Below are 72,089 nucleotides of genomic sequence, written 5' to 3' on the forward strand. Positions count from 1 at the left end.
TTTTATATGACAATGAGGCAAGTGTAGTGTATACAGAGTGAAGAAAAAAAGATGCACTTGGAGGTCAGCATGTGGTTCCTCATCCAGATTCAAGAAAAAATTTGTTTAACAACATTGAATGTGTATCATCCCGCACTACTGTACCAGCCATCGTAGCTCATTGAGTAGACTGCTGGGACATCAAACCCACGTCCACAATGGAGCTGTGGTTTGAATCCTCATCGGGTTCCTTTTTTATTTTTTAGATGTCCGTTTCCTAGTTGTTATCATTTATAAGCAGGACATCATTTTGGCGCACATGACAATAGCCTATCGCATGACAGTTAGATCATTAAACTGCATGCATGTGTCTACTAACTGTGCAGTGGTTGTCATGCAGTACACAACCATAACTGGCCCTGTCAAGTTCACATAGGGTGGCTTCCCAATGGAGTGCACAAATGATGAAAATGTTAATGTGCTCTTGGTGCTGGGTGCATCCGATAAACAAGCTGCTGCTGCTCGTTCGTATGCTGCACGGGACCCTCAAAAGCACCATCTCAATAAGAACGTTCATTGTCACCTGGAGCAACGCCTTCAGGAAACTGGTAATATTCCTCGTAGGTAATGGACAGAGTTCATCCAAGGACTAGACCTACTCCATGGGCAGAGGATGCAATTCTTCAACTGTTAACCAGTCACCTCAGCGAAGTACCCATGATATTGCAAGCCAGTCCCGGATACCTCAAAGACTGACTGTTGAAGTGTTGCATGATGGAGAACTGCATCCAAATCTTACGCATTAAGCATACTATTCTGTGAATGGCTTTTGCACCAAGTGGAAGATAACATTTTATAAATAACGTTATATGGTCTGATGAATCTAACTTCTCTCATGGAGGTATTTTCAAGCTCCATAACAGCCATTATTGGTCGGAGTACAACCCATGTCACCCATGAACATGGCTTTCAGGCATAGTTTAGCAGAAACCTGTGGGCTGGAATCGTGGGAGGAGTGCTTTTGGGCCCTTGTCTGTTGCAGGACAAGTTGAATGCACCCCTGTATGGGATGTTTCTTTTGCAATACTTTGCCTTATTCATTAGAAAACATTCCACTTGGTTTTCAGTGACAGCTATGGTTTCAGCATGACGGTGCACTTCCACACTTCAGAATGAATGTGCATAAGTATTTAAATGAAGTGTTTCCAGGGAAATGGCTTGGTCATGGAGGTTCAATGTTATGGCCTCCATGTTCCCTAGACCTTTCCTCTAGAGTTCTATTTGCAGGACACTTGAAGGAACATGTTTATAGTAACCCACACATGGATGTGCACAAGCAAATAGCTCACATGCATGCCACTTCGGCAGTGTTGTATGCAGGAGTGTCGTGTAGGGTCCAGCAAAGTGTGACCCAGCAAGTAGCGAAGTGTTTGCAAATGCAAGGTGGTCCCTTTGAACGTCTCCTGTAAAGTGAATGTTGTTCATATGTGTATGTACCAGCTCTGTGAAGATAAGTCTGGAGATCAAACATACAGATTGGAATTATTTTGTGCATAACATAATGTGCAGTCTATTGTAGCCTATCTATCGTATTTTTTGTATCTCATTGGATACAGACAATGTTACTGTATCCACTGTTATTTTCTATTGGCTTTATTTGTGCAATGGACGAAACAAAGTGGACTTTTACATGTGTAAGAAGCTCATTTATCTCCTAATTTTTAAATAACAGTAATAGTAACAGAAAAAAATACACAAGATACCACAACGTGGAGGTGTAAATTGGATACAGTTTTATAATTTAGCTGAAAAAGAATATTGGGTGCAAACACAACTTGAACATCAGTTCTGTCTGTTCCCCACAGCATTACCTCATTTCATTGTGCTAATGGGACAGCTCTGGCACAGCACAGAGCTCATGCTCCTGCCCTTGGCCAGGCTTCAGGCAGTTACAGCATTGCTAGAACCTTGCTTTTTAAATCACATTTCTGTTAAGCCTATTGGTGGGACCAGGTTTTATTAGATACACTGTTTTCTTGAATTGGGATGAGGAATTACATGCTGACCGCCAAGTGCAGTATTTTTTCTTCGCCCTGTATATTCTGTGTAGGTTCAGAAGCCCTTTGTTTTTTAAACTCTTTCATGTATCTTTTTTATGCTTTTAAGCATAGTCCACATGTTTATCTTTGATAGAGAATTTTGTCTCATTTGTGTCTCATCCTTTTATGCAAGGGCAATGAAGTTATTATGCACCCAGAAGCACGGGCCACAGGCATTTCCTTTCTCCTGTCCTTTTTCCAACTTAGATGATACTCCATCCCTATTGACTGTCACATCAGCCAAACATTAAACTCGAATCTTCCGTGTTTTCTGGTGTCATGAGTTCATTACCTACTTAAAATAAAAATAGTTGAACCTTGTGGTGCTCATCTTCATCAGCCATTATCATGTGCACTTTTGTGTTGGCTGTGCTGCCAACATTCCTGCTGGTTCCTTGATGGGTTCTGGTACATCACAGAAGCTCTTACCGGGCATGCTCATACCAAACATTCTGGTTTATAACTGAAGCATTTCTACACCAGCATTCATATCTCATGTTGCTGTTTTTGCAATTCTCTATTGTCCTTGAAATTACATGAAACATTAATTGAAAACAGAATTTTGTGTAGCAGTTCTGTGTCTGATGACTTCAATCTCGATGGGAAGTTAAATCCTTATCTTCCTTCCTTCTTTTTATAAGAGAGAAGGAATGAGGTTGTATAAATGGACAAAGACAAAAATATTTACAAGCACTGAATTACTGTATTCTCTATTGCAAAAATGCTGCAACAAATAAAGCCGTACTATTGCACCACTTTGGCTATCAGCCCTTCACTGCACCTTTAACATACATTAAAAATCTGGCATCAATGCTTTTTTCTATTACACCTTAAATTGCAGTTTACAAGACTTGCTTTCAAGATTCTGTGGATATTATTAAAAATCAGGGGAAATGTTACTCAAAAATAATACATTTATCGTGCATAATCAGACATTATCAGTAGTGTTTTTTTGTAACATGAATATTTATGTAAACTATTTAATTCTTATTTTAGGGAGACCCACAGTCTGAGACTGGAAGCCACTTGATGGGGAAAACCAAAGATCTATGTCCTGTAACAAATAGTCACACAAACACGAAAAATGATTTGTTTATTGTTTGCCACTGCCTTTAAACCTGCTGTTATTTATGATGACAAAAGTTTGGCTAAATGCTAGGTACACAAATAAGCTATCTAAGGCAGTGCCAAATGTGGAAGGTAAGCACTGATTTAATGCTTTAGTAAATATTGCAACCATCACTTAATTGTACACTAGATACCAAAAGATAAAGAGATTAGAAGGAGAGTCACTTCATGATAATTATCTTAACACTTGACTTTAGAATTTAAAAACGAACCTTGAGATCCTTGCTTACATTCTGTGGAATACTCCAATGTTGAGATATGTATTATGTGCTGATCTGATCTGTATGCACTAAAATCATGTGTGCAAAAAGTCACTTTGAGTGATTTGTAGAACGCAAGTTTCTTGAAGACTGTTTAACAAAAAACATGATTATTCTGTAAGCAGTTTTTCCTTTGCTGCTGGAAATTTTGAAGCCAACAAGAAGTCTTGCTATAAAGAAGAACTGAGGGCCCTTTACCATAAAATAAAATCGAAACATGCCGAAAAAAATTTTAACATGAGAGCAAATGTGAAAATGTTGGTGTCTGTCTGTCTTTTTTAACCTGAAAGGGTCAGTTCGCATGAATTTGTCCCTTAAGTTACCCAGCATTATTACATTCAAATGCTAAACAATGCACTACAGAAACAATTGAGCCTGTATTATTGCTAGTAAATGATTGTTTCTTCCATTATGACATTGATCCTGATCATGCTGCAGGCAGTTTTTGCCGAAAAAAAAATTGACAACATTTTTGCAGGCCCCCTACTCTCCAGATTCTGTCTCCTTAGAATTAGAAGGAGCCTTTTGTAGACAGGGGATGTGAAGTAAGGATTGCTGAATTTGTGAAGCAACATCTCCAAAAACAAGCACTTCAACGTAATTAATGTTTTCACACGTGGCTGGTGGTTGTGTAACTGATAAAAAACAGTACCTAGTGGAATCACCTTGCAGGATATATCCTCTCTGCCTGTAGAAAGGCATTTTTGGTCTCTCCGCCCCCCCCCCCCTTCCTGTTTTAGGACAAACCATGGGCCACTCATTGCAGAGTCTAATTACTCTAGCTTAATCACTTGTGAGGTAGAAAAAACTGAAGTTTTAAGTCAGCTTGCAATGAGAAAACGGTGTTATCATTAAGCACTAGTCACAAAAGTCAAAGTTGAAAATTTCATTTACCATTATTTCAAAAGTGTATTTTTTTACGTAGTTTTTGTTTTGCTATTCTTGTATGAATTTTTCTTATTTACTCAACAGATACATCTTCATTTTTAGCTTCTGTTACTATTACAATTTTGCAAAAGATGCTTTCAGTTCACTCTTCTTTATTTCACACCTAGCAACCTGGCCCACCTGCACACGAGTAGCATTAAGTATCTACAGCAAGATGGCTTGACTTGGCGTAGTGTATATTGTTTGGGGCCACAAATAAAATTCAGAGAATAACATTAAGTAAAAAAAAAAATGGCTCTGAGCACTATGGGACTTAACATCTATGGTCATCAGTCAACATTAAGTAAGTGAATATTATCACTTTCACATAACTTATGTGATTTAAGCAGTGTACGCCATGAAAGTTGTCTGGAGGCATGAGTGTTATGGGTTCCATAATGATCCGGGGTTTGGAGTGGCATTGATGGGGAGCACATTGTGAGGTAAGTATTAGGTTTACAACCAGTGTAAATATTGTATGTGAATCATGGGTGTATGTGTGTGTGAGTGGTTCCGTATGTATCAAGGGTTGACTGAGACAGCACAAATAAAAAAAATAAAAGAAAAACAAGCATGATGTACATGATTAGCTCATATTTCAGCACTACTTTTGTGAAGCTTAGTACACACTGTGATGCATTGTTGAGACTCATTGCCAAAATTGTTCATTGTGGAGTCTTCCTGGTAGACTTCACTGCGCGATGCAAAGAATCGTGTCCACATGCAGATTTCATTCAAGAAAAGTTGAAAGCTGAGTAATGTGCTGCTCTGCTGAAAGAACATATTGCATGTAAATAAAGCAAAGTTGATGAACTGATGAAGTACTTTTTTGGAAACATTTTACTTGAAGCATAAAAAAAGAAACACCATATTTTTTAGATTAGCAAGGTTTTTTCGCTATACAATTGTTCTCAAACAATTGCAGGGAAACTGTTGGTTAAAATGTTTGATTATTTCAAATTGTAAGTCTCACATCACAGCCCAATGACAAGGTGGTTATCTTTTCATTATTGGTCATATTTATTATGATACTTCAAAGTTGAGTAACTCACTGCCCATTGTCCAAAGAATTGGCAGTGAATTATGAATGTGAATTGCAACAGTCGGAGGGAAGCAAAAATTGTGCTCATATTTCAAAATGTGTTTGTGAACAATCTGTAGAAGTATTTCAAAATATTTTGTATTTATCCACAAGAAATTTCTGAATTCCAATCAAGAAGATAGTTACCAGGTCTTATATGACTTTTAAAAGACTCGAAACTCTTCCTTGTCAGTGGCAATTGATATACCAGTTCTCATGACACCCGTTCATGTTCATCATTTTTTATATATATTGAGCATGCTGAGTTACTGTGCCGCCTGACTATTAGACCGTAAAACCAGATGCAAATTTGATCACCATTTCTGCTAATTCAGGCATTGTTGCTCTATTGAGTTATCATCATTGTTCGGGAGGTGACAATGGCATCGTTTTCACAACTTAACTTTAATCCATCAGAATTCAGACAATTTATGTGAAATGTTTATAAATCATGTACAGAAACCTTCCTCATGGATCAGTGTATCTGTTGAAAACCAATTAGTGATAGACAGATGGAAGCCAGGAAGCAACCTCAATCTATATATAGATAGATAAGCAGCTTTTATTTGTCTTCACTTTTGTGATTCTAGCATTGTTGTTTACTGTTGTGGCGTTCACATCTTGTAGAGTGATAGAGAAAGTATGCAAAAGTTGGTGTTGGAGTAGATAAAAGACCATCTATCGGACATTCTTACCAGGAGGTTTATAGGGCATCTGTTAAGGTACCCAGGGAATAGATGTGGAAAAAATAAAGGAGACAAAGCTCAGGATATACACTGACAAGCTAAAACATAATGATTACCTGCTCAGTAGCGTGTTTGTCCAACTTTGGAATGCAATACAGAAGCAGTTCTGTATTTCATATATTTGATACATACTTGTTAGGCTTGCTGATGTATGTGGCACTAGATGTCTATGCACAGTTCACACAAGTCCCAGATGTGTTCTGTGGGGTTCAAATAAAGCAGATTTGGTGGCCAAGACACCTGCATGATTTCATTATCTTGCTCTCCAAAGCATCGTAGCATGATTCTGATTTTGTGAGATGCATAGTTAATCTGCTGGAAGATTCCATCATCATCAACGTAGGTTGGTTGATTTGGGGGAGGGGACCAAACAGCGAAGTCATTGGTCCTGTCAGATTAGGAAAGGATGAGGAAGGAAGTCAGCCATGCCCTTACAAAGGAACCATCCTTGCATTTGTCTGAAGCAATTTAGGAAAATCACGGAAAATTTAAATCAGGATGACTGGACGCAGCTTTGGACTATCATCCTCCCAAATACTAATTATTGCAGCACCTTGCTCAGTCATCATCAAGGAAGATATCGAGTATGAAGGGATGCAGGTAGTCCACAAAAATGTTCACACAGTCCACAGCTGTCATGATGCCTTCGATACCACCACAGGTCCTGTGGAAGCCTAGGTAAAAATCTCCCATTACGTAATACTGCGCCCACTAGGCTACGTGTGCACTGCTGTGCATGTTACAAAGAGTGATTTGCCTGGATGATGGTTTATGTGGGCACAGCCACTGACGTACATCAACATCTGCATCTGAATCTACATGGCTACTCTGCAAATCACACTTGAGTGCCTGGCAGAGGGTTCATCAAATCACCTTCACAATAATTCTCTATTATTCCATTCTCGAACAGCATGCCGAGAAAATGAACACCTACATCTTTCTGTGCGAGCTCAGATTTCCCTTATTTTATTATGATGATCATTTCTCACTGTGTAGGTTGATGTCAACAAAATATTTTCGCATTCGGAGGAGAAAGTTGGTGATTGAAATTTTGTGAGATTATTCTGCCACAGTGAAAAATGCATTTATTTTAAATTTTGTGAGATGATTCTGCCACAGTGAAAAATGCATTTATTTTAATGGTGTCAATACCAAATCCTGTATCATGTCCATGACATTCTCTCCTCTATTTCACAATAATAAAAAACATGCTGCTTTTCGTGGAACTTTCCAATATACTCTGTTAATCCTATCTGGTGAGGATCCCAGACCACACAGCAGTACTCCAGAAGAGGGCGGGCAAGTGTAGTGTAGACAAGAGGCCAGTGTTCTGCCAATAAAACGCAGTCTTTGGTTTGCCTTTCCCACAACATTTTCTATGTGTTTCTTCCAATTTAAATTGTTTGTAATAGTAATTCCTAGGTATTTAGTTGATTTTACAGCCTTTAGATTTGACTGATTTATTGTGTAAACAAATTTTAATGGATGCCTTTTAGCACTCATATGGATATCCTCACACTTTTCATTATTTAGGATCAGTTGCAAATTTTTGCACCATGCAGATCTCTCTTCTAAATTGTTTTGCAATTTGTTTTGATATTCTAATGATTTAACTAGACAGTCATCATCTGCAAGCAACCTAAGACAGCTGCTGAGATTGTCTCCTAAATCATTGATATATAAGGAAGAGCAGAGGGCCTATAACACTACCTTGGGGAATTCCAGAAGCCTCTTCTGTTTTATTCAGTGCTTTTCCATCTGTTACTATGAATTGTGACCTCTCTGACAGGAAATCATAAATCCAGTCATATAACTAAGACAATATTCCATAAACATGCAATTTCACTACAAGCTGCTTTGTGGTACTGTGTCAAAAACCTTTTGGAAATCCAGAAATACGGAATCAATTTGGAATATCTATCAATAGCACTCAACACTTCGTGTCTGTAAAGAGCTAGTTTTGTTTCACATGAATGATGTTTTCTAAACACGTGTTGCTCTGTGTGTCAATAGACCATTCTCTTCGAGGTAATTCATAATGTTCTAACACAATATATGTTCCAAGATGCTGCTGTATATTGACATTAATGACATGGACCTTAATTTAGTGGGTTACTGCTACTACTTTTCTTGAGTATTGGTGTGACCTGTGCAACTTTCCATTCATTGGGTACAGATATTTTGTTGAGCAAGCGGTTGTATATGATTGATAAGAATGGAACTATTGCATCAGCATACTCTGAAAGGAACCTAATTGGTATATAGTCTAGACTGGAAGACTTGCTTTTATTAAGTGATTTGAAGATGCTTCACTACTCCGAGGATATTTTCTTTTAAGTTACTCAAGTTGGCAGCTGTTCTTGACTCGAATTCTGGAAAATTTATTTCATCGTCTTTGATGAAAGAATTTTGAAAGGCTATGTTTAGTAACTGTGCTTTTGCAGCACTGGCGTCGATAGTATTTCCATTGCTGTAACACAGAGAAGCCTTTGACTGTGTCTTGCCGCTAGCATACTTTACATACAACCAGAATCTCTTTGGATTTTCTGCCAGGTTTCAAGATAAAATTTCACTGTGGAAACTATTATAAGCATCTCACATTGATGTCCTTGCTAAATTACAAGCTTCTGTAAAATATCACCAATCTTGGAGATTTTGCATTCATTTAAATTTGGCATGCTTTTTTCATTCTGTCTGCAACAGTGTTCTGACCCAACAGTGTTCGGGTTTCGGTTTCCTGAATCAATTTATGAACAGGTTTTTTCATTAGATCCTGGATCTCATGGAGTTTTTCATTAGCATTGCAACTTGTTTTAAAATAGCTAACAATTTTTCTGGCCTTTTCCCGCATTATGCAGAGCTCACTGTTGCTGTTCAAATAACTTTTCACAACTAAATTGATGGTGTGTGCTAAACAAGGCACATGTTGCGTATCTATGTTGCCACTGTGAATAAGTTGCACGGCTGCCGTCATGTTACTGGCGTTGTCAGTTGTGATGCTTACAACTTTGTTTTCAATGTTCCATTTTGAAATCACATTATCTAACGCCTCACTAATATTTAGCGCTGTATGCTTTTCCGGGAAACTGAATGTCTCCAGAGCTAAGGCTTTCAGGCACCAATTAGTGTTAATGAAATGACGAGTTACAGCGATATATGCCTCACTATTGAGTGAGATCCAAATATCGGTCGTTAAAGAAACACAAGTAGAGTCTTACACGGCCAAGTTTACAGCCTCTTTCTGTTTATGGTAATCGTCCTCAATCATGAGGCGCAACTTTTTTCTATTTGGTATCGAGTATTGTGGGTCCAACAGTGAAACAAAACGTCGAAAACCAGTGTCCTCGACGATTGAAAGCGGTTGAAAATCGTCTGTTATCATGGCCACTAGTGCTTCATTTAGCTGTTGTTGCCGTTTACTTCCCTCTATGAAGAGAAACGTAAGATTTAGATCAGTGCTCCTGCAAGGGGGTGCGTTATGGTCGACAATAGTCCAATAAAATTACATATTGTATCGTGCAAAAGCTAGGATAGTATAGGTTTGATTTTGGGAGTATGATATCGGAGTACGATTAAAAAATCAATGTTTTTTAAGCGCGGTGGACTGCTTCGGACACTATCCGAACTTTTGCACGGAATTCACCTTTTGTACCATACGTACCTGGATATTTTGTCTGTCTCGCACTATTGGAAGAATGAGTCTCTGTATCCACGGGCGTCGCTGTTTTATTGCTCGATAAATTGTGCAGTTTAAGATGTCTAATAATGTCCATTGTATTTTTTCATACATTATGGAGATTTTTACAACAAATGTTGCAAGTGACATTATCTCCATCCTCCGTAAAGTATTGCCAGCACCATGATGTTCGTTTTTGAGTGTCCATATTGATTTGAATAACAACTTTACTCGAATGAAACCTGAGATATAATAGTTGCGATCACAGCGAGCAGCGAGCGTGTCTGTCTAGCAGCGGCATTCAATTCATAAAACAACAATGGCGCAGCATATGTTGTCGCAGCCAACTGGTGCGCAGCAGCACACGCCGCCGAGCCGTTTCTCGTGAGCTTCTCGAGAATTGCCCGAGAACTAGAGGCTCGAGGAATTCTCGGTGCGCTCGAGTCGCTGCGCCTCGTCATCCCATCACTGATGGGCCCTATAATGCGCCTAACATTAGAGCCCCCAACTACCAATAATCCCACCCTCTGTGATTGCCTGAATCTTGCGGACTGAGAAGTCCTCTCTGAAACAGGACAGGTGACTGCATTTGGCTGAGGGGCAGTGCCAGCGACAGACAGCAAATGGAACCTGTTTGTCAGACTGACCAGGGAGACCTTACTTGTGGCCCCTGGGAAGTCTTTTACCACCTGCCATGGCCCGAGGCAACCTCCCACTCAACTAAGGGTGAGTGGGTCAACCTCTGTGCGAGCAGTAACCGGGCAGGTCACCAATACAGGCCAATCGGCGGATTCGGACATGCTGGACATCTGTTGGATCCACTCGGCTGGCCTACAGGAGTGATGCCCATCCACTGCAGCTTCAGCTGTGTAACAGAAGCCATCACAGCCTGGAGCTGAGAGCAAAGTGTCACCAACTCTGCTTGCATCAAAATACGGCCATCGCACTCCCTATGCCTGCTAAAGACTGTGGAAAACCACACTACACAGATAAACAAGAACCATTTGACACCTGGTGCGGAATTCTACTGTAGACACTGATGAAAACATAAGAACTGTATCTAATAAATTTGTTTAATATGCAGAGAGTCAAAAACTGAGCTTTCCAGCATAAAAGAAAGCACGAGAACTGTTGCCTATTAAATATTAAAGTAACACACAGAAATTTAAGAAACTAAACTACCAAAGCACACAAATGAAACTACACAATTCGCTCCTGGTTAGGAACTTGTAAAATGTCACAAAATCAGTTACTTCCCTGTGGCTGCTAGACTCTCAGCTGGCTGTTACTGACTCACTGACTAGCTGACTAATGCCAACAAGGGGTCACTAGCTTTCAAAACAAATGACTATTGACACGCGCTAGGGAACTCTACTGGAGACGTGAAGAAAAATGGAAGAACTGTGTCCATTAAATTAGATTAACGCCGGGATTAGCCGAGCGGACTAAGCCACTGCAGTCATGGACTCTGCGGCTGCTCCCAGCAGAGGTTCGAGTCCTCCCTCGGGCATGGGTGCGTGTGTTTGTCCTTAGGATAATTTAGGTTATGTAGTGTGTAAGCTTAGGGACTGATGACCTTAGCAGTTAAGTCCCATAAGATATCACATACATTTGAACAATTAGATTAACATGCAGAGATTTGAAAACTGAACTACCAGGCCACACAGGTGAGATTAAATAATTCGCTCCTGATTAGGAACTTGTAATATGTCACAAAATCAGTTTACTTTCCAATGTAAATGAAAATGCAAGAATTGTGTCTCTTAAATATTAATTGCCGGCCGGTGTGGCCAAGCGGTTAAAGGCGCGTCAGTCTGGAACCGCGCGACCGCTACGGTCGCAGGTTCGAATCCTGCCTCGGGCATGGATGTGTGTGATGTTCTTAGGTTAGTTAGGTTTAAGTAGTTCTAAGTTCTAGGGGACTGATGACCTTAGATGTTAAGTCCCATAGTGCTCAGAGCCATTTGAACCATTTGAAATATTAATTTAACATGCAGAAACTCAAGAAACTAAACTACCAAAGCACACAGATGAAACTATACAATTCATTCCCAGTTAGGAACTTGTAAAACGTCACAAAATTGGATACTTCCCTGTGGCTGCTTGAGTCTCAGCCGGCTGCTGCTGACTGACCTGGTATAATAAGTCATTCAACCAAGAGACATATTTCCATTGATCCATGGTCCAATCTTGGTAATTCCATCCCCAGTTAAATGTTAACTGATGGTGTCCTTGAATCAACATGGGAGCACACAAGTGTCTGCTGCGAAGTCTCCTGTTCAACAATGCACTCTGAAAAGTGTGCTCCAAAACACTTGTGGCTGCACAAGCATTATTTCTGTCACAGTTCTCTGCCTATCCTGCTTTACAGAGCAGGCAAGCATCTGATCTCCACATTCTGTGATGAAGCATGAATGTCCAACACCTTGTCACCCACTCATGGTTTCACCACCTTCAACCACTTTCAGTAGATACCCATGATAGAAGCATGCTAACAGTTGACAAACTTGGCTGTTTTATAGAAGCTGCTGCCGGGTGCCAGGCCATAATAATCTGCCCTTTATCTAAGTCATGTCCAAGGTTTTCCCCATTTATGGCCTGCATCATTGCTAAAATTGTTCTCCTTTCGTCTCTGCTCCTCTCATATATTTTCATCACCACATCATGTGCCTGCAGCACCGATTGGCATTCAATCTCTCAGTCATCAGTGGTCATAATGTTTTGGCTCATGAATGTATATGCAGTAGCTTATTCACAGAATAACGAGTCGGTCACATACACAGAAAAAGAAAAGATATAAAAGTTGGTATTAAAACTTAAAAATTTGAAGATTTCTTTTTTTTTAAATAAATATACATTTATTAAATCTGTAAAAGCTAAAATTTCCTCTCCTAATTGCATTAGGTAGGCGGCTGGTTATTACAATAGATTAATTTACATGTCAACTATACTTTTGTTCACCAAGCAGATAAGTGAGTGGGTTTGGCTCTTTATTGCATGTGGATGCTGGTATCTCAGAAAGCCAGTCAACAAAGTTGAAAATACTGAAGGATCCGGATGTCACATTTCGATACCAAGATCCATACACGTTCACCATATTACTGTTGCTTAGTTCCACTTGTTCAAAATTTAGTCGTATAATTAATGAACTATTTTGTCTTGATGGTGAATTATTTTATAAATTCTCTGTGCTTCTCATTTTCTTTTTGTTTTCATTTTTATACTTTTGTTTTTTAGTGTTGGGCAACTCACACTTGACTGATGGGGAGGACTCTTGTGTAAGCATGCTATCCATGCTAAAGGGCTTGAAGCAGCTTAGAGAATATACAAATATGTGCACTTCAAGGTAATGTTATAAGAACTGTGTTGTAAAACTATTGTGAAGCAAGATATTTTCAGTTTATGACACACAATCTTTATTACTTCTAGCTCCAGAATTTGTTGAGGACTGCTGTGGCTCCTTCCCTTAGTAAAAATTGGCTTGTTCACATTTCTTATAAAGGGTAAATTATAGTTTGCAGTCAAAGTATTTATTGGAAAGCTTGACTTTGTATGAAATTGATATGCACTTGGAGGCCAAAAATGCCATATTTTTATAACCGGATTTTTTAAAAAATTATGTTATATTGCCGCATCTGCTCTTTTCTGTTTCTACTAGCCTATTCTATTCAGTATCCCTCAGTTTTATGAGTCCACATAATTTTTAATGTATTTCCACTGCACCACATTTCAGATGCCTTGTTTCTGAAAAGTGATACAATGGGAATATTTTATAAATTATCTGGATTCACAAAATTGACGGGTACTGAATAGAATTGGCAAGTAGGAACAGAAAAGAGCAGATGCAATATGTGTCATAATTTTTAAAAAATGTTATTCAGTTTACCAGTGATAAAATATAGCACATTTTATTCTTAAAGTGCACATCAGTTTCACAAAGTGTCAATTGTTTCATTAAATACTGTGACTCCAACTATAATTCACCCCACACACACACACACACACACAGGTGCATTGTCTGGAAAGCCGCCACTGGGAAAAGTGACGGGTTCATATCCATGGGGTCAGATAAGAAGGCTGAGGCAGGACAAGGTTCAGTGGAAGATGTCTAAGTCACCCTGAGACCAGAGTGTTCACTGGGGTTGTGGAGAATCATATGGCTGCTGAATAGGATGGTGGATGTGGAAGTTGATTTTGATGGCTCTTTAGAAGTCCATGAGTGGAGGTCACAGTGTGCATCACAGACCCATGGCAGACAGACTGTCCCATAGATCCACACCAGGGTTCCCACTTGGAAGGTAAAGACCTTGGCAGCAGCATGCACTGGTGGTAGGCACAGTGTATATGAGAGGATGTAGTGAGGACAGGCATGCAAATGCTTCATTGGGCTGTGGCCCTTGATTGAGGTGGCCCTCTAAGTTAGTAGGAAATGACAGAGTTCATTAGGTGGGGTGTTAGACATCACTTCCTTGCAGACCTGTGTGGAATGTGCAGATAATGTGTTCTGCATGACTTGGAGATTGCGTGAAAAGGTGCAGTGCAAAGATGTTGAAAGCGATGCGAAACTGTTCAGAGTCAAAGGAGGTAAATGTCATCATGTTGCCAAAAATCGAAGTGCTTGGTGTACCTTCAAGGGCAAAGATTTTTCCCAATGTCACAATAGTAGTGCCACTAGTGACCTGAAGCATACGGAACACAAAATGGAAGTAAGAAAATAATTACAACTGAACATGTGGAGCCAAAAAACAGTCGAGTAAGATGGCCAGGATAGTTGGTTTCATTTGAGACATGTCCCAGTCAGCAGCGTGGAGAAAGCGCAGCACTCACAGCCAACGAGAGAGAACAATCAGTAGGAGGCAGTGGTTCTCATGAAAGACCCACAACAGGCCCCTTGATTTAGGTGTAGTTGGTGCCACCTGGTCAGCAGAACAAAATTAGGCCTGGGAGGTGTGTCCAGCCACCTGTGTTGTGCAAGGTGACCATTTGAAAGATGCATCTTGGTGTTGTAATGGGTAAGAGAGTTCTAGTAGGTTTGCAGTGAATTAAGTGCAATTAGTTGTTCTTACTCAGAAACACTTGTAAGTCTTTTATATTTATGGGACAACTACATTTAATCAGTCATCACAACATAATCCCACATTGGTCCCACTCAATTTGCCAAGGGTTTAAACTCTAACGGAAGATTGTATAAAGTATTTAACACTAGTGTATAAGACTCGGGACAACCTGGCGATCCAGGAAAAAGCTGTGATTTTTCGTTGTTTTAGTTTTCACTTAAATTTTTGTAATTTTTACTGGTAATGAACGAATTACCTCCGATAAGCGTGACGTCACAACTGTTTACATTAGATTCATTTAAGTAGTTACTAGTGGGCTCTTGCACACGCGCAGTTGAGTCACGTATGAACTGCCAGATCCATGCATGCGCAGCAGGCCCTGATCTGGGGAGGAGGGGTGGGTATCCGAACCGGGTGGCAATTTCGGGGGAGGGGGGCAAATTCATATTCTTGAGGTAAATACCTTGTTTCACAGTGCATGTCAGGCTATCGATTATTCATATTATTTTGAAACACACCCCTGCTTGTTTTTGGAGATTTTTGAACAGTCTTTAAGTTGATTTCTGAATGAAAAGTTGATTTTTGAGTGCGTGCATAGTGTATGTGAAGTCTCTGCCAGGGGAACCCTCGTCGCATCTAGAAATGAACTTTGCCACAGATAAAACGGGACGGGGTGTAGGGAAGCAGCCTACTCACGCCTTATAAAATTCGCATCAGTCTTTCCATTGTGTGCCAGCCTAGTCCGCTGTAACTAGCTCTGACGTCATAAATATTGCGCAATACTTTAAAATGAAGTAAATAACCTGAAACGTTTCTAGCATGTCAGAAGTAATACAAAATCAATATGTGTTGGACATCAGTTCAGTAACTTTAACCATTTTCGAAATTTGGATGTTTTTCTGTAAAAATCATTGGCGCAACAGAAAAGAGCTAGAAACTTAAAAATTTATATTTAGATTCCTTTTGCATAATAATTTAGTAGAAACAGTATTCTGGATCTCACAAATTAAAATTTTAGTTGAAATTCTTGATTTTCTGGTTTTTGTCTTAGACATTAAAGAAGCAAGATAGATTAAGTAGGCGAATAAATAAAGCTAGGATGTTTAAATTTAAGTAGAAGGGAGGTCCGCTATAATCATAAAAATGTGAGAAGTTTCAACAGAATAACCATAAAGCTATAGCTATAGCGTATCTCCAAAGAGCAAGTTCAGAGCTCGTCTACTGCGTGTACTGTAATTAAATTAATTCTCTCGCCCAAAATATTTGACTTAGCCACGTCAGACTTTTATTATGATTACTTACTTGTGTGCTGATTGCACAATTAAATTTAAAGCTTCATCGGCCATCAGCAAAGGAAGCAATGATTTATTCGATAACTTAAAGTGGTGCATTACTAGCCCAGCGGCTAGTCGGGAGAGCAGATTTGATCAGGCGTTCCTTTAGCCGTCGGCACCGCGGGTTTATATGTAAGAACGCTGCGCGAGAAAAGAAGGCCCCAGTTCTCTCCAGACGCTGATTAGCACACCACCTGTGCCGGGAGTCGCGTCGCGTCGGTATCGTTGATATAAACAGCCTTGGATGCAGTAATAAGTTACTCGGGATATGCGTAACCATGAAATCGTTTTCGAGTGAAGTGTTAATTTTGGGATGACCTTAATGATCTATCTTTAGTTTGCGTATGTCGTATTTTCACGCGCCGCTACAGGACAGACATTCTACCATTATTAGCGTGGCATTTGATGAACATTATCATCAAATTATGGGGAGCATTCACTTAAACATTTAATTTGAACAGTTATAGTTGCATCAGCGCATTAGACTCTCAACTGCTCTGGTAGTTGGATTGTGTGGATTCTTTTTAGTCTGTGACTTTCGGAATATAGTGCACATTTTAGAGAGAATGGTTTTTGATTATGAATCCCAGACAATCTCCTAATTCCTCAGAGCTATAAGCTGTAGCTATAAATGTATTTCTCAGATGAAGTGGGCACTAGGAATTCTAATTACAGGCTTCACGTTTTGCTAATCACTTTCTGGTTGCTAATATTGTAGGTAGAGAGCCAGTGTTGAGAATGGCAAACAACAGCATTAAATAAATAATAGGAAAATTAACAATTATTCCACCCGCCGCCCCACAGGGGCTATACGAGCTGAGCTGAATAAAACTGAACCAGTCCATGCCAACTGCTGCTTGTTTATGTGATTGATTTGGATTGCAAATGTTCAGCGCTGTTATAATTACCAACGAAATCCATAGATTCAGACTACCAGAGCGGAAATAAATGACTTAACAGGTAAGAAAGATTATGTATTATCTTCGCGGTGTACCCAAGAAAATGAAATTCTGACAGAAAATGTTTGGCCAGATCGCTACACTAGACAGGGCCAGTTGTAGTCCCCGGCTAGCTGCCACTTAAGTTCCATTCTGGGAGTAGTGCGGAAACGTATTGTACAAACACATAATCACGCCTAACCGGAGAATAATCACTGGATAACTAAACCGTTGTTATTATGGCAAGGTTAGCAAAGTTAACTGGAGAATGAGTTTTGACAGTGGTAGGTATAGTTACAGAATTAGTGATAACAAGATTGCTTGTTAAAACAAGGAAGGAGAAGAAACGGAGACATCACACAAATTATGGAAGAATATAACGACTCCGAATTTATACAGAAATTTCGTTCTACTTTTCGGTCTCGTGCATGAGAAACTGGAGCATATGAATGAGATGTGAAACTGTTTCCTAACCTAAAGCTTTTTGATTGTAGCAGGCCAAATGGGTATTTCATATTGGTACTTTGTGAATTATATTGTTGTACTATAAAAATGATCATTATTGCCAAAACAGTCTCGCTTATTTGATGTGTGTTACAATTGCTGCAATATTAGAAAGGCCTATTTTGTTTTATCCTGCACACAGTGACAAATTAGACGTAATCAGATCGAGAAACCACAACAGTCTTGTGTCCTATGTGTATTAACAGCTTTTTCAGTATTAGACGACGAAATTTTGATTTTTCATGTAGCAAAACGTTTTACGAGCTTTGATGAGGTAATAGTTCTTTCGCAGAAAGGAAAGCACGCCATGTAAAGTTGTAGCAAGATCAGAGAAAAAAATAGCTAGGACCTAAGGATTGAAGAAATGTGTATTGTCCTCCCTGTCTCTTGTCTTTACTGGTTTTAGGTATCCTACATTTAATTTTATGTCACACAGAAGAGCAAGCTATTAGCTAATAGGCAATAATGAGTCCAGGTTTTCTGAAGAGTTCTTGTTCTCCCGGTTACAAATAATGCCATCCAGTATCAATTGCAATTTTTTATATCTGTTTTATTTTTAAAAGGGGCAAGATGTCAAACTGGCCGACTGGGATCAGAAGGGGCACTACAGGACATTTTAATTTCCGCTGTCCTGAAATAGTTTGATGGCATCCATTACAAAATATACACATCTGAGTTCCACAAAGCGAAATATAGTGACGTGCGGTATAAGAATGTTGTTTGAAGAGGCGTGGCACTGCAGTTCGGCACACTTAAGACCAAATAACATGTCTTAATTTCCTCAAAGATATATGTTTTATGTATCAGACTCTTCACAAAGATGTGCGCTACAAAATTAACTTATGTTTGAAAAGTCTTTTTTTTCCATTTTTGATGTTCTGATGTGGAGAGCAGTCTGAGTTGTAGTGGGGGAGGAGGGGGGGGAGGGTTAGTCTCCACATGACCCGTGTTTACATTTAGTGATTTTTCTGTTTCCTGTTCCTTTACTGCTCTCATGTCAAATGAAAACAAGACGGATTTCTGTGGCTGGAAGCTATCAAGCGAATTAAAATACATTCACATACTTCCGGAAGGCTAAAATATGTAACCAGTATCAGATTTGATTTTATTTCCACCTTTCTGGCAGTCAAACATTAATCGCCTTGCAGGCAGAACAATAAAGTTATTTTTGTCGGTTTGCTAAAGAAATTTGGCTTTTAAGCTTTCCTGCTGAGGCAGTAAATTTATTTGAAACGAAGTGTTTAATTCCATATTGTTGGCTAGTTTCAACTGTTCGCCGCATTTCACTGGCACGTTTTCATCTTCTAGCACATATGGCATTATGCCATAATAAAGAACCAAACATGAGATAATACAGTATTGGTAATCCAAGAAAAATTACGTCCTGAAAATCACACCGAAAAGCTTAATATCAGGTCGGGGCCTACGTCATTGAGAATCTGGATATACGAATGTGTGCTTTAAGGTGAACTATGCATTTTAGTATGGTTCACGAAATTCCGATGCTCAAGGAGTATCCTCTGATGTCTTGTTTCTTTTATGACATAATGTAAGTAAGATCTTACAATGTTTCATACGTACGAACATACGAGCTTCCTACGTCACTGTAGCTGCGCAAGCTATCTGGTTACTGCTGAAATGAATCTAACAGGTTGCGGGAAAATATCGTGAATTGTGGTTCTAAAAGTGTTATTTTCGAAGTAAATTTCCTTTTACGCAAGTTGAACTATGTGCAAGAATGTACGATGAATTTCTTAAATCACAGAGCGTTTGTTCTCATTTAAAAATCAGCCCTTTGATGACGAGCCATTTAGAAGAATTTCAAGCCCAGAAGATCATAGATTTATGTCGGTATTAAAAATTTTACTGGCGTATTTAAGTGATGTATCGTAAAGTGTAACATGCGCTAAACAGATCAACATTATATGTGAAAGCTTAGCTTCTCTTGTAGCTTATTAACCTTCGAGACAAATATTATATGCGAAAGCTTTGCTTTTCTTGAAGCAATGCTATGTATATTAACTTAAACCATTAACTTTTCCTGTTGGTGGAATTCGAATTTATACTTTCGTAGTACGCAAAACTTGTCCCCCCCCCCCCCCCCCCTCCCCCCGAGTTTCTTTCTCTAAAGTGCCGACAAATTCTATGCTGCTATTTAAAACCACTTCCATTCAAAGGATTGATAAGTTTTACTGTTCCGACGGAAAGTGTACTGTCACTTAACACGGAAAAAGTGTATTTTCACCCAGGAGAAAATGTATTTTTAACCGGGTGATCCGTGAAAAATCCAGGATTTTTTTTCCTTGTCCACGTATACACGCTGACTAGCTTAACACAGAAAATGACCTCAGATCATACATAACTCGGAAATCTGTGATACATTAACATTAATCCCAGATTATGTCACCATGAAGTAGATCAACTTGGACTTCCAAAATTCACAGATCAGAGTCAGCTTTAAATGTAATCATCAGTTTACAGAATAGTGAAATTATAAAGCAATATTTTTGTTTTGTGGAAATTCAAATGTAGATGCTAAGGAAGTTGTTATTAACACATAAACATGTGATTATGCCACTATCACAGAGCTAAAATTTGAAATATTTTTTTAAGGGTACTGTTAAGGAAATTATCAGCTGCTACAGATGTAATGAATGCAGATAGACATAACAGTTCTTAAAGATTTCTTGTAATTTATGTGATTAATTTAAAGGCACTTTGTAGCATTGAACTGTGTTAACTGTGAATATACATAAACAACCGAAACACACACACACACACACACACACACACACACACACACACACACACACCTGCATCCCTTAATGGTGCTGGATAGACTGATGGTGCCAATCCCATTTTGCAACAGACGGACTGGTGGTTGTGTTGGGGGTAGTGTCGGGTGGAGTGATTAGAGGGACACAGAATTGGGAGGCAAGGGAATGGGAGGGGGTGGGTTGCTAGCATCTCATAAGGAGGCCAGTTTCCCAGCTAGGAACACAGGAGGGGAGGGGTGGCAGTTAAATGGGCTGGCACAATTGTAGCAGCCAGCGGGAAGCGGCACATACTGAAGGCAATATGGGGACATGAATTGGAATATGGGGACATGAATTGGAAGGAGTGACAAGACAGAAGAAGAGGAAACTGTTGGGTGGAGCGTGCGGGAGTGGTAGATTATGTGAGATTGAGGCCAGGATGATTGTGGAGACAGACGATGTGTTGTAAAGATAACTCTTGTCTGCATAGTTCACAGAAGTGGGTGGTGGAGGGAAGAATCCAGATGGCTTGGGTTGTGAAATAGCTATTGAAATTGAGCATGTTGCGCACAGCTGTATGTTGTGCCACTGAATATTCTTGACAACAGTTTGGCAGTAGCTATTTGTCATGGATACATAGCCGGTTAGTTATGAGGCCTTCAGCATACTGGGTGACAAAGAAGTGTTTCCACTGTAGGGACTAGGAGAAGCAGAGTAGGTCTTTGATAAGTTCAACATGGTTGTATTTTAGGGTAGGGCTGAAGTTTAGGCCTTTGGATAGGACTGAAGCTTCTGTGGGACTGAGGTTTTTGGTGGAGAGGTTAACAGCAGTGTTTTGGGTTTGCTTGGGGTTCTGAGTTTTGTGGAGTGTTGGGAGGGAGTTTTGGAGGATGTGGTAAATTGAAGAGGTCAGCTAGGCAGGGTCTGAGCGCTATGAGGGGTTGACAAGGAGGTTCACTGTGAGAAGGGTGAGTGTACCCCAAGGCAGGAGTAGATGTCAACAGGTTGGATAGTTCATGGTGGTTGTGTCTGGAATGCTCCTCAGTGTGTTGAGGTGCAAAGGTTTCTAGTTCAGAGACATTGTGTGAGTAGTGCAGAACAACAGTATCTTGCAGAGGGGATGAAGGTATTTCTGGGAAGTCTGCAATGGAAATGTGTTTTTGCAGTATCAGGTTCTTGAGAGATAGCAACTGGCAGAATCCAAAAGGTGAAGCTCGTTGTGAAAGGAGGGGTGGGATCCAGCAAAAGAGATTTTTATGGTTAGGCAATTTGTGGGGGGGGAGAGGGATTCCATGGGTTAGACAGCATTTAAGGAACGGGTTCTGGGGCAGGGTTTTAGCCAAGGGAAGAGATATTTTTTGGAGGGATAACGATAGCAAACAAATGGGGAAGTGAAAATGTTAGGTGGTTATAAGGAGAACTAGATATTATAGTGTGAGTTCATTGCATGAAGAGGGTGAAAGAGATTGTGCTGGGAGCAAATAGTATGGTTTTATGATGTGGCAATTTTTAAATAGTGTGTAACTTATCATCACATGCAGGCTGAAAAAAGGAAACACGCAAAGTTCTGATAGGAGGTATGTGTCAGGAGAGATGGGTGGATTCAGTGGTTAAATGTAGTGGTTGGTTGCTGGAACTGTGATTCAGTGGATGAGCGTTACATAGAACACGTGCAATGCAGTCGTAACTGCAGCGACTAGTGCTACAAGGTGTCACAAAAGTTGTGTGCAACCATATCGGTTGGCACAGGTGAAGCCTGTGCTTAACAACGGTGTGTGGGAAAACACAGGAAAAGATGCTGACAGACAATACAGACTGTCAAACAAGACGTAGATTACAGATAGTAACAAAAGAGGCACGATACAAAGTTTGGGAGGAAGAGAGCCACTAGGCAGGATGAATGTTGTAGGAAAGTTCATGTAGAATGTAAATACCACTCACTGAAAAGCAGAAGCATTGAATTATCTGTAGGTACACACAAAAGAAGCAAAACTTCTGGCATTTGGAATTATCGTTTGATGAACTAGAGTAAAATACACAAATACTCATACACAAGCATACACATACCTATGTCCCTACATGGTGTCAGCTAGACTGACAGCACCAATGCTATTTTGTGGCAGGTCAACTGGTTGTGGTAAGGGTAGTGTTAGGTGGGATGGGTAAAGGGAGAGGGAAGTGTGAAGCAGTGTAGGGACTGGGGTGGGTGGCAAGCAGCTCAGAGGGAGGCCAGTTTGCCAGCTAGGAATGTGGGCAGGAGGGGAGGGGTAGCAGGTATATGGGCTGGCACGATTATAGGAGCCAGTGGGAAGCGACACATGCTGAAGGCAGTGTAGTGATGTGAGTGGAAGCTGACAGGCTGGGGGAAGGAAAAACTGTTGGTGGAGGGGGGGGGGGGGGAGGCAGCACCAAGACAGTGGGTTACCTGACACTCAGGCCAAGATGTTTAGGGGTTTGGAGAGCGTGTTGTAAGGATAACTCCTGTCTATGTCATTCAGAGAAGGTGATGGTTGAGGGAAGGATCCAGATGGTTTAGGTATTGAAGCAGCCATTGAAGTTGAGTGTGTTGTGCTCAGCTGTACATTGTGCCACTGAGATGTCAACTTTGTTCTTGATAATACTTTGGCAGTGGCTATTCATCCTGGTGGACAGCTGGTTGGCAGTCATACCATCATAAAAGGCCATGCAGTGTTTACAGCAGAGTTGGTATATGACATGGCTGCTTTCACAGGTGGCCCATCCTCTGATAGGATAGGATAGGATAAACCTCTGACAGGACTGGAGTGGGAGGTGCTGGGTAGGTGGATTGGGCAGGTCTTGCACCTTGGTCTGCCACAGGACAAGGGACTGGGAGCGGGAGTGGCTTAGAAATGGGGTAGGGTGTTGTGTAAGTAGGGTGGCCGATGGAACACACCATTTTAGGGGGATTGGGAAGGACCTTGGGTGGGATGCCCTCTGTTTAGGACAGGATGAGAGATATTCAAAAGATATGGTTCAGTTGTTCCATTCCAGTGTGATACTGGGTGACGAGATGGTTGCTCCATGGTCAAGGGTCTTCTTGTCACTGAAGATACAACTTCCATGGGTGGCTGAGGTGTATGGGAGGGAGTTTTTGGTGTGGAAGGGATGGCAGCTATCAAAAGTTGAGTACTTCTGGTGGTTAGTGGATTTACTGCAGACAGGGGTGTGCATGGAGCCATCAGCGAGGTGGTGGTCATCATCTAGGAAAGTGGTGTGTCACTAGAGGAAGACCAGGTGAAATGGATGGGAGAAAAGGTATTGAGATTATGAAGGAATGTGGATAGGGTGTCATGGCTCCAAGTCCAGATCATGAAGATATCAATGAAAATGAACTAGACTAGGGGTTGGAAGTTTTGGGACACTAGGAAGGTTTCCTCTACATGGCCTGTTCTAACGTTTTAACAACTTAAAGTGTGAGTGCGGGTCTGGGTTATACTGATTTATTTCCCCAAACCACATTCCACTTCTTTATGAGATGACTTACTTGGGATTTGCAGCCACTCTTCTCTCTTTCCTCTACCGGATAGCCGGCTGCTGGAAACTCTCTTGACTTCTTCTTTGTCAAATAATGTTAGGTACAGGAATTTTCAAGCCTCTTTCTACTAGTGAAATAAGTAGCTATACAAACTTCACATTTCGTCAATCAATTATGTATTTGAGTATCAAGCACAATAAAAATTCTCCCTTTCAACATAATATGTAAGTTCAGTAAGTCTCTCGTATAGTTGTATGTTAGAAACAAATTGATTTACATTTGGAAGAAAGTCTGCTTAGACACCATGACTTTCGGAACAAGAGACTAAAAAAAAATCATCTTCCCTCTCACAAGGCTGAGTCAAGAGTCTACAAGACTACTTTTTCAATTGTTCTTGTTTCACATAACAATAGTCAATGACACAATAAGCACAGAGCTGCATATAGACTCCATGGTTCTTCCTTACATTCTCACTAACACAACTATGGATTGTCCAACAGGTACTTGTTGGTGCCGTTCGACCACCATGTCTACTTTCTTCCCGCGACGGATTTTAAACCTGCACACACAAACATGTGATGTGCAGTAGGTAGGATTTTACCATCCCACACTCGTATCTAGAATATCGTGTGTTCGAGATGGTAGGAGGCTGAGTGGTTCTAGAATTTACACAGAAATTCTCGAATCACTACATATCCTCCCCCCCCCCTCTTCAGATTGAACAAACATTATTTTATACATAATCATTATGCAAATAATATCACTCATAATAACATTTCATATCTTAACAGTATACTTTTTTTACTTGTGTTTATATATGTATCTCTCCTTTCCATAACACTTCTCTGTCCTCTCTTGCACAATCTTTTGTTTATTTTTTTCTCTACTCTTTTCTTACTTTACTTTGTTGTTAAGAGATGAGCATTTACTCGTGGTTTTAGTCAGCTTTACTAATATTTAGGAATTGTGAGGACGCTTTTCCTTTTCTTTTCTTTATTTCCTTTTTCAATCGAAATCTTCAGGTGTTTATGACGTATGAGTAATCTATTTCTGTTCTTATCTTTCTGTACTACCTTTTTCCTAGTATGTACTATTTTCATTAGTTGTAGCTTGGAGGAACTCTGGGTGAAATGAATGTGTTCTTTCGACTCTCATTTACTTCCATGAAATATAATAATGCTAGTCGTTCATAGAATTTACACTTTCCAGAATAATTCCTATAAAACTTGTGGCTTTAGTCAGGATACTGTCTCTTCCTAGGATCAGCACCTAGTCCTTACTTGTAGGTTGACCTTATGAGAGCACTTCTCTTTCCATTCTGATACGTACGCCCCTTAAAAAAAAAATCTCTGTTTTTTAGGCCACAGATCGTCCTATCTCCACATAGGTACGTCTGCCCTTTATACTTAGTGAATGCCAGGTACGCCCTCTTATCCTTTCTGGGTAGGCCTCATGGTTCATTACCCTAGTATATATTTCTGTGTTTTCCATAATTAAGTATCTTCTGGTAAAGTTATAAATCTATCTTAAACTTCACATTCATTCTTTAATATATCATTTACTCCCTAGATTCCTCTGCTTATCACTTCTATATTTTCAATAGATATTATGCCTACATATACTATTTACATCCTACTATCCTTCAATTCATTAGAGTATTTATTACACTGACTTTGCTCACGCCTTTTTCTTATTTATCCATTACTCATTACTATTTTATAGTTGTTCGTTATGTATGGGCACCTCTCATTATGTATATTTGATGCAGAACTGTCATAACTCCTCATATATGTGTGCACAATTCCCTGTGTACACACCTTTTCCCCTACAACACCTGGCAGTTCTCACATCATGACAGACTTTGTCTTATATAATTTAATATTTGCGTAGAGGTGTATATTTGTGTATATGTGGATGTTTGTTTATGTAGTCTGATTCTTTGCCCTTTTTATCTAAAGATAAGATGTAGGTTATTAGTAACCATGGAAATAAGGAAGGACTTCAGCGATAGAAGTTTATGAATATGGAAAGAGGGTAAAGATAAACAGGTCCTCAAGATGAGAAGTAAGAAAGGAAAAAATAGATGTGGTTGCTAGGATCAAAGAAGAGAAAGAAGATAGCCCCAAAGACAGGAAAGCCTTCCCAACCCCCTTCCCCAGGATCCCTACCTCTACTTGAGTGAGACGCTGGAGGAGGTTTGGTGTTACATTGTCTCGTACAGAATGGACTTCTTCCACCTTCACCCTTTGAAGTCTCCAAAGGAAATCCTAGCAACCCTATGGAAACGGCAAATGTAGAAGAATCAGGCACACTTGTTTGTGAGAGTTGTTTGAAAGTCACAATTTATCTGTTCTTGTAAATCATGCTTTTAACTACAATACCCACCCCTTTCAAAAGTTATACAAACCCTCTCATCTGTATCACATCTCATAAAAGGTATAAAGTACTCAATACAAAATAGAAAAGCTATACAGTTCAGTATAACAGTTGTTCAGTTAGTCACATCATATTACATTTTTCACAAATATAATGCTCTAGTCAATTTATTTCATCTAGATTTCACTTTTTTTTCTTTTTTTCTATTTCATAGTCATATCCAGTTTTCTAATCAATAAGAATAAAGGATAGTTTTAGATTTTAAATGAATTCAGTGCAGGAAAACTATTTTAGAAGAAACACTGAAAACAATTCGGGATCTGACAGTCATTACTCGGCCCGTAACTCAAAATGTTAATGTCCCTGGGGAATAGATGACTCCTCCCGGGTCCCATGGATCTGATATTAACTTTTCTTGTGCACTGGCAGACCAGTAATTTTCTTTAAATTTCTTTTGAAAGTCTTCCCAAGAGGAAAAATTCTCAATATTTACTGTACCCCATTCTGAGGCTTCCCCTAGAAGGTACCCCACCACAAATTCGATCTTCTTCGAGTCTTCCCAATTTTTTGTCAAAGCTTGGTTAAATCTTTTTAAGAATTTGGTCTGATGTACCTCTCTGTCCGGCTTAAACTTAGGGAATTGTCTAGATAACGCTGAATTAGTTCCCCATAGTAAATCAGTCACAGCTTCACTAGTTAATCCAGTGTTATGTGAAGATACCCTTTTTTCTACTTTATCTTGGATAAGCTTAATCTCTTTCCACAGGTCATCCATACCTTTCCTGGTATCATTAAGTTCAGAAGGAGGAATAGGTGATACATTCCCGGACATTATTCTCTCGGTAACTTTTCCATCTATAATTTTCCCAAAGTGTTCCTCCAAACTAATTACATTTATAATATCAGAGTTAGCTATTTTCTCTTCTAAATTTCTTTCCACATTGTCTACCCATGTACTGACACCTGTTATTTGTGATTGAATGATTGACATTAACTTATTCTGCTTATCTACACTCTCTTGCAAAGTATACAACCCATGTCTTACATCATTATATGTAATATTGTACACGTTTTGAACGATCCTAACTTTTCAATAAGTTCCGATTCTACACTATTACATTTGTTCTCAATGTTAAGTTCTAACCTTTTTGACAAATCCTGAAAGGTATCATTCTGTTTCTGACTAAGGTCAGTAAATACATGATTTATATGAGTCGTCAAAGCATTTATCAACTCATTCTGTAGATCTTCTTTTAAATTCTCTACTTTAATACTTATAGTGTCAAACTAAGTCTTCAAAGTACCCATGTCTTCACGCAGATTACTAAATTCTTCACTTTGAGATTTGACCTTGGCATTTAACAAACCAAAATTTGTCATTTTAATATTTAATTGAGAATTTACTAAACCTAATTCTTTCCTTAAGAGTCTCACTCTGAGCATTTAACTGCAGACTCTGAGCTTTAATTAAATTTATCAACTGATCTGTCAGGCACTTCCTTGCTAATTTTCATGAACCAGTTCTTGAGTGTCCCCAACCTGTTGTATATTTTCCATACTCTTGTATGCTTTAGCTCTTGTAAGCATTTAAAACTAACTTTAAATATGATAACTACACAAATAAAGTTCACTCAGCAGTATCTTGTACCACTTCATGCTAAAGTAATGAAGTTTTGTTTCACACTCACCTGGCACAGAAAACTCATAACATAGTTGAACGGATGTGGAGGCAGGTCAGCACTGGTGAACAACAACTGGCGACCGTGGCGTCGGATGTACGTTGGTTTCCGCGTCTGTGTCCCTGCAATGTGTGTGAGAGCTGTGTACTCCCCGCACTGGATCTTCTTGGTTAAAGCGTTCTATGTGTATTTCTTCTTAGACAAATACATTGAAATCTTCTTTTCTATTTTATCATTGTGAATTTTTCATGTCTTCACCCTTTTTCATTAAAATTCTGATCCATTAGATACTTGGACATATTCCAATGTCTCAGAGTAAATCCCTTGTCGTATTATGTATGGTTGCTATGGCAACACACAGCAGCTTCTTTTCTCGTTTTTGACTGAAAATTCCTGTTTTTTCGGTCCTTTCACACAGGTTCCCACATTCTAATGTTTTGTGACGTCTTAAAGTGTGAAAGTAGACATACAAACTCTCCTTTTCGTCAGTTAATGATGTATTTGTCATTCATGCACAATGTAATTCACACTTTCAACATACATATGTAACTTTCTGTAAGTAGCTCGTACTGCCGAACATTAGAAACAAAATGAGTTATAGTTAAAAGGAAGATGGCTTGACTACCGTGACTTTCTTAAAATGAATCAGAAAATACGTCTTGTCTCTACCAAGGCTGAGTCAAGAGTCTACAAGACTACTTTTTCAATTGTTCTTGTTTCACATAACAATAGTCAATGACACAATAAGCACAGAGCTGCATATAGACTCCATGGTTCTTCCTTACACTCTCACTAACACATCTATGGATTGTCCGACAGGTACTTGTCAGTGCCATTCAACTGCTGCGTCTACTTTCTTCCCGCGACTGATTTCAAACCTGCACACACAAACATGTGACGTGCAGTAGGTAGGATTTTACCACCCAACATTCGTATCTAGAATATTGTGTGTTCAAGACGGTAGAAGGCTGAGTGGTTCTAGAATTTACACAGAAATTCTTGAATCACTGCACTGTAAAGAGGTTGGCATAGGAGAGTGCCATGCGGATGCTGATGGCTGTGCCACAGATTTGTTTTTAAACCTGGAAAAATAGTTGTGGGTCACGCCTCTGTTCACGTTAAACCAACCAACCATGAACAGTACCCGCATTTCCACAGCTCCTATCTCTTCCACGCCAAAAAAACCCTCCCACACAGCCTAGCCATCCGCAGACATTGTATCTGTAGTGATGATAACTCCCTTTATGACTGATAGGCAGTAATCCCAAACCCAGTCCATAAATAGATTTCGCATGCCATATCTTCATGCATCCACAATCCTCCCACCACCCCAAAGGATCAGCTGGAAAGGAGCACCCCCCCCCCCATGTCACCCAATATCACCCTGCACTGAACAGCTGAACCATATCTTCACCAGGTCTTTGATTTTTTCTCATCCTGACCTAAAGTGAGGGACATCCTACCCAAGATCCTTTCCACCCCTTCTAAAGTGGTGTTCTATTGCCGTCCCAAACTACGCAACATCGTAGTCCATTCCCGACCCACCCTCACTCTGAACCCTTTGCCAAATGGATCATATCCCTGTGCAGACCCAAATGCAAGACCTACCCAATCCACCCACCCAGCACCTCCTACTCCAGTCCTACCACAGGCTTATCCCGCCCCATCAGAGGCCAGACTATCTGTGAAAGCAGCCATATTATACACTAACTCTGCTGCAAATACTGCATAGCCTTTTATGTTGGTATGACTACCATCCAGCTTTCCACCAGGATGAAAGCCACTGCCAAACTGTTGTCAAGAAAAAAGTTGAGCATCCAGTGACACAATATACAGTTGAGCACAATGTGTTATATTTCAGTGGCTGTTTCACAGCCCAAACTATCTTAATCCTTACTTCCACTACCAGCTTCTCTTAACTACACAGACAGGAGTTATCCTTACAACACATACTCCACTTCCATAATCATCCTGGCTTCAATCTCGGGTAACCTAATGACCTCGCTCCCTCCACCCAACAGTTTCCCCTTCCTCCATTCTGTCATCCCTTTCCAATTTATGTCCCCATGTCGCCTTCAGCGTGTGCCACATCCCACTGGCCACTACATTCATGCCAGCCCATATACATGCCACTCCTTCCTTCTGCATTCCTAGCTGGCAAACAGTGTCCCTCTGACCCACTAGCCACCCACCCCCTCCCTTGCCTGCCCCCCTCTCCCTCTACCCACCGCATTCCACACTACCTTCACCACAACCCAGTCCAGCTGGCATCACGTAAAGGCATAGGCATGTGTATGCATGAACGTGTGTGTGTGTGTGTGTGTGTGTGTGTGTGTGTGTTTGTTTGTATTTTACTGTAGCTTTTCAAAGGATAACTTCAAAAACTAGGAAATTTTCCATCTTTTGTATATGCGTACAGACACATTATACAAGAAATTCCTACAGCAAATAAGTCATTTAGCAAAGTTATATTGATCAGGTAATATTTGTACTATTGTTTCAGTAGCTGAGATGTTACATACTGGTGTATAGTGCAGAGGATCTCAGGTTCAAACCCAGGTCAGTTCTCTGAGTTTTTTACATTTCATAATACTGTCTCTATTGTATAGTCAATAAAGATAATTATAACACTATGTTTTGAAGCTAATAAGGTGGAAATATTGTTATCAGATGAATTAAAAGAAGTGTCAGTTACATGTATTAGTGAACATTGTTTAATAGAAAATATGTTACCTTTGGAATGATATAGAAATTTATTGAGATAACTTATACAGTCGGTAGATGTGTCATTTTGTAGCAAACAACCTCAAGTTTGATTCGCGCAGTGCATCAGTAGCCCTTCCACCACCAGGAGAGCCAGTACAGTGCACACCTACCAATTCTGTAGGTTATCTCAATAAATTTCTATATCATTCCAAAGTCGCAAAGTCCTTTAGACTCACCCTGTTAGAGAAGACATCAAACACTGTTGCTTGAAGTTCATTGATCAGCTATATAAAGAGCATGGCAGCAGAATTTCTGCTACAGATCTAATTTAAATGTCATTTTATTTGTATATAGTAGCCTAAATGGAAACATAACTACTTTCTTTTTCTTTGAAAATTTTGAGAAGGCACTTGGCGCTATAAAAGCAGTTAGTACAAAAAATATTGTGTGTGGTGACTATAACATAGATTTCAACGAGAACTAAAAGGACTGATTTAACCGGGAGGATTTATTAAAAACTTATAACATGCACACAGCCATTAAATCCCCTGCCAGAGTCACCTGTCACCCAGTGGTACTATAGATCAGGTACTAATAAAACAGATAAATATTTATTCAAAGCTGGAAACATGAATACAGGTTTCTGTGATCATTATGCAATATTTATTTAATTCCCAATAGAGACCATAGGTAACAACCAACCACAAAAAATGAGGAAAGGTAGAAATTGTAGCAACAAAAACTTACACATCTTGGGCATTTGCTGAAAACAGGAACATGGAATGACATGTACACTGTGAGGGCACATGTAAAGTTTTGACATGTTCATGGCAATATTCTCACATTATTTCAGTATTTCTTTTCCAGTTAAAAACTAAAAATTCAAAACTAGTAAAAGAAATAGTTTTTGGCTGACAACAGGCATTAAAATATTTTGTGTTGAAAACAGAAGACTTGAAGAAATTTCAAAAGCACAAATTTTATTGAAGAATTTTTTTGTGTTTCAAGAATTATAAGAGAGTGCTTCACAAGGTCAAAAAAAGGTAAGAAAATGGAAAATGATCACTACATAATAACACCCAAAAACAAAATTAAAGCCATGTGGCAGATAGTCAGACACCAAGCAGGAAATGAGCCGCCCTCCCCTCAAAATGTAAACATGCATCTAGACCAAGACAGCAAACAAATTACAAATCCAGAGGAAGTAGCCACTGTTTTTAATGCATACTTTTCAAATATTAGTGAACAGTTTCTCTGTGGTATAAAATCTTCCAGTAAAAATTCTGTCAGATCACCAGCAAATCTAAATAGAAACCCTGAATCCCTATTTCTTCCTCCAACCAACCCTGAAAAATTATGCTAGCAGTTAGTAAGTTAAGAACAAAATTTTCAACAGGTATGGATGAGATTCTGCATTATGTCATTAACAATGCAGGTGGCTTCATTGCGGTACTATTAGCTGAGCTTTTCAACAGTTGATTAACAACTGGAATCTTCCTTCCTGCTTAAGGATAGTGAAAAACCAAGCCACTATTCAAAAAGGGCAAGAAAGAAGAAATAAGCAATTATAGACCTCTTGCTTTGTTATCAGTATTTACAAAACTACTAGAAAAAAATTATAAGAGATTGTTAGATTTTCTAGAATAGTGCAACATACTATCCACAGCCCGCCATGGCTTCCAGAAAGGCCAATCAACAGAAATCACAATATTTGAATTTCTAAGTGAAGTGCACCAAAAACTTGATAGTGGGGAAAAAGTAACTGGCATATGCCTTGATCCGTCTAAGTGTCGTATCACTATCCAGTTTGTAGATGACAAATATTTTAGTCAGTAAGAAGACAGCAGAAATGTTACAAACAACACGATCTGAGACATTAACCGGTTTTGTAAGCTCATTCAGCCAAAACAAACCAATAATAAATAAAGTAAAAGAGAAGTGTTAAATTTTCATAATGTCTATAAAAACAGTCGAGAGTGTATAAAATTTCAGATATCGGACACAGATATTTCAGGTGTGGCTAATGCAGTATTTCTGGGGATCTGGTGCAAAATTAACCTTAGATTGGATACTCACATTGATAGCATGTTAGCATGTGCTGTTTGAAGAGTGCTTGAAAACTGTTGCCATAAGGACTGTCTAATGACTGTTTATTATGCTACGCTCTGTTCTGAAGCATGGGATCACTTTCTGGGGTAAATCACCATCCTGCCAAAAATTCTTCAGGTTGCAAAGAAGAAAAGTGAGAATCATTGCTGGAATAAAAATGAACAAACCCTGCAGACCCTCCTCTTCCATGTATTTACATTTCTGAAAGTACAGTGTTTATTAAGAAATACGCAATAACAAATCCTAGTGTCCTCTTCAAAAATGAAAATCTGTATCACCATGACGCAAGACAGAAAACTGACTTTCACATGCTCCAAATAGAAAACAGTTGTGCCAAAAAGGAACATTACACCATGGTAAAATTATTTACAAGAAGTTTCCAAATTAAATTAAAGTAATAAATGATCTACAAAAATTAAAGCAGTGTTAAAAAAATATCAATTAATGCATTGTTTCTATAGTCTGGAAGAGTTCCTCCAAAATCTTTGAGAGCCTAAGAAAGTTAATGTCAAGTGTGTAAGACACATTCTTTATCACATACAAAAATATTGTGTAAATATGGCTATCTACTTGTAGCCTGTAACCATTAATATTAGTTTAGTCATATTTCCAGTTGTAATTTTCTAGCTATAGAGGTTTAATTATAAGTCAAGAGCTGAAAAAAAATGTATTCAGTAATGCACACAAAACTTCATCTAAAAATGAAGACATATATGCACTGATCTATCCAGTATCTGATGTGTTCTTCTGTAATATAAACTGGACCAAATAAATACAAATACAAATCATACTGTACTTTTCATTTTCCATGTGTTCTAGCCCTTTATTGTGTGCAAGAAACGAGCCTGAAATTAGCTTTGTTTTCAGATCTTTTTAACTACTTTGTGGCAAGGGGGCGGGGGCAATGTATGTGATTAGAGACTGTGCACAGATTGTTTTTGACCACAGCTCAGACGCTAATGCAACCAGTAAAATATTCAGACTCAGATATCACATTCACAAGCATACAATCATATACAGGGAATGTGAATCCTTAACAGAAGTGATCCATACATAATGCAATAGCTGCTAAACTACACATAAATACCTATACAAAATTTACCAAACAATAAGTATAATGTACTTACATAGTGCTTTACAGTAACATATACAGTTAATAGAAGACACAGACTCATGGCCACATAGCAAAAAGTGCACTTGAGAAACTGAAACTAGTGTCAAATGAAATTTATCAAACTCACAAGAAGAACTACATCCAGACACTGGGCTCAGCAGATATCATGTTCAGACAGCTGTAACTACAAAATATGAGCTGATGCCAAAAACCAGCATACATATAAACACTTCTTCTTTAGTGTTGTGTGTAAAAATGAAATGACATTAATGAACCGATTAGGAGAAACAGGCAACTGATATTGCAAAACATACATGCTGTGTGTCCTCAACCTCCAACTTCAGAAATCTATATCTAAATAAATATCTGCTATTGCAATGAGCCACTTGCAGTATCCATAGTACATGCCTTACTTAGTTTTGTGACAAAAAAATGAAGCCAGATTAATGGTCACATTATGATATACCAGCTGCTGAATACCAAAGAAAAGACTCAATGTGAGCCCTTACTCTCTAACTTTAGAAGTCCAGAAGTAAATAAATATCCACCATACAATATGCCACTTGCAGCATTCACAGTACACTCTTATTTTGGTATTGACCTCTGAAGTTACGGTCTGAGTGTGCCCACCACATATTTTTGTGATATTCAGTTGCTGGTGTCTTCTAATTGGATTGATGATCTGGCTTCATTTTTTTCTCATAGTGTATTACTCAGGTTCATAGGTGTTGTTGGTTATACATTTCTCTGTGTTTTCCCCTCCATCTTTCTAAAAATTTCAAACATATTCCACTTATATTGATTTCTGATGTTCTGAAAGAAGTATAGCTTTTCTTATTCTTCTTCCCATTACTAATTATAAGATTAGCATTAATTTCATAAGTACTTTGTGCTTTCTGAAATTAGTCAATTCTTTGAGTAACTGTTCAATTTTTTCTTCTATTATTTAAGTATTATTCTAGTCAACAACTGACAAGACTGAGATATGAGACTGATTTTCTTTCCTTCAACCCATATTTACCAGTGTTTTGGGCTTCCTTTCTTTTCTACTGTTTGATTAAAATCCCAATTCTCAGATTTTCATTCTTGTCACTTAATTTCTCAGTTCTTCAAAAATATTCTCTACAGCCACCCTAACATTTAATATGTGGACATATACATCTATACAATAGCAATTGGCAATGTCTTTGATTCATTCTTAAAAAGTAAGATTCAACACTTCAAGAACACCAGTGTTCTAAATTGAAAATAAAAGTAACTTATTCTTTTTGTGATGTTCATTGCCCCTATTTTTCCCATTGTTCTAGCAACTCTTTACAGCTCATGTCGTAATATCTTTACATTACTTGTGCATAATCTTTTTGCACACTGACTTTAGTTTTCAGCTCTGAGTTAAACAGCATCTACATTTAACAAGATGTCTTTCTCTCTAGAATGGTAGTACTAAAAAATGAAAAATAAGTTGACATCTGTAGCAAGTCACTTATGATATTATTAATAGAGTGCTACGTGTTTCAAGATTGTAATCCTCTTTGTTCTGATTTATATTTGAGATACAGCATGTTTATTGGTGTCTATCTGAGTCGGTTATTGTGGCAGTAGAGCAGGACACTGCTCTTCTGACTTAAGAGACTTTCCTGTGTAAATAAGGGTAACACTTATTTGATAACTCCTTACCTTCCCTTCATTTTCAGTTGTGGCTTAAGGTTTTCTAATAGTGTTCTGTAACTTTCACTTGACTCCATTTACCAGTGTGTTTGCCTCTTGACCACCTGTCAACATTTCAAATGCTCGGACTTCTGGAAACTGCATCAAGAGATTTCAGCTGAAAAGTGAGTTTGTGTGTGTGTGTGTGTGTGTGTGTGTGTTTTGATTTTTCTTTGACATCAAGGACATTTCAGAAAAAGCTAAATATGCTAGGATATGTTGTAGAATGTGAGGAAAAGGTCAAACAATTCAGAGGGGAAGGCAACCTGGTTCAGCACAAATACATAGAGAACAAAGTCCCTGAACCAAAACCATCAGTGTTGAAGATGCTGACCCTCATTGCCACTGTTTGGATGAGAGTTTAGCAGAAACCACAATTTTGCCTTGTCACTACTGTTGAATTCCATTGTGATTAATGCATGCTACAGAGAATGATCTTTCTCTGGTTGCAATTAAGAAAACTTTTATTCACAACACAAGTTCACAAAACAGTTTGGTTCTGGCTAACAAGTGAAAGATTGTCTGTGATCATGTAAGAGTACCAGAAACAAAGCCTGCTGCTGTAATACCAATCCTACAGTGGAGTCTCATCTCAGGTGGCTGTTGGAGTGACATCCACAGCGCAGTGTATTGAGACTTATGGGCCCACAGTGTGTTGTGACATCATGACATACAGATGGTGTCACACTTAAGACAGTGTGAAGACAAGTGCGAAGTGGTGCAACATGATGGTGTAGAGGCAAGCATCCAAACTGGTCTCAGTGAAGTTCCAACTGATGGGCTGCAAAGTGCAGCCTGCTTCTGGCCCGGAACTAAGGAAGTGATGGATTTCTGCAGGTTGCTCTCTGCCTTAAATATCCGACAGTCTGAGTGATATCCGTGGTAATTTGGTGACTGCATCACCTGCAGACAGAAAGTGGTTCCTCAGTAGCAGTGCCACCATTTTACTGACATGCGGTGCTAGGGAGCATGCCTGAATTCATGTGTCAACATATTGTTTATAAACGGAATCACATCCACAATGTGCAATCCTCTTGTGATATTTGTAGACAGCCTTGGAAGAGAAAGCCTGCAGCCCAAGGATAGGAAGACCTGCAGGGTGAAGATGATGTGCTGGAAGCATAATGTAGTCATCATATAGTCAAATTACAGTATTTAAATAATTTTGCAACAACAAAAACTCAGGGTGATAAATATGGTTTGAAAAATCTGTGACAATTGCAACTGTATTTGTGAAAAATACAATTAATAATGAAATCATATAATATCCAAAGTAGCTTAGAATGTTACAAAACAGACAAAGAGGCACAAGAATATAGTAATGTCCATATCAACACTGAAGTTAATGAATAATCCAAGCAAATAAACTTACAAGCCACCTAATGGTGTTTGTCAGAGGGTACTTTTTGTACCACTAACTGAGCCCTCCAATCCTGTTCCACTCGTTAACAGTGTGTGGGAAGATTGATTATCAGTAAGCCTCTGTATTGGCTCTAATTTCTCAGATTTTCTCCTCATGGTCATTAAGCAAAACATGTGGGGATAAGTAGTTTGTTGTCCAACTGTTCCCAGAAACTCTTTCAGAATTTCAGTAGTAAATATCTCCAAGATGCACAATGCCTCTCTTGTAATGTCTGCCAATGGAGATAGTTTAGAATCTCCATAACACTCTCACACTGCCTAAATGATCCTGTGGGGAAACATATCACCCATCATTGGTCTTCTCTATCTCTTCTATCAGTACTTAAGATTCTTCTAATGAATCTGTGTTTGGCATCTGCTTTTCCCACTATCTGTTTTACATACTCATTCCACTTAAGATCATTCTGTATATTTACTCCTATATATTTTATGGTAGATACGGTTTCCAGCAATTTGTCATCTTTAGTGTAGCCGTAGCCGGCCACTGTGGCCGAGCGGTTCTAGGCGCTTCAGTCTGGAACTGCGCGACCGCTACGGTCACAGGTTCGAATCCTGCCTCAGACATGGATGTGTGTGATGTCCTTAGGTTGGCTAGGTTTAAGTAGTTCTAAGTTCTAGGGAACTGATGACCTCAAATTTTAAGTTCCATAGTGCTCAGAGCCATTTTGTAGCCATATAGTAGTGGATTTCTTTTCCTATTATGTGCAATACATTACATTTATTTATGTTCAGGATCAACTGCCAGAGCCTGCAGCATTCATCAGTTATCTGGAGGTCATTCTGCAAATTGTCACTATCTTCTAGTGTTGTACTTTGTTATAGACAATCACATCATCTGTGAACAGCCTTAAAGAATATCCAAAACTTTCTTCTGGATCATTTACATATACTGTGAATAGCAACAGTCCTATCACAGTTCCTTGGGGTACTTCAGAAATCGCCTCTACATCTGTTGATTTTGCTCCATTAGGTGCAAAAGTGTTGAGTTCTATCCGCAAGGAAGTCTGGAATCCAGTCGCAAATATTCAATAAGCTCATATTTTTTTCGCTAAACAGCAGTGAGACAGTGTCAAATGCCTTACTGAATTCAGCAAACACATCAACAACCTGAGTGCCTTTGTCTACAGTGCTGTGGACCTCATGAAGGAACAGAGAAAGCTGAGTTTTGCAGGATCTCTGTTTGCAGAACCCATGTTGATTTTTATAAAGGAGAATTTCATTCTCCATAAAGTCATAATTCCGCAACAGATTGACATCGACGATGTGGGTCTATAATTGTGTGCATCTGTCCTACAGTCCTTCTTAAAAATGGGAATGACCTGCACTTTCTTCCTGTTGCTAGGTACCCTTCATCACTCAAGTGATCCATGATAAATTACTGCTGGGGGGGAGGGGGGGGGGCGTGTTCCTTAGGGGGGGGGGGGCGTGTTCCTTAGCGTAATCTTTGTGGAATCATATAGCTATTGCATCTGGTCCTGATGCCTTTCCACTACTAATCGATGGTTATCTAAATATTTGTCATTTTGACATTTGTACAGTGATTGAAACTAGGAACCATGTTACGATGTTCTGTGATGAAACAATTTCAGAAGACCAAATTTAGGACTTTTGCCTTCTCTCTGTTGTCTGCTGTTTTGGTGCCACTATGTTCTCTGAGTAAATGAATAGATGATTTTGACCAACTTCCTGATTTTACATATCACGAAAACCTCATAGGTTTTTTACTCAGGGCGGTTAACAACGTTTTTCTTTCGAAATCATTGAACATTGCTCTCATTACAATCATTTTCACTTCATTCAGCTTTTGTTTATCAACTAGGTTTTTACTTCTCATGACTCTTGAGATGAAGTTCTCTTTGTTTATGTAGCAGTTTTGCAATATGGCTATTAAACCATGGTGGGTCTTTCATGTCATTTAAGACCTTACTCAGAACATACTTGTGTAGGGCATATTGAACGATTCCTTTGATTTTTTTCCATTTGTTCTCCACATCTTTGTCTCATCACTGAATATTTGATGCCGACTGCTCAGATACTCTGATGTTTGTATGCTGTCACTCATGCTAAGCAAAAATATCTTCTACCTTCTTAACGTTCTTTGTAAGACCCATTGCCATAGATGCTATCACAGCCTTATGATCACTTATATCTTCCTCTGCCTTAACTGATTCGATAAGTTCAGGTCTGTTGCCAGAATGTCAAAGATGTTACCTTCATGAGTTGGTTCTCTATCTGCTCAAAGTAATTTCTGGACAAGGCATCCAGATCAATGTCACATGAATCCCTGTCTCTGGCAGCAGTTTTGATAGCATGGCATTCCCAATCAGTACCTGGCAAGCTGAAGTCACCCCCTATTAGAACTGTATGATCAGGAAAATTATTAACAATATTCTGCAAGTTCTGTCTGAAGCACTCTACAACTAGAGCTTCTGACCCAGTTGGTCTATAAAAGCATCCAATTACCATTTTTGACTGATGTATAATACGTAACTTCACCCAGATTAATTGACAATTGAATCTGTAATGATCTCATTAGATTTTATCAAATTCTGTACTGCAGTAAATACACTAGCACCACTGGTGACCAACCTATCCTCACGATAAATATTCCAACATGAACTCAGGACTTCGTTGTCGTTACTGTCCAGTTTCCACTTTCTGTCCTAATACTATCTGTGCATTATAACCTCCAGTGTGCAATACTAATTCTGGGATCTTTCCTTGGATGCTCCTACAGTATACTAAAATCAGGTCTCTGATCCCCAAGGACAAACATTCTTTGACGACACTGTGGCTAATTTATCAGGCAAATCGTTTTTGAACTCAAGGCAGGGTTTCTCTAACCTAAAAATGCCACACATACTCCACTACCATAGTAGCCACTTCCTGCGTGTAGTGCACACCTGACGTACTAAGGGAAAGCCAACAATTTTGCTCCTGATAGTGGAGAAATTCACATCCGATACCACCTCAGAGTCATCTGAGCCTCTGGTTTAGACCTTCCATTCTCCTCCAAACAAGAGGACCGTGATCAACCCTGCGAATCATGCTGCAAATAGACAGCTTAGCCTGTACGCCGCATGCAATGCTGGTTGTCTTACCAAATCAGCCATCCACTAAAAAACGCTGAGGATCCCCTCAGAACCCAAGCAGCAGCTGTCATTTGTGCCCACACGTGCCACTATAAACAACTGGTTGCACCCAGTGTTCATTTTAGCCCCTGGCAGGACCACCTCCACATCACAGACGAGACCACTGGCAAACTTACTGAGTGTACACTGGCATTCTTTCCTGTCTTGCCCACTATTTCCCTGAGGGGCTCCATCACCTGCCTAACATTGGAGCTCCCAATTACAAGAATACCCACCCTCTGCACTTGTCTGGGCTGGTAGGAAAATCAGCCAGTGGCCCAACAGGAAGGGCATCCTGTGCTGGCTCAGAGTTATCATCAACACTAGGTAGCACCTCATACTTGTTGCTAAGGTGTAGGGAGCCAGCCATGTGACCTGCTCCCTCTTTTTGCCTCCCACAAAGTGACGCACAAACCCACCACTGTCTACCATTCACTCTTGAGTGAGAACAGACTGGTCAGATGTTGCGTATCAGAAGATGCATCAACACCAGCTCACCAGGGGATTCCAAAAGCACCAAAGGTATTACAAGTCCCATCACCAGCACCCCAATGTCATCACAACTTTGAACATTAGCCAGAAGCATGTCGGCAGTAGCAAATGCAGCTTCTAGCTGTTTACAGACAGCAGCCAAATCTCCTTGTGTCCACTCACAACTAGCACAGTTCCTAACCATATTGTAGCATGTAAAAAGTAGTCATACGGTCTCAAATGACGCTACTGAGTTTTGAATGTACGCAAAATATAATGAGGAGAATAAAGAAACACAAAAAATTGCTCTGCAGAGTTCTCACTGTACCCTGAGGAACAAGCTCTTAAACAGAAATAAATTTCTCTTCTGAAGTGGATGTATCTGTTACTAGAAACTCTGCTTTCCCAAAAGCTACTGCATGAGATAAGTATGCAGACTAGAATGCACTGATCCAAACTTTATGCTATGTACCAGCATAAGATTTAAACTTATTGGCATGACGTGGAGTTTCAAACGGCAGGAAAATTACTCTAGGAGGTCATCTTACACAAGGATATGTACCAAGATTTATGCAAAAACAAAAACTTGGTGTAATTTGAGAACCACTAGTCTACACAGAAAAATACATTGGTATAGTTCAGTTCTTTGCGAAAGCACGTGAACAGAAATAGAAGCCAAACTAAATTACTGTGTATGAGAACTGCTGCTGGCACGTCTCCTTGGCTCGGTATCTGCCTGTACACTAAGGGTGAGCAAGAAATCACTTATTTGTTACAAATCACAATGATTGAGAAGTCACAAATATAAAAATATAGAATCTGACTGTAATTTCACTCACAACTAGGAGTCGCAAGTAACATTTAATATTCAATGCCATGTGCCATCTGTTGGCCGAATTTCATGCTTGTTCATGTGTACCATGTGCCATGCTACAATTTCAGTGATAAGTCACAAGTAGCAACTAAAAAGCACAGTTAACTTGCAACGTCAGGTGCTATCTGATGGCCTACGTTCATGCTATTGTTCTTTGTGACACGCTATCGAGCCTAACTGCGAATTCTGTGACAAGTCGCAAGAAGCAACTAAAAAGTGCAATTAACATTAGATGCCATGTACCATCTGTTGACCTATCTTCATACTTGGTTCTAAGAACCTTGTGTCCCACGATATGTATGTATTACATAGTTATGGTCGAAGAAATGAACCAAGAAGGTAATTTGTTCTGAGAAAAATTTTATAGTTACTTGAGAATTGGTGCAGCCAAGGAATGTAAATGTTGAATCAAGATTGTGCTAATAGATAGACCTATAGCATAGCCTGGAATTTTTGTGACATATTTAAACACACTTTTCATCGTAAAAGCTAAAATTGCAGGGTTATTTCGGAAAACAGATAATGCATACAGCTCTGAAAAGTATTTTGACGTGTATTACACACAGATATCATACATAACTACTAAAAATGCAACTGGTGTCTACTAAGTAACTTTTAGCACATGTTTAACAGCTGTATTCACAAGAGGCTTTTTTTTGCGGTACGCAGTTCAACTTTTCCTTGTATTCTCACATATTGCATTAACACGATTTCCAATGTCAACTTTTAAGTGTGGTATGAGTACTTTCGACTGTTTTCACCTGCACATCATCAACCTTAAAACTCGCCACTTTCCAACCTAACCTAGACCTTGGGCTATGCCACAGGTCAGTCTGTCATCACATCCAACAAGGCAGTAGGGATGGACTGGTCAATATCACACTCTAGCAAGTCTTTATCACTAAGTACACAGCAGAAAATTTTGGGGTATGGGGCGGCTTAGACAAGATGAGAATGGAATTTTCATTATTCAGTCACAGGGTAGTTCACACTTATTTATCATCCCTTTTAAATCACATAATGGCTTGAATGACACACTGTACCTATAAACATTTTGTACATTTATGTTATCAATTATGGCTCGCTGTGAGTTCTTCAAGAGTCGTCTTGAATCTTCACGATTATCCTTGGAGCAGCCAGTAATCGAAATGGGAGCAGTGCCTGGAAAATCTCGAAGGTTGTTTTAACTTCTATATGGCTATTAATTACTAGCAATATAATTATTATACAACAGGTAATATTTATGCTAATGAAACCAGTTGGGGGGGGGGGGGGGGGGGAGGTTTCACACTTTGCCTAAATGTGTCCTTACTTTCATTCACAAACTTAGAAATTAACCTTACTTCTGACGAAGATGGTGTAATGACGCTGTGGGAACTTCTCTAGTTCTGCTGTCACTGATATTTTCAATTATCGCTAGGTACATTGAATGACTGAAAATGTGGTTCAGATACCTGTGAACATAAGAACATGGTTAGAATCCATATTCTAAACATGAACTCTTATGGTACTGTGTGGTAATTTGTGTTATGATTATCAATATCACAACATCAGTATTTTCACACTTGTTCTGTTAGTACAAAACTAAAGCCAAAGGAAGAACGTAAGTAAAACAGCCGAAGGAAGAACATAAGTAAAACATACTAATTAATGACAAAAACATTTTAAAGAACATAGTTCTTATTATAGAAAACAGCAATCTATAATTATTATAAATAAACTGGAGGCAGTCTTGATCGCATAAATTTTTTAATGTGGTGACCGGTTTTGATCTAATTATAAGATCGAAACTGGTCACCACATTAAAAAATTTATGTGATCAAGACTGCTTCCAGTTTATTTACTGACTGTTTTGTCAAGATAAAATTTTGTCTGTGGGCAAGCATATCTTTTGTATATCATGAAACAAACAATTGATGAAGAATCATTGGAAATATTTTAATAATATCATTTCACATAACCTTTTCTCAGTTGGGTTACTGACACATGACGACGTATTTCTTGATTATATTGACACAGTTCAGCTCTTACTTGCACCTAATGACAGATTGTTTGAAAACTATATGTAGTACAGTGAGTATTGTTGTAACACATTGTTGCAACAGGGGGAGCTGGGGTCATGCTGTGAGGAGGGGGCCAAATTGGAGTGTGAGTGAGTGGTGTATTTCACTCCTGGTGGAGGTGTCAGTGACACAGTGATATCTGCAACAACATATATTTATTGTGTAAAGTGTACAAAGTTACATGTATCACCAGAGCAGCAGTCGAGCGTAATCGCACATGCCATGAAGTAGTGTTGATGCCTAGTCAAGAGAGTCATGACATCACCCTGCAGGCCAGTTCCATAATCACTTGCTGTGCTGGTGGCATCTTTGGGGTGAAGAGGCATTGCAAGCTGAACATCCCACGATACAGTGTTGCTCCCAGCTTAGCACTCTCGAAGACAGCCCATCTCCTGTTCAGGTGGAGACTGCTGACTGTGGTCCAGGATGTCAGTTGTTGTGAAGACTAGGCCCTTGTCTTCCTCCCTGGATTGACCAATTCTCATGAGTCAGCTAGGAGGCTGCACGAGCATGTCACGCCTGATCATTGTGTAGAGACAGTAAGTAGCTTGCAGATCATCTGCAATGACCCAGTACTCAGTAATGGCAGACCAAAGCTGTGGTATGCATCTGGTTGGCTGCATCTTAGTGTTGAAGTCAGCAAACAGGTAGTAGGTGGGCTGTCATTGATCAGCGTGTCACAATTTTACTGGAACTCAATAAACTGACTTTCTCTCTTGTTCTAGTGACACGAACAGAATGACAGCATGACTGGATGTGTCTATTAGCTTGAAATTCCTTGTTATTTAAAGAGCCTCCTGGTGTATGAGCACATTTACCCTACATTTGATTTTGCTGTGGTGCTGGTTTTGAAATTACTTAGTGTCACCTCACAGTGCCTCACTATGTAGCATACAGTGTTTGCATTTCTGTCCTCCTCGCTCTGAGATTGTGTGGCCATGATCACCTCGTGCCCATGTCCATTGCACTGGCAGTACATCTTGCCGACAGTCTGAGTGGCACACTGGCCCAGAGCTAATCTCTCTGTTCTAAGCCCGCCTGGTAGAACTTTTACAAATTTAAACATATACAGTGAAATTATTCTGCTGTGCATCAATACTGTACAGTAGGAATTTAAGAAGGTAGTGATAAATTAATACTATGGGAATTAGATACATACATCATGCAATAGTTACTCAACATAAAGGAAAGGCAACCACTCACTTATAGCTGACTGATGTGTGGCACACAGAAATACGCAACAGTAAACGGTATTCATGCCATCTTTTCAGCTCTTGCTCTTTCTCTATACAGGGTGTATACGCCCCGGGAAAAACCCGAAAATTTTTTCATCTAGGAAAAAACCGGGAATTTTTTAGAATTATGGGAATTTTTCAATGTCCTAGTTTTCAGATACCTTTTTGTAATTTTGACTGGTAAGAACTGATACTCTAACGTCCGTCAACAGCAAAATGTGTCGAAGGCTTTAGGACGAAGACTGCAGTACTTCATGACAACGAGCGTGACGTCTCAATTGTTTGCGCTATACCGTGCGCGAACGCCTGCAGTTCTGTTGTGTTACCGCCTCGACTACAGTTTTTCTTTATTAAACAATGTCATCAAAACATTGTCGTTCACCAGGCGACAATCCGTTGCGCCGTGGAGTGCCATTAAATAGTCAGGCTTTGGAATTGCTACGGAGGACGCGTGGGTTTTACGAGCAAGAAAAAGAATTTGTTTCTGGTGGGCATGCGTCGATTCCTGCCGATAAAGTTTCAGAGCGTACATCGAAATCTCTACGACTCAGTGAAAGAACAGTTATAAGGAAAGGGGGGGGGGCTACTTGAAGACTTAAAAGACAGTGAAGTAAACCGTGTGGAAGAAAGCCCCTGTGGGAGAAAGTGTGTTTTTAAGTATTCCGGGAAAGGAAAAAAAAAGCAGTCTCGTCCTTTACAGGTATTCGTTCCAATCCGATGCAATTCGTCGGCACATATACGGACACTATAAAGGGAAAGAATACCCCACAATAGCGAAGCTGCTAATTTCTTTAAAAGGAAGTGAACTTTCCTCAGGGGGAAGACGTCACTTACGATGATATTAAAAAGTATGGATTTCCGTTTTAAAAAGTTAGATGGACGAAAACTGTTACTTGAAAAAGCACATGTCGTTGCAGCTCGTACCATTTTCTGACACAAAATTGTAGGAAAGGACACATATTCAGTCATTATACGCTGCACGAGATATATATTTGTATATGTTCTACCACCGTAAGCCTATGTTATTAATTTACTGTATAATTACAAACTCATAATGTAACATGACAACTCCTATATCATTGTATATGTTAAAATAGATGCTCAATAAATAACAAATATATAGTTAGGCGAAACCTGGGTCCTTTCTCTCTGCAATCGGGTAGGCTATGCATGTTTTGCTTTACTTCTTTCTATGAGTGTGGATAGCGTGTTTTTTGGTATGCTTAGGTTTACATTATTATACGCCGTTTTACGTGCCGCCATTACGGTAACAATTTTGAATGACTTTTCATAGATAAATGTCATTAACGTCAGGTGTTTTTATTTCTCGGTTTCACACACTATCAAACGCTTAGTCTCCGTCGTCTTCTCTCCATTGTTAGAAAAACAACGTGTAAACGTTGATTGTAGCTTACATTTGCAAAACGTATTTCGGAGTTGTGGGCGTGTGCTATGGCAGCTATTGCAACCCCGCAAACGCAGTATAGCCACAGTTTAAAGGCCCGTCCGCACGCAACGATCTGTCTGCGCAAATGTCTGTGCACATCACATCTGCGCAGACAGATCGTTGCGTGTGGATAGGAGATTTGCACCGACATGAGGTGTGTGCAAACCTCGAAGTTGGAGTTGGAGGTTTGAGCGAATCGTCTTAAATCTGTGGGTTCAAACCACATCTGCGCAGACAAGTTGGAGCGTGTGGACAGGAGATCGCCGCAAATCTGGCGCGAAACAGCTGCTTGTTCAGTCTAGTGTTTGTCTTTGTGCGCACGGAGCATTAAAATGGCTGACGCTCGTCAGTGTTCTAGACAGTTTATTAGTGAATTCATTGAACTTTATAGAAATGACCCATGTTTGTGGAAGATTAAAAGTAAAGAGTACAGTGACAGGAACAAAAAGACAGCTGCATACAATGCATTAATTGAAAAATTACGAGAAGTTGACGCACCGGCGAACTGAGAAACGGTAATAATAAAAAATTGTTGTGGACTGTTTGCTGCAAATAATTATCCAAAGTTCAAAAATCCCGAAGATCTGGTGTTGGAGTGGATGAAATATACCAGCCAAGTTTGTGGTATTTTGTGATTCAAACACGTCTAAAACAGCAAAAATATTGTGATTCTTCATCAGCAAAAATATTATTTGTAAGTCGACAGAATTAATGTACTTGACTTGCCTTCATGAACTCATCCTTCAGGACAGCGTAAATAGCTTCACTTGTGTTGGGTATAATTTCACTCAATGCTTGTTTAGAAATTGCAGTTAAAAATATAAAGTCCTTATAGCTCCTTCCTGTTGCCAGGAATCTTAATGTCACCGTCAGCCATTCATGGAGAGAAATTGCTCTTCTCATTCAAGTATTATTCGTATAATATGATAGGTTACGAGCGTTAAGAGACAATTATAAGTTTCGACATCCATCTGTAAATAATTACGCCAGTCGTTATGTTGGCCCTGCAACTCTCGCAGTAAATGTACGTGCGAAAAATGCTTCCGCTTTAGCAGCCACTATGTATACCATTTTGACCGCTCTCTCTGTTTCCTGCGTTTTGTCTGAATGTTTTTTGCAACACAAGTTGCGAACACAGACCACAACAGAATTTCTTCAATTCCTAAATTTCAAAATAAATTAATTAAACTTCTGACGTTTACGGCGAGCGTAGTCGCTTGCCACTGGTATTCCTTTTCTACACCGATAGATGGCAGGCGAGTAGTAGATTGGAGTTTGTGTCGTGTGGTCACAAAACACATTTGCAGCGATCTTCTGCATGTACAGACATCTGCGCAGACAGATCGTTGCGTGTGGACCGGGCGTAATATATACAGTCGCGACACTCACTGCTGTGAAAGTTCTTTCCATTTGACAGTTCAAGTGACACTAGCGGCCAGAATGCTCACCTTAAATGCGACGTAAAAATAATGATAGTTTTTAATTCGTTTTGTACGTAATTTACAAAATAGTTAGTATATTTTTGCGTCACAAGTGTTAGGAGAACAGCGAGAGACATAAGTAAGACAGAGCACGAACTATTGAATGAAGTGACATAAGCTGCAACATATTCTTGAAGAAATAATTCAGAAGTTGCATACAATCGCACTTATTCCACTGAAAGTAAGAGAATACACACTGTATATCCCACAGATGAAGTATATAGATGCTCTTGCTTGTGTAAAAATGAAGTGACACATCACTTTTCATTATGTTCTGCTTTGCAGGAAGCCTGCTTCCAAAAATACAATTTCCAGCTTATTCTTTGTGGTATCAGATTATCTCAATAAAAAGCATGACTGTTTTAAAAATTTATTATATCCCATTGACACATTTAATGAAAATAAAGTTAAATGAATGAATCAGTCCTAACACTTTAGCAACCCAAATGTGCCAGCTTCATCACTTTCTTATTTCTTCTCTTGCTCCTACAGATTAAGTCTTGATTCCTGAAGTTAATAGGCCTAATGTAAAATAGCCTCAATTTCACTAACAGTCTTATTAACAGCAGCTTGGTTTCAGCACAGCACCCAGGTGGAAAATTGGGGATGTCCATCAACATGTTCACAAAGAAAGCACCACAATTACTTCTGTGAGCGTATTCATCAAAAGTAGAAGTCATCTTAGTCTCACAATGAGTTACAAATTCTTTGACATCTTCTGTACAAATAAATAGGCTTCCAAAGTTGCCTTCATAACTTTTAAAATGACAATAAACTTTATCATTTACATCTAAGTCTTGGCTGGCATCTACAACCACTGTCCTACATTTATAATAGTCATGAATTGTAAACAGTTTCTTTAATACATAGCCAAACACGTATCTCATGCTGTTTGCCTCTCTGAGGTCTGATTGGACTTCCACATTTGGTAGTCCGATCACTGAACTCGTGTCACTGATGTCCAACAGTGGTGAAACAAGTAATTTGGGCGCTGCTTTCATATCCACTAATGTCTGATCCCAGTTGATCCCCTCACAATTGGTGGTAGCTACATTGTGTGTGTTCATTAATTTTCTTAAAGAACAATTATTGAATACAGCACAAAACTGTCGTAGTGATGGGTTGCTACAAAAAACACCTTTATGCCTTATCACTGAGAAAACGTTTTCCAGTGGATCTTGATTAATTTTGCGTGTTAATAAATATAACGTGGTTCCATCCAAAACATCATCAACAAACTTGTTCAAAGCGCTTATGTTACCCAGAAGTCCACTAATACACTTAATCCTAGATAAAAAATCTTTCCCATCAACATCTACAAATTTCCATGACTGTATCAATGGCTTCAGTGTCTTTAGTATTTCTAAATGTCTTGAGGCACTTGAAATGCAGTTCCTTAAGGATACAGGCCCTTTAACACTATATGCAGTAAATATGTCAAAAATATCGATTACTTTTTGGCAAAAATCTGCAGTAACAGTAGCAGATGATGATATGGTGGCACAAGTAACAAGGCCTCAATGACTATACCTGAATAAATTATTACGTATGCTTTTTATCAAGTGTGGGGTGTCATAAAAAAGTAGATCTTACTCCCTTCGTGTACTAAGCATGGATTAACTGGTGTGATACCCAGTCTGTGCCTCCACTCCACAAAATTCGAGCATTGTTGCTGGGAGTTATCAAGTGAATTAAAATACATTCACATAGTTACGGAAGGCTAAAATTGTTATTATTTTTTTCTAATTTTATTTTATTTCCAAGTTTTTGGCTGTCAAACATTAAACGCCTTGCAGCACAATGATGTCTTTTTGTTGGTTTGCTAAAGAAATTTGGCTTTTATTAATCTTTTCCACAGAGGCAGTCAATTTATTTGAAACAAAGTGTTTTAGTCCAAACTGTTAGCTAGTTTCAACTGTTTACTGAATTTCTAGTGCACGTTTTCATCTTCTGGCACATAAGGCGTTATGCCATAATAAAGAACCTAACATGAGATAATACAATAGTGGTACCCAAAGAAAATTTACGTCCTGAAAACCACATTGAAAAACTTAATATCAGGTTGGGGCCTACTTCATTGTGAATCTGTACATAAGAATGTCCACTTGAAGCCGAATTATGCATTTAATATGATTTACCAAATTCCAGTACTCTTGGAGTATGGATGTCCTGTTTCTTTATGACGTATTGTAGAGTCTTATGAACATATGGGCTTCCTACATCATTGCAGTTGAAGTGATGCCTGTTTTCTGACCCACTCTGGCAGCTGCTAAAACGAACCTATTTCTAACAGGTTGCGGGAAAACATTACGGATGCTGGTTAGTTTCTCTTTTATGCAAGATAAATTATGTGAGAAAGTTGGATGAATTTCTAAAGTCACAGAGCACTCGACTCTCATTTATAAAGCGTAACACTTTGAGGAACAGCCGCTTGAAAGAGTTTCAGACATTTATTCATTATTTAAAATTTTACTGGAACATCTGTGTGATATATCGTAAAGTGTAACACACTCCAAACATGACCAATAATATATATATACACTCTATGTACACTGTATGTATTAACTTAAACCATAAACTTTTCCTATTTGTGTTCATGCTACTTAACAGTGATGTTGCTATTGACTGACTACATAACCTGGCCTAAGCTTTGAAATCTGCTGTCATCGGCTGGCGAGATCACGTGATATGAGCTATGAGTGGTCTAAAATGGCACATCACAATCTCGATTTTAATGCTTCAGAAACTAATGTCCTGTGTTTGGTGGAATTCGAATTTATAGTTTCGTAATACGAAATAAAGCAGCGGTGGTTTCTTATATTTTTTTGCCAGGTTTTGTTTTCTAAAGTGCCGGAAAGTTCAATACCCGTGTATAAAACCTTAACCACTCACAGAATTGATAAGTTTTACAATCCCGCGGGAAAGTACACTGTCCCTTAGCATGAAAACTGTGTACTTTCACTGGGGAAAAAGTGTATTTTTAACTGGGAAATCGGAAAAATTCGGGCCTTTTTTTCCTTGTCCACGTGTACATCCTGCTAGAGGTAGTAGATGCTTTCACGGAAACATAAGAGTAAATGCAGACATCTGCGCCCATGACCTCCATGTAACAGCTATCTTCTGAAACATCTGCTACTACTGCTAACAATAAAATACTGTTAATCTAGCCAAATGTATCTTAACTGTGAACAGAAGCTGATAAGCAGCTATGTTCACAACTGTGAAGAAAGGTCTAATGATTTGTGAAATAGTTACCAGACTAAAATATATAGACGAATCAGCAATTCTGCAAGAAAGTAAGCTGTCAGCAATGATGTCGTTAAAGTAGAAGCAAGGCAATATCTAAACATTCTCAAAATATTTAATTTGAAATTATTATGTCTTACTCAGATCTTACCATGTACCATCATCTTCAAAAGAGTCCACTTGGAATGTAATACACTGATCCAAACATTTCTGTCCATTTTTTAGTCACCAGCCTTCTGACTGGTTTGATACAGCCCATCACAGATTCCTCTCCTGGGCCAACCCCTTCATCTCAGAGTAGCACTTGCAACCTACATCCTCAACTATCTGCTGGATGTATTCTGGTCTCTGTCTTCCTCTACAGCTTTTGCCGTCTGCAGCTCCCTATCGTACCATGGAAGTCACTCCCTGACGTCTTAACAGACGTCCTATCATCCTGTCACTTCCCCTTTCAGTCATCTCCAATTATGCGCAGAGCCTCCTCATTCCTTACCTTAACAGTCAATCTAATTTTTAACATTTGTCTATAGCACCACATCTCAAATGCTTTGGTTCTCTTCTGTTCCAGTTTTACATAGTCCATGTTTCAGTACTATACAATGCAGAAATTTCTTCCTCAAATTAAGGCCTATGTTTGATTCTAGTAGACTTATCTTGGCCAGAAATGCCCCTTTCTGCCAGCGCTAGTCTGCTTTTTATGTCCTCCTTGCTCTGACTGTCATTGGTTATTTTTTCTGCCTAGGTAGGAGAATTCCTTAACTTCATCTACTTCATGGCCAGCAGTCCTGATATTTTTAAGTTTCTTGCTATTCTCATTTCTGATACTTCTCATTACTTTCTCATTTGTTCAATTTATTCTCAGTCCATATTCTGTACTCATTGGACTGTCTGTTCCATTCAGCAGATAATGTAATTCTTCTTCACTTTCACTCAGGACAGCAGTGTCATCAGCGAATTGTATCATTGACACCCTTTCACCTTGAATTTGAATTCCACTTCTGAACCTTCGTTTTCTTTCTATCACTGCTTCTTCAAATGTACAAATTGAACAGTAGGGGTGCAAGACTACATCCCTGTCTTACACCCTTTATAATCAGAGCATTTCATTTTTGGTTATCCGCTATTATTATTCCCTCTTGGTTCTTGTACATATTGTTAATTACCCATCTCTCCCTATAGCGTTCCCCTATTTTTCTCTCCATTTCAAACATCTTGCACCATATTATACTGTAGAACGCTTTTTTCTAGGTCGACAAATCCTAAGAATGTGTCTTGATTTTTCTTTATTCTTGCTTCCATTATCAACCACAATGTCAGAAATGCCTCTCTGCTGCCTTTACCTTTCCTAAAGCCAAACTGATAACTTTCTAATACATCCTCAGTTTTCTGTTCCATTCTTCTGTATATTATGGATGCATGAACTGTTAAGCTAATTGTATGATAATTCTTGCACCTGTCAGCTCTTGCAGTCTTTGGAATTGTGTGGATGATACTTTTCTGAAAGTCAGACAATATATTGCCAAACTCATACATTCTACACACCTATGTGAATAGTCATTTTGTTGCTACTTCCCCTAATGATTTTAGAAATTCTGATGAAATGTTATCGATATCTTCTGCCTTATTTGATCTTACATGCTGTTTAACGTATTGTGCTATTTTCCTCTCAGTTTCTCGTTCATTTACTTTGCCACAACCACACCTCGCTTCATAAACTGCCACAGCATGTAGTCAATCAATCACGTCCATTGTAGGATGAAAAAAAGTCTTTTATTTTATGTTTACTGTAAAATGTAGTCCTTAAGCCATTCATCCAAAGAATTTCGCCTGAGTAACCTTGCATGCTCCATTGAGGACCTTGCAGGATCAGATCACTCGCTTCCTGAACATTTTCTAGTATGATGTTAGTTGATGACCAAATGGAACAGTCGTTACTATTAGTAAAGTAATCAAGATCCACTTTCCAGTGGATCTTGATTAATTTTGTGTGTTAATAAATATAACTTGGTTCCATCCAAAACATAATCAACAAACATGTTCAAAGCGCTTATGTTACCCACAAGTCCTCTAATACACTTAATCCCAGAAGAAAAATCTTTCTCATCAACATCTACAAATTTCCATGACTGTATCAATGGCTTCAGTGTCTTTAGTATTTCTAAATGTCTTAAGGCACTTGAAATGCAGTTCCTTAAGGATACAGGCCCTTTAACACTATGTGCATTAAATATGTAAAAAATATCGTTTACTTTTTGTGCAAAAATCTGCAGTAACAGTAGCAGATGATGATATGATGCCACAAGTAACAAGGCCTCAATGCGTGCTGCTACTGTATGACACAACACGCGAACTGCAGTGCTTACCTTCATTTTTGAAAATGCTTGCACTTGGACAGCTCTTTTAGCTAGCTTGGGGACCAACTTGTTCTTCCTTTCACAATCACATGAGTACAACTGACAAATGTCTTTCCATGAAGCAATGCCAATCCATCCTTCCTCTGTTGTGTGGATAATGTTATACCTGAATAAATTATTAAATATGCTTTTTATCAAGTGTGGAGTGTCATAAAAAAGTAGATCTTACTCCCTTCGTGTACTAAGCATGGATTAACTGGTGTGATACCCAGTCTGTGCCTCCACTCCACAAAATTCGAGCCTTCGTCAGTCACACATGTTTATACAACCAAACGAATCTCTGTGAGTTTTTTGACAACTCCAAAAAATATGCACATCAGATAGGTGGTTCCTACTGGTCCTTTGGATAAATAATATAGTAACAGCTGTTTAAAATTTGAGAAGATGCCGTTAATCATTATAACTAATGCAGTATTGGCAACCACAGGTGTACTTATGAAACCCATGTCTTCAAATCTAATAACACTAGACCTGTCATATATCAAATTTTCCATTAGTGGCATCTCATCCATAGACATAACTGCTGCACTTTCTGCTTTAAAAGATGAACTATGTTATTATTTATCCCACAATTTAATTGTATATCTTCCACATACCTTTGTAAGGTACGTACTGATGGAAGACTAAAACAGTGTGATAAAAACTGTTTGCCTGAATACTATAATACAACAAATTAAGTGCAAATAATTTAGTTTCATCTTTCCATTTCGCACCTCGTTTTCCATTCAATGGTATACTGATTTGGCTTTTTTCAAGTACTTGGAACCAATACTTTTTAAAATGAGCTTGTCCTTTTGTACTTGTGTCCTGTGACGTTGTCGTTGCAGTTTATTCTTCCGATGGGCACTTTCCTTGTCACGTAGTAATTTTGTACAAAGTGTAATGATTTGCACGTTTTCACATTTCACACGATTTTCCAACACGCGAATAATTTCACGTAATCTAAGCATTTCATCTTCGAAAGATGTCTGTTTTGCAGATTCGTTGTTAGTGATTTTATATATGTCTCTCGTGTAGGAACATTTGTGGTAACTGTTTCTTCTGTGTCAGGAGACAGTTTTATTGTTTTTGCAGTAACACTTTCAGGTTTGTATGGCAATTTTCTCTTCATCGTCACTAGTTGTGGCTTATTCGGCACGTCAAATAACGTAGGAACTGCATTCCATACCAATGTCTTCTTTTCGGCGCTCATGAACTGGTTTGACTCGAAATGTAACGCACAAAACTTCACGTTATTGTGCAAATAAAGGACATCTTTTTGCAGCAGGTCCTGTCTTCTACTATTTCTTGCTCCTAATTCAATACAGTTTAGAAAAAAATCGGAAATAAAGGGCGCTCTAATGTGATGTTTCATACCTCTCAGGGTCCTCAGGAAACCTGAAGAATGACAAATGTGGTGTCTTCTTCCTATTATTACTGCAATTGATTACGCTATATACGCTGTCTTTCGTAAAAACCATGTTAAAAATCGATATAAATGATGCGGTTTACATTTACTGAATACCGTATTCAACAGCGTAGCTTCTCCACCGCTTGGGGCGCTGTTGTAGAGGTGTATAACAAATATCAGCTCAAGTGTTGCAACTGTCTATATTAGACTGTGGTATAGCCAACCACACGCGAGCTGTCAAGTGACATGTTCCGGCCCGGGTATATGTTCGTTTGAGCACTTCCCCGCGGGCTCACAGGCATGCAAGTTGAGTCAATTATGAGCAGTACCTTCTCCCGCTTATGGCTACTTGAAGTGTGGCTGTTAGTGATTTTGCTGCTTCCTCTTCGTTTCAAGCTCTCACATCAAATGAAAACAAAACGGATTTCTGTGACTGGGAGTTATCAAGTGAATGAAAATACATTCACATAGTTATGGAAGGCTAAAATTGTTATTATTTTTTTCTAATTTTATTTTATTTCCACGTTTTTGGCTGTCAAACATTAAACACCTTGCAGTACAATGAAGTCATTTTTGTTGGTTTGCTAAAGAAATTTGGCTTTTATTAATCTTTTCCACAGAGGCAGTCAATTTATTTGAAACAAAGTGTTTCAGTCCAAACTGTTAGCTAGTTTCAACTGTTTGCTGAATTTCAAGTGCACATTTTCATCTTCTGGCACATAAGGCGTTATGCCATAATAAAGAACCTAACATAAGATAATACAATAGTGGTACCCCAAGAAAATTTACGTCCTGAAAACCACATTGAAAAACTTAATATCAGGTTGGGGCCTACTTCATTGTGAATTTGTACATAAGAATGTCCACTTGAAGCCGAATTATGCATTTAATATTGAAACACATATGTATTCATTACCAGCGATGACGAGGCATGACAGAATCTCTGACCAGAGAGTTATTTATCGTTGCTAGTCTGCGCTTGACCGCGCGAGACGACAGTTGTGTGTAGCGAGTCGGCAGGAGCAGCTGCGTGTAGCGAGTTGGCAAGTTCAGTTGTACTCTGTCTGTGGGAGTAGTCAGTCGACAGTAGTAGCGAGTGGACGGTTGTACTGAGCAGGCGTCGGCATGCGTCGACGGCATGTTCTTCTTGCGACTCTGGTCAGGATTATGGTGGACGATGAGTATTGTTGTAGAAGGTAATCAAGCAGCATTGCGCACATCTAGTAATGTATGTTAATTGTAATTAATTTGTTCAAAAAAATGCCCCAATAATAATTTTTTATAAAGTAAATCTTTTAACGAAAAGTAATCATTTCAATTTAAAGAATTTTTCCACTCTTTTGAAGAAAAAGCATTCATTACAATTTAAAGAATTTTTCCTATGCATTTCCTCCAAGAATCAAAATTAAATATACGCCAGCATTGCACGAAGTTGTGTCGATAGATAAGAGCAGATATAGATGCAGTTTTTATTGAGGTAAGAATTTTGCTTGTTTTTATTCAGAATACAGGGCCGAAGGTCAGCGCTGCTGTCCTCATAAAATTTATCAGATTTAATTATTTTCACAGGGCCGAAGGTCAGCGCTGCTGCCCTTATAAAATTTACCAGACATTATTATTTCTGTTGAGATGTTAGATACGGTTCATGGTTCATTATCTAATTAATATTATTGTGTGGTTCATGGTCAATTTTCATTTATCAATTTTGTGGGGAGTTCACACATGGTTGCATTTCACATTTTTTATTAAACATTATTCTGTTGGGAGGTTACATTTGGCTTCATTTTCTTATTTTTCATCATTATATTTCCTGCGGGGAGGTTACACTTGGCGACCCTGCCAGGATCGTATTTCTTTGAGAATCTTCTGAGAAGTAGTCATATATCTGCTCTTATTTACTTAAATGTAATTAGCATTTGGCGCAACACATTTACTAATCTTGTCACTTTCTTTCACAGATCATCGGCAATTCGTTGCTCTGTTGTATTTGTATTTGTTGCTTTTTGCATTGTGCTTATTTCATTAGTGAATAATTTTGATTTGTGTTAAAATGCCGCGAAAAACTGTTAAAGTACATCGCGATGTATATTGAGTGAAATAACCGATTCAAATAACTTGACTGATAGTAGTTGCGACATGCAGTGTAATGATGACAATCCACCATTTACAGACAATCTGTGTGTACCGACCACTAATATTGATTTTGGTCCTAGTGATGAACAGGCGAATTCAATAGTGTCCTCTGTTAATTTAACGACAATTGATGACGCGGGGCGTTCTGTTGCAATGAGTGCTGCCCAGCTTGACACACCCGGTTTGCAGGATTTACGTGACGAACGGACAGATTTTTTTAATGAAAACGTACAGTGTAATCAGAATGCGGCGGATTTATTTAATTCCGAGGTAGTGACTAACAGTGCGCATTCGATGGGCAAACCTTTTGGTGAATCACAGAATGACCAAATGCTCACACAAAACGTGACAATTGCAGGTACGCCATCACACAGCACGGAGAATAGAGCCGATAATTTTGGCTGGGATCAAGTTATGGCATTTTTACGACAAATGGATGAAAAACAGAATGAAAAACTAGACAACAATTCCAAACAACTTAGTGAACAGAACAAACAAAATAATGAAAATCACAAACAACTTAGTGAACAGATCAAACAACTTAATGAAAATAACGAAAATCTCAAACAACAGCTTAATGAAAAATTAGACAACAATTCCAGACAGCTTAGTGAACAGATTACTGCCATTGCCGTGCAGTGTCATGATACTAAGGAACAATTACGTGTGGAAATTGAGGTTTGTGCTAGAAAAAGTAGTGAAGAAATTAGATCTGTTGCTCAAGAATTAAGGGATATGCAAACAGCTGCAACAGAATCACTTAGAGACGAAATTAGTGCAGTTGGTAAACAATGCTCTGAAAAAGCAACACAATTACACGACGAGTTTAAAGTAATGACAGCAGAACTTTCGCGCACAATGGATGCAAAGACAGACGCGAAATTCGAACAACAGAACAGTCAAATTGACGAGCGTTTTAATCATCACCTACAAAACAGTGATACGCGTTTCCGTCAATTTATACAGGAACAGAATAAAGTAAAACAACAAGTCATGGAAACAATCACCGCACAGAGACAGGAAGATAAACGTAAATTGTTTGCGAAAGCCAAAACATACGTAGACAACAATATTGCTACAGTGTCTGACGAAATTAATACCATCAAACAGTTGAACACAGAATTACGTGATGAAATTTCCGATCTTAAATCGAAAACAGACACACACACAGCAGACTTTCAGACAGTGGCAGACAGACTCGAACAATTAGAACTAACACAGGATTCCGATGTCATTAAAGCTGACGTTAAAAAATTGAACGAAACCACACGTAAAATACAAAAACAAATTAATGCTTCTGACACTAAAAACGATGAGCAGGTAAAAATACTGACTGAAAAATATGATGAATTGGCCAGTCGTATTGACGTTATTGAAAGTAATAATGACAGCAAATGAGACGATACTTCACCGATTTTGTTTAACCAAACACCTGAATTCCAAAATCTACAGCAGACAATCAGTGAGATTGATTCGTCTAATAATACATTACGTAGAAGATTGTCAAGTTTACAGCAAGAGGTAACAGAGATAAAAAAAATATTTCAGTTAATAACACGTCACAGCATACGGTGAATTCCGAACATTTCTCACACTCACACAGCCAGTATAATTTAGGTAATCTACAGAGAGTACGTGAGTTAGATACCGAACAGTCACAGTCAAACAGATTCTCATACAATCCTGTACCTGTTCCGTCATACAGAGACGATAATTTTGATTACATACATTTTCTATCAGTGAGAAAATTTAAAGTATTTAAAAATGACAGAACACAGATTCACCCCCTGGATTGGATACAACAATTTAGCTTTGCTTTTCCACCAACTTGGCCTGTAACACATAAACTTGAATTTATTTGTAGTTTTTTGGAAGGCGAACCGGCAACTCGTATGAGACCGATCGCGAGACAATGCTACTCGGTAGAAGAATTTCAGAATGCATTTCTGTCAGCGTATTGGTCGAAGACGACACAGCGCGGAATTAAGGATCAACTAATTAGTTTACCAAATTATGAGAACTCAAATTTTTCCACTGTCACGCAATTTTTTGAGCACATGGTCCAACAAAACCAGTACTTAAGTGAACCATATAGTGAATCTACACTTATTCAACTATGTATCTCTAAATTACCACGATCATTAAGAGTGTCACTTTTAACGGGTCAGCAGAAGGAAAATATTTCGCCATTCAGAGATCTGTTACAGCTTTTGGAAGTGCAGCCATCGGATTATTCCTTTATAAACAAAAATTTTTCGTATAGTAACCAAGGCCAACAAACCTACAGTAATTACGATCAGCCACGCAATTTCAATAGTAAAGGTAATAGACGCTTCAGGAACGACAACCAACAGGATTTTAATAACAGGCAAAATTTTAATTATCAGTATCGTCAAAATTATCAGCAACAGCAAACACATTTTGGTAACAATAGAGGTTTTTCTCCGCAACAGCATGAAAGCCAGCCGGTTAGCATACCTAACCAACAATGCAGTGTGCAAGGTCAGCCAACCTTTAATGTTTCGCCGCGTGCACGTAGTCTCAGCTCCAACAAATTGTAACGCACGGCAGCAAAGAAATAACTACGTACAGAAAACACAGTATTTCAATTCCTATCGCAATGCACCGTATAGAAATGACTATCACGACAGACGTAAAAACGATGAGCACAATTATCAACATACGTTTAATAACAGTCGCTCTTACCAGCAGCAAAATGATCAGCAACAACATATTCTCATGAATGAACCAGACAGTAGGTATCATCCAGAGCGTAATACGTCTGGAAGAAATAACAGAACAGTTCAAATAATTGAAATGCCACAGAATCCTCCTGAAAATAATAACACGTCAGATAGAATTTGACTAGATACTGTACAGGTCGCATCTTCCAGTAACACAAGCACTACTTTTGACACGCAGAATGTTGTTCACGAAAATGTTATTACTTTTGACGACATCCGGGACACTCTTTTGCAGGAAAGACCAATTGTTCAAAAAACTATTTCACACCCTGTCATCGCAGTTAAAATTGGATCATCGAAATTTTCAGCAGTAATCGATTCTGGATCACCTATGTCAGTTATAAATGAAGAAACTTGTAACGAGTGTAACAAAGAGAATACCTATCCTACTTTACCATTAGGTAAAACTAAAGCAAAAGGAGCAGTATCTAGTAAAGGAGTAGATGTTAAATTACAGACACATTTATCATTTTTTATTGCAGGTCATACGTTTCACTCAAATTTTTGGATTGTTCCTTTATTGACAACAGACGTTATTTTAGGTACTAATTTTCTGGTACAACTCGACGCAGTTATTGATTTTCAAAACTCCTATTTAATGTTGAAGGATGAAAATGTGCAATTGGCTTTAGAATTTCAGCACTCATTATCTGCAGAAGAACAAACAATTAATCGCACAGAGTTCATTTCCGTATCACGTAGCATAGACTGTAATTCCGCATTGTTCACAGATACGTACGTATATAACTATAATACTCCAGACGAAGCCGACTATGACGTAATACAAACGATTTCTGATAAAGTTAAACAGCGTAGTGCAAATACAGACGACGAACGCACGCAACTACACAAAATTCTTTTACAGCAAGCTCCAGTTTTTGACAACGTTCCTGGTACTATGTCCGGTTTTATGTATGAATTTCAAGTTAAACAGCACGACACATTTAAAGCCAAGCATTATCCCATTCCGTATATTCATAGAGAACAGGTTAAGAAAGAATTGCAAGCTATGCTTGACCAAGGTATTATTGAACCGGCAGTTAGTCCGTACATAAACCCGCTCCATATTGTTAAGAAAAAGGATGGCTCACTTCGCCTCGTACTTGATTCTCGTCATATCAATGACATTATTATTAATGAAACAGATCGCCCACAGACACTAGAAGAACTTCTACAGAAATTTCACGGTACTGCTATTTATTCTACATTAGATCTGAAATCGGGATTTTGGCAAATTCAGCTCCATCCGAACTGCAGAAAGTACACAGCATTTCTCTGTTTTGGTGACTGTTATCAATTTTGTAAATTACCATCGGTTTAACTATTTCTTCTGTAGCTTTTATTCGCGGTATGAATACAATACTTCCGACAGAACTTAAAGACAGAATATCAACGTACGTAGACGACATTCTTATTGTAGAAGCTAACTGGTCTGAACACAATCTGATTCTTGAACAACTGTTGCAAACTTTTCGTGCACAAGGACTCACAGTTAATCTCAGTAAATCATACTTTGGCAAAACTTCTATAAAATTTCTTGGACATGTAATTTCAGCAGAAGGCATTGCGCCTGACCCGGAAAAACTTCAAGCTTTACGTGACATTACTGTTCCTACGACGAAAAAACAACTACGCAGCTTTTTGGGTTTAATTAACTTTTTTCGTAAATTTATTCATTACTCTGCTTTAGACACCCCTAGATTATGTCAATTGACAGGTAAAAACACTATTTGGTCTTGGGATAGGCAAGCACATTCTGAATTTGTAAACCTGAAAGAAGCCTTGTTGAATGCACCACTTTTATCGCACCCAGATCTTACTAGAAATTTTTCCATAGCCACCGACAGTTCTAACACCGCTATAGGCGTACATATTTTTCAGGAAATTGAAGAAGATGGTTGCACAGTAATCAAAAACATCGCTTTTGCAAGTCGCATTCTGTCACCTACTGAGCGCAATTATTCTGTTACTGAACTTGAAACATTATGTGTTGTATGGGCTTTTACCAGATTTAGGCATTTTCTTTATGGAAGACACACGACAGTTTACACAGATCACAGAGCGATACAATTTTTACTTTCGGCTAAATTTACACACGACAGATTAAGCAGATGGAAACTTTATCTACAGGAATTTAATTTCACAATTGTTCACGTTCCCGGCACACAAAATGTTGTACCAGACGTACTATCTCGTTCTCTCAGCAACAATCAGCAAGACATCGCAACCAAATTCTGCAAAGCAAATTTCAGCGTCATGTACATTCAGCAAGTTGCATTTGAAAATTTTATTTCGTCGTCATTACAAGACATAGCACAAGAGCAGAGTAAAGACATCGTGTGGAAAGAGATCGAACAGCTTTGGCAAGTTAGGAATAATGTTACCATTAGAAACCATTACACTGTACGCAATAACATTCTGCTTTGCCGCTCTCACCCTGACAGCAACAATTGGTTATTATGCATTCCTGATGAACTTGTTAACAAATTAATCTGGTATACTCATTTAAGTTACGCACATTACGGAGCCAGAAAATGTTTTCTTATACTGAGACAGAACTGTTATTTTACGAACATGGAGAAACGTATTCGACGAGTTTTAGCGTCATGTAAAATCTGCCAGAAAGCTAAATCAGATACGACTTCACATATTCCTCCATTACATCCTATTGTACCTGTTAAATTGAGACATATGGCCGTTGTAGACATTTTTGGTCCGATTCCCAGAACTAATAGAGGTGTTTGCTACATCTTTGTCGCTGTTGAACTTACTTCAAAATTTGTTACCTTCACTCCGTTACGCAAAGCTACTGCTAAAACTGTTTCGAAAGCATTTGTAAAACATTTTCTATTTCATGTAGGACATGTGTTGAAAGTATTTTCCGATACTGAATCACAGTTTCGATCTGCTATATGGACACGTATGTTACGAGCTAGAAACATTTCTCCGATCTATATATCCAGGTACCATGCTTCTTCGAACCCTTGTGAACGATTAATGAAAGAAATTGGTAAACTATGTAGAATATACTGCCATAAAAGACATATTGATTGGTACACACACATACTCTCATTCCAGGATATAATTAATTCCATACCAAATGAATCCACTATGCTATCTCCGTCTGTTATACTGAAAAATGTTGAACCACCTAACAAAATTAAAGAATTAGTAAACTTTCCTACATCTCGTCGACTACGACACCATGAAATAATTGACATTGCGCTGAACAACATCAAACGTGCCGCAGAGCGCCGGAGAAGACAGCAAAAACAGGTTTGTACACGCCGTGACTTTCACATTGGACAGAAGATATTAGTACGTACACACTATTTATCCAATAGAGTAAAAGGTAGGTGCAGTAAATTTGAACTTGTATACGCAGGTCCATATCGGATTCGCAGCATTCCTCACCCCAATGTTGTACACGTCGAAACTTTGAGAACCAGAAAAACCAAAGGAAAACACCACATATCGAATATCAAACCTTTTATTGAATGAAGATACTTTATGATTTAACATGCTGTAATGCCATTTGCCAATTTTTATGACCACTTATGCAATTATATTCACATGAATACTTACTGATGATTGTCGTATTTTTTCTTGGCAAGTGCCCGGCAAGGAAAAAGTTAGCAGGTCGCTCTTCTTGTCGTTACACATCAGACCGTGCACATTTTTCCAGATGAACTTACACATTTTATGACCATTTATGCAATTATATTTATGTGACTACTTACTGATGATTGTCGTATTTTTCTTGGCAAGTGCCCGGCAAGGTAAGGTTAGCAGGTCGCTCTTCTTGTCGTTACACATCAGACCGTGCACATTTTTCCAGATGAACTTACACATTTTATGACCATTTATGCAATTATATTTATGTGACTACTTACTGATGATTGTCGTATTTTTCTTGGCAAGTGCCCGGCAAGGTAAGGTTAGCAGGTCGCTCTTCTTGTCGTTACACATCAGACCGTGCACATTTTTCCAGATAAACTTACGTATCTTATGAATAATTATGCAATTTTATCTAGTGACATATTAATTTTATTAAATTCTCTCTCTATTAAAGTCTTTAATTCTCGCCTCTATTAACTACACAACATACAAGCTGAACATAAAGAAAGTCACATTTCTTGTCATCATTTTTTTATGTATGTACGATTGTTTTCCTGTTTTGTTTGCATGCACTATGAAATAGTTAAGATATATCAAACACCAGTTGACTTTGACATTTTTGCCTTATGATATCTCAACATCGTGACTACTTTACTTCTTTTTTTTTTTTTTTTTTGCTGCTACATTGTGATACACTGGGTACATTTTTGCCTCTGAACACTATCTATGTTTTTGACATATTACGTTTTCTGTCATGCTATGCTGTATGCTCAATTATGCTACTATAAACCAGTTTTTATCTAATGGGTATATGATTTAAATGCAAGACATTAATCTTTGTTCATCATTTTCAGAAAGAAATAACGTGTAAACGAAATAAATTAAACAGAAATGGGAATTTCACCTTCGGAATGAACGAAAGAGGATGCAATACCTCGTGATGAAGAGTAAATGGATCAGGATTAACAAGCATTAACAAGAATATACTATACACATCGTAGAATAGCAGTCTTAACTAATTTTTTCTTTCAGAATACAAGGCGATTGATGCAGGCTGTCAGACAGAACTACACATCTTAGTTTTAGTGATGAAATATGCTAGAAATAAGGAATAGTTGTGTAATGAGTAATGAAGTGACTTTTTTGCAGATGATAATGAATGGTAATGAATAATGATGAAGAGTATGCTACTATGGATAATGAAGTTTTTCTTTACAGGTGATGATAATAATGGAGTTATGGTGATATGGATAATGAGGTTTTTCTTTGCAGATGAAAATAATGATGAAGTTTATATAGTTGCTGTTAGTTAAGAGATGCTATGTAGTTATTTAAGTATTTGTTGCAGTTCGTTTTGACAGTATGTGTTATATTGCATAGTATGATGACTGAAGGTTTTGGAAAGGACAACTAGGGAACACATTTTTTTATACACATTTCACTACCTGTTAATTCGAAGTTCACTACTTTTCAGCATAAAATGCGTTTCTTCTTTCAGTTTAATAATCCATTTTTGTATTTTGAAGGAGAAATTATTTATGAAATTAAAGTGCTATAAGCAGTTGTTCATTAATAAGCAGTTGTTCATTAAACCTATGTCATTTATGAATGTGATTACATATACTCTACTTGTTTCATAATCTTGCTACAGCTGACTCATGACGAATAACGTTACACATTTTCATTTGCAGCAACAACTCAAAAGCAAATATTTTCATTCTTCAGTAATTACCCAACGCAATGTATTGCTTAAATAAATAAATATATATATATATATATATATATATATATATATATATATATATATATACATATATAATGCTTTGTAATTAGGCAATGAGTGCCAATGTTCTCTGTAAAACGACTCATGAACATTATTCTGTAATATTAGCTCCTGTTTTCAATGATGACTTCTGATGGTTTATAATTAGGCAATGAGTGCCAATGGTCTCTGTAAAACAACTCATGAAGATTATTCTGTAATACTATGTCATTTATTACCTCCTGTTTTCAATGATGACTTCTGATGGTTTGTAATTAGGCAATGAGTGCCAATGTTCTCTGTAAAACGATTTATGTACATTATTCTGCAATACTATGTCATTTATTACCTCCTGTTTTCAATGATGACCTCTGATGGTTTGTAATTAGGCAATGAGTGCCAATATTCTCTGTAAAAAAAAATTCATGAACATTATTCTGTAAAACTATGTCACTTATTAGCTCCTGTTTTCAATGATGACTTCTGATGGTTTGTAATTAGGCAATGAGTGCCAATGTTCTCTGTAAAACGATTTATGTACATTATTCCGTAATACTATGTCATTTATTAGCTCCTGTTTTCAATGATGACTTCTGATGGTTTATAATTAGGCAATGAGTGCAAATGTTCTCTGTAAAACAACTCATGAACATTATTCTGTAATACTACATGTATGGTACAGAAATGTTCAATAACTGGGCAATGAGTGCCACCAACTATTAGTGTAATTCTCAATGAAGACTAGTATGTGACTTAATGTCCTTCACCTTCTGACCTAATTACCTGAAATTACTGCAATATCCGTTTGTCCTGTATATCCTCATGATCATGGAGCACTATATTTGGTTTTTGCACTAATTCTACGTTGGTGTACCTTACAAGAACGTGGTGTTGACACGACATGCTGTCCACCACCGTGAGTGATGGAGATGCTATTATGGTCCCACTGTTTGGTGTACCTAATGTACTACCAAAAAGATAACATGGAATATTACTACGACATTTCAGTGTCTTGGCTACGCTGATTAATACTTCTGGGAAAAGAACTTCAGATTGTCTCACTTGGTGTTGTGCTTCTGTAGAAAGATATGGACTTTCAGTGCAGCCGCGTGCAACCTAAAGTGCTACATCCATGATGCAATCCTTCCTTTTCCTATCCTAATTCTTGTAACATAATGAAAATCATTTTTGCTAACATGATTTGTATTCATGACCTATACATTTTCTGATTTCCTGATATGTTCTGAACTACAGTGCGTGTGCACTTTTGTCATTTGTTAACATGATTTCTACTGATTGCATATACAATTTTGATTTGCTGATATGTTCTGAACTACAGTGCATGTGCACTTATGCCATTTGTGAATATGTTTTGTACTCATTGTATATACATTTGTCTTTGCTTGATATCTTCTGTACTCAGTGCGTGTGCACTATATATTTATTTCAAGTTCTACACCTATATATATATATATATATATATATATATATATATATATATATATATATATGTATATTCTGTGATTGTAAAGTTAGTTAGTTTAAAAAAAATTTGTTGCTCTTGGAAGTCCAAATGACTCACCATCGCTGCCAAATTTTTGCCCCCCCCCCCCCCCAGTGGACGGTTATGAAACACGTATGTATTCATTACCAGGGATGGCGAAGCATGACAGAATCTCTTACCAGAGAGTTATTTATCGTTGCTAGTCTGCGCTTGACCGCACGAGACGACAGTTGTGTGTAGCGAGTCGGCAGGAGCAGTTGCGTGTAGCAAGTCGGCAAGTTCAGTTGTACTCTGTCTGTGGGAGTAGTCAGTTGACAGTAGTAGCGAGTGGATGGTTGTACTGAGCAGGCGTCGGCATGCGTCGACGGCATGTTCTTCTTGCGACTCTGGTCAGGATTATGGTGGACGATGAGTATTGTTGTAGAAGGTAATCAAGCAGCATTGTGCACATCTAGTAATGTATGTTAATTGTATTTAATTTGTTCAAAAAATGCCCCAATAATAATTTTTTATAAAGTAAATCTTTTAACGAAAAGTAATCATTTCAATTTAAAGAATTTTTCCACTCTTTTGAAGAAAAAGCATTCATTACAATTTAAAGAATTTTTCCTATGCATTTCCTCCAAGAATCAAAATTAAATATACGCCAGCATTGCACGAAGCTGTGTCGATAGATAAGAGCAGATATAGATGCAGTTTTTATTGAGGTAAGAATTTTGCTTGTCTTTATTCAGAATACAGGGCCGAAGGTCAGCACTGCTGTCCTCATAAAATTTATCAGGTTTAATTATTTTCACAGGGCCGAAGGTCAGCGCTGCTGCCCTTATAAAATTTACCAGACATTATTATTTCTGTTGAGGTGTTAGATACGGTTCATGGTTCATTATCTAATTAATATTATTGTGTGGTTCATGGTCAATTTTCATTTATCAATTTTGTGGGGAGTTCACACATGGTTGCATTTAACATTTTTTATTAAACATTGTTCTGTTGGGAGGTTACATTTGGCTTCATTTTCTTATTTTTCATCATTATATTTCCTGCGGGGAGGTTACAATATGATTTACCAAATTCCAGTACTCTTGGAGTATGGATGTCCTGTTTCTTTGTGACGTATTGCAGATTCTTATGAACATACGGGCTTCCTACATCATTGTAGTTGAAGTGACGCCTGTTTTCTGACCCACTCTGGCAGCTGCTGAAACGAACCTATTTCTAACAGGTTGCGGGAAAATATTACGGATGGTGGTTAGTTTCTCTTTTACGCAAGCTGAATTATGTGAGAAAGTTGGATAAATTTCTAAAGTCACAGAGCGCTCGACTCTCATTTAAAAAGCTTAACACTTTGGGGATCAGCCGCTTGAAAGAATTTCAGACATTTATTCATAATTTAAAATTTTACTGGCACTTCTGTGTGATATATCGTAAAGTGTAACACACTCGAAATATGACCAATAATATATATATATATATATATATATATATATATATATATATATATATATATATATATATATATACACACTCTATGTACACTGTATGTATTAACTTAAACCATAAACTTTTCCTATTTGTGTTCATGCTACTTAACAGTGATGTTGCTATTGACTGACTACATAACCTGGCCTAAGCTCTGAAATCTGCTGTCATCGGCTGGCGAGATCACGTGATATGAGCTATGAGTGGTCTAAAATGGCACATCACAATCCCGATTTTAATGCTTCGGAAACTACTGTCCTGTGTTTGGTGGAATTCGAATTTATAGTTTCGTAATACGAAATAAAGCAGCGGTGGTTTCTTTTCTTTTTTTTGCCAGGTTTTGTTTTCTAAAGTGCAGGAAGTTCAATACCTGTGTATAAAACCTTAACCACTCACAGAATTGATAAGTTTTACAATCCTGAGGGAAAGTATACTGTCCCTTAGCATGAAAACTGTGTACTTTCACTGGGGAAAAAGTGTATTTTTAACTGGGAAATCGGAAAAACTCGGGCCTTTTTTTCCTTGTCCACGTGTACATCCTGCTAGAGGTAGTACATACATTCACAGAAACATAAGAGTAAATGCAGACATCTGCAGCCATGACCTCCATGTAACAGCTATTTTCTGAAACATCTGCTACTACTGCTAACAGTAAAATACTGTTAATCTAGCCAAATGTATCTTAACTGTGAACAGAAGCTGATAAGCAGCTATGTTCACAACTGTGAAAAAAGGTCTAATGATTTGTGAATTAGTTACCAGACTAAAATATATAAACGAATCAGCAATTCTGCAAGAAAGTAAGCTGTCAGCAATGATGTCGTTAAAGTAGAAGCAAGGCAATATCTAAACATTCTCAAAATATTTAATTTAAAATTATTATGTCTTACTCAGATGTTACCGTGTACCATCATCTTCAAAAGAGTCCACTTGGAATGTAATACACCGATCCATACATTTCTGTCTGTTTTTTAGTCACCAGCCTTCTGACTGGTTTGATACAGCCCATCACAGATTTCTCCTGGGCCAACCCCTTCATCTCAGAGTAGCACTTGCAACCTACATCCTCAACTACTTGCTGGATGTATTCTGGTCTCTGTCTTCCTCTACAGCTTTTGCCGTCTGCAGCTCCCTATCGTACCATGGAAGTCACTCCCTGACGTCTTAACAGACGTCCTATCATCCTGTCACTTCCCCTTTCAGTCATCTCCAATTATGCACAGAGCCTCCTCATTCCTTACCTTAACAGTCAATCTAACTTTTAACATTTGTCTATAGCACCACATTTCAAATGCTTTGGTTCTTTTCTGTTCCAGTTTTACATAGTCCATGATTCAGTACCATACAATGCAGAAATTTCTTCCTCAAATTAAGGCCTATGTTTGATTCTAGTAGACTTATCTTGGCCAGAAATGCCCCTTTCTGCCAGTGCTAGTCTGCTTTTTATGTCCTCCTTGCTCTGACTGTCATTGGTTATTTTTTCTGCCTAGGTAGGAGAATTCCTTAACTTCATCTACTTCATGACCATCAGTCCTGATATTTTTAAGTTTCTTGCTATTCTCATTTCTGACACTTCTCATTACTTTCTTATTTCTTCAATTTATTCTCAGTCCATATTCTGTACTCATTGGACTGTCTGTTCCATTCTTGCACCATATTATACTGTAGAACGCTTTTTTCTAGGTCGACAAATCCTAAGAATGTGTTTTGATTTTTCTTTATTCTTGCTTCCATTATCAACCACAATGTCAGAACTGCCTCTCTGCTGCCTTTACCTTTCCTAAAGCCAAACTGATAACTTTCTAATACATCCTCAGTTTTCTGTTCCATTCTTCTGTATATTATGGATGCATGAACTGTTAAGCTAATTGTGTGATAATTCTCGCACCTGTCAGCTCTTGCAGTCTTTGGAATTGTGTGGATGATACTTTTCTGAAAGTCAGACAATATATTGCCAGACTCATACATTCTACACACCTACGTGAATAGTCATTTTGTTGCTGCTTCCCCTAATGATTTTAGAAATTCTGATAAAATGTTATCGATACCTTCTGCCTTATTTGATCTTACATGCTGTTTAACGTATTGTGCTATTTTCCTCTCAGTTTCTCGTTCATTTACTTTGCCACAACCACACCTCGCTTCATAAACTGCCACAGCATGTAGTCAATCAATCACGTCCATTGTAGGATGAAAAAAAGTCTTTTATTTTATGTTTACTGTAAAATGTAGTCCTTAAGCCATTCATCCAAAGAATTTCGCCTGAGTAACCTTGCATGCTCCATTGAGGACCTTGCAGGATCAGATCACTCGCTTCCTGAACATTTTCTAGTATGATGTTAGTTGATGGCCAAATGGAACAGTCGTTACTATTAGTAAAGTAAGTCTTTGAACAGATCCAAGGTATTGAAAGCAAATGCTTGCTTCAACATTTGCTGCATTTCTGCAGCATTGTGGCCAGTATTTAAAATATAACGTTATACAGACACTGCCCCCTCAAGGGAGTCATCACAAAACCGAGAAGTAACAAAAACTCAACTATGCAGACATGCTTTCCAACTAAGCAAATACTCGGCTGATCACACTGATTCAAGAACAATGTATAAGGTGGCACCTAGTAGTAACCATTTGGAAGCAAAATTATTATTTCACTGGATATGGAAATGTGGTCCTATAAGAGTTTATTGGAGTTATTTGCAACCATACAGTATGCTACATGCAACAATTGCAACTAGAAACCAGCTGTGTAGTGTTTATTGTAAAGTCGGAAACTATAGTGAAGCCTCTTGTAGTGCAAATACATTGTGTATACTATCAGTTTCTCGTGTGATTGTTGTGGTCACTACTGGAACACAGAAATCATATCGAGTGCACTTACATGTTTATGTTCAGATCTAGGGTTCTTTAACAGGTGCAGGTGTATGTAGCTGCTTTTGGAAAGCCTATGTCTGTATATACATTGAATGGAGAATTAGTATTGAATGAAAACTCCAAACATGTCATAATGCAGCCATCCATAACAAGATGTCACCTGGAGAGCAGAATACAGTGAGCTGTAGGTTATTGTTCATGCTGACACCTTCTTCTGGGCTCATGTTAGCACCTGACTTTTGAAGCGTGGTGGAAATGGTGAAAGCAGCTTACTTTATCCATAGAGTCTCAGCATAACATGGAGGAAAGTAGAGTGAGTGAATTAGATGTTTGTCATGTCTATTACAATCTCCACTGCAGCTTTTCAACCTGTGCTACTCCCAGTAAGAGCTTTCAGATTTGAACAGGATAGTTAGAGTAAACTTTACACTCCAGAAGTGGTTGAATGGATGAAGAGTATGTGTGCAGTGAAAGTATGATATTTTGAAGGCCTGCCCAGTTAGCCGTGCGGCCTAACGCACAGCTTTCTGTGTGGGAAGGAGAACCTGCACCCGGCATGAGTCCGCCCGGCGGACTTGGGACGAGGTCCGGTGAGCCGGCCGGTCTGTGGATGGTTTTTAAGCGGTTTTCCATCTGCCACGGCGAATGCGGGCTGGTTCCCCTTATTCCGCCTCAGCTACACTATGTCGGTGATTGCTTCGCAAACAAGTTCTCCACATATGCGTACACCACCATATAACCCTGGGTTCAGTGTGGGGCGGCGGAGGGGTGAAGTGGTCTACGGTAGTCGTCGTGGGGTTGTGGACCGCTGCGGCAGGTACAGAGCCTATCCGTCGTTTCTAGACCACCGGTTAACATACAATACAAGACTTACAATGATATTTTGAAGCTTCCAAATAAATGTGTGTTTGTCCTCCAGCGAAGTGTGAAATTAGACTGCAAAATACGGAAAAGGAAAATATAAAGATGCCAATTCTTAATTTGCAAAGAATTCTGCAATACTGGCTTGGGATTGATCTCTTTCAAGAATGGCATATGATTTGTTCTAAAGTGTGTACTATGCAACTGAAATAAATGATGTATATCTTTGTTTCTACTTGAGGCATCTGCTTTGGGTTTCGAAACAATATTC

The 72,089-nt window shown here is 38.5% G+C and overlaps 1 long non-coding RNA gene across 1 annotated transcript; it reads left to right on the forward strand.

The window, feature by feature from the left end:
- Positions 1-3,080: 3,080 nt before the first annotated feature.
- LOC124596224 lies at positions 3,081-30,732 on the forward strand. Its single transcript, XR_006978286.1, has 3 exons — positions 3,081-3,278; positions 13,134-13,242; positions 30,540-30,732. It is a non-coding gene; the product is annotated as an uncharacterized LOC124596224 (long non-coding RNA).
- Positions 30,733-72,089: the final 41,357 nt, after the last annotated feature.

The sequence above is a fragment of the Schistocerca americana genome, chromosome 2 (genome assembly GCF_021461395.2).
Source record: "Schistocerca americana isolate TAMUIC-IGC-003095 chromosome 2, iqSchAmer2.1, whole genome shotgun sequence".
Taxonomy (NCBI): Eukaryota; Metazoa; Arthropoda; class Insecta; order Orthoptera; family Acrididae; genus Schistocerca; species Schistocerca americana.